This window comes from Colobus angolensis, unplaced genomic scaffold, assembly GCF_000951035.1.
Source record: "Colobus angolensis palliatus isolate OR3802 unplaced genomic scaffold, Cang.pa_1.0 Scaffold103, whole genome shotgun sequence".
Classification (NCBI taxonomy): Eukaryota; Metazoa; Chordata; class Mammalia; order Primates; family Cercopithecidae; genus Colobus; species Colobus angolensis.
Genome location: NW_012111253.1, coordinates 3,186,356 through 3,258,444, shown reverse-complemented (window position 1 = coordinate 3,258,444; position 72,089 = coordinate 3,186,356). Strand labels below are relative to the sequence as shown.

Below are 72,089 nucleotides of genomic sequence, written 5' to 3'. Positions count from 1 at the left end.
ACGAATATATCTCTGTATTTATCACAGTTACTTTTGTTATTTTTATAACATCTTCCCCCTAGAAAAAGCCTCTAAATCACAATGTTTTGCTATAAATATACATAATGAAATGGTTAACTTATCTATCAAGTCAACATTATCCATTATCTCACAGTTACCATTTTTTTATGGTAAGAGCACCTAAAATCTACTTTTTAACAAATTTCCATTATACAATATTAAGTATAGTCTTCATGCTATACATTAGATCTTGAGACTTATTAATCCTACATAACTACACCTTTGTATCCTTGACCCACATCTCCCTGTTCCCCACCCTCCTAATGCCCTGGTAACCACTGTTCTACTCTTTGTTTCTAGGAACAGGATTTGACTTTTTAAAATTCCATCTATAAGTTAGATCACACAGTATTTTCCTTTCTATGCCTGGCTTATTTCACTTAGCATGATGTTCTCCAGATTCATCTATGTCCACGTTGTCACAAAAAGCAAGATCTTTTTCAAGTCTGAATAGTATTCCATTGTGTGTGTTTGTGTGTGTGTATATTTATCCATTCATCCACTGATGGACACTTAGATTGGTTCCATACCTTGGATATTGTGAATAATGCTGCAGCGAACATGTGCATGCAGCTATCTCCTTAATGTGCTGATTTCATTTCCTTTGGATGTCTACCCAGAAGTGGGATTGCTGGTTCATATGGTAGTTCTATATTTGTAGTTTTCAGAGAAACCTCCATACTGTTTTCCATAATAGCGATACAAATTTACTTTTCTACCAACAGTGTGTAAGTGAACGTCTTTCTTCACATCCTCTCCAACACTTATTTTTTGAAATGTTCTCAGGAGAAACCTGTAAGGAAGGAAGTGAGGGAAGCAGGAAAGGCAGGGGAAGAAGCTAAGCAAAGATATGGTTTCAGCAGAAGTCTAGCATCAGCCTGATCCCACAGGAAGTTCTAGAGCAAAGACGGCACCACACAGTTGTCTCCCTGGAGGCAAAGGGACTGGATTTTTGCTCCTACATACCAGTCTGTCATTGACTGTGCTGGTGGGTACATAACCTCTTAGGCATCTCTGGGTGAGGTTCCCATCAGCTGAGAGTAATTCTCAAGAGAACAGTGCAGCTGTGAGCTGTTAGCAGCCAACACTCATAGCTACTAAATATAAAATAAATAGAGCTAGTCACAGTTCTGGGTAAGATGGTATAAGCAGCTGGGGATGGATGCTCTGGGTGAGGCATCAACACCATCATTATAATGATTAATCACACATTTCAGTGGTGATCGTCACTGAATGCTGCTATTTCCGTCCAAAACACAGAGAGAATCACTAACTAGTTGTGGCATTGCAGGAACCATGCCTGCGCTGAAATAATCAGCCTCTAGGGTAATGATTCTGAACATTAAGTGTGCATGAGAATTACTTAGGGAGCTTGTTAAAGATGCAGATTCCATCACCAATCCAGAGATTCTTATTCAGTAGATCTGCTATGAGAGCTGCATTTTAACAAGGACCTCTGTGATTCACTTTGAGATTATGGAGGTGGTCATACAACCTATTTCAATGATGGCAAACGTCATTCTGCTTTAATTGTGTTTCCTCAACTAAGTCTGAAGCTCCTATGGGCAGATGCTAAACTGCAGTAATTTCCACTATAGTGACGTTAACGACCATAAAATGTTTTATACAGAATGTTTTAATTAATCCCTTATCGATTCATTGTTCTTGTGATCCAAGTAATCACTTTATAGGGGGCCTGAAATGAGGTGACTGTAGGTATCTGAGGCACAGAGGAAAACTCTCAAAGCAGGAGCCATAGGAGTTGTAGAATCCTAGGAGGCAGCTAGCCCTATCAGCAGTGAATCATAACTTTTTAAAAATAATCTTCAGACAACCCAGGGGTATCAGAGGCTTACTGACACAAAATGCCCATCTCTGCCAAGTGCCCTGAACCATGAATAGAAATGTATGGCTGGGATGAGCCTGGGAGACTAGCATCTGTTTTTATAGCTGTGATTGTCCGTTCAGATTGGGGTCAGCATCAATCATATCATCTTTCACTATAAAGAACAGAATATTGATCAGGACTCAGTCCTGCCTAACAATACCAGCTCCACTTTGGGTAGCCAGACAATCTAAGATCAGAAATGAAAGAGTATTTCTAAAAGTACATTAAAAAAACTAAAATGAATATGAGAAACCAATAGACTATCAAGTGTTCCTTTCATTCCTTTGTAAGAACTAGGCTACATGCTGTGACAGCAAAGGATTTGCTTAGGAAGATCTACTTAATTAGATAAAGTATCTTCCCTTAGTAAATCTGAAAAATAAGCAGTTATGCTCTCCTGCATTTTTATCTTCTATGATTTTATTAGCTTATCCAGCACACACTACTGCACACTTAAATAGGGCAAGTATTTTATCTATTCTTTATTTTATTTATTTATTTACTTTTGAGATGGAGTCCTGCTCTGTCGCCCAGGCTGGAGTGCGGTGGCATCATCTCTGCTCACTGCAACCTCTGCCTCCTGGGTTCAAGCAATTCTCTTGCCTCAGCCTCCCTAGTAGCTGGGATTACAGGCGCCCGCCACCACGCCCAGCTAATTTTTTTTTTTTTTTTGTATTTTTAGTAGAGATAGGGTTTCACCATGTTGGCCAGGCTGGTCTCAAACTCCTGACCTCAGTGATCCACCCACTTCCACCTCCCAAAGTGCTGGGATTACACGTGTGAGCTGCCGCGCCCGACTGTTTTATCTATTCTTGATGATCAAGTGGAAGTTATAAGGTTGATGCAGTTGTAGTTTAGGAAATCTGACATGTAAGGGAGCATGTTAAGATTTTATAGGCCATTAAAAGTACAGAATTTTAAATGATTACTGAGATCAAAATGTCATTTATTTTCATAACAAATAAGTGGTTTGGGATTTGTTATTCCCAAAGTGAGTATCATTGAGGCTGACCCTTGCCCAAGGGCACATTTATAAATATATGGGCCTTTACCAAACATGTGAAGTACCTAGTTGTTTATACTTACTTAATGATTGACTCTTTGTCTGCTTCTGATGTGTAGTTAAATGAGCGTGTTGTTGGCTGATAAATCCTCCCAGAACTGAGGAGGTCAAAGTAAAGAACCAGCATTTTGTGGCAACCCATGATCATCTGTCTTACTTCCTTGAGGAAAGAGAAACCCTGAGCTGAGGTGATCAGCAGAAGGCAAGAACTGATTAATAGGCATCATTTTTTCTGGCTGCTTTGTGTAAGCAGCTAGGCTAGACTAGTCATGCCTCTGAGAAGAGGTGAAAAATGACAGGATGAATTGGGGAAGCAACCAGGAAGTCATAATCCTAGGAAGCCATTTTGTCACCTGGGTTTAGTAGTTTCTGGAGGAATCCTGCGACCTCACAACAAGTGTGAGTGAATTGGGCTGGACCACGTGTTGCAGGCTAGGCTTTTATTCTGGGAAGTCCACTCTGAGACAGAGCACAGGAGACAGGATGTTTATTAGGGTGCACCCTCGGGACCAATATCTGGGGAAAGGAGGGGGAAAAAAGCAGAAGCAGGTAGAGGGAGAAGATAAACTGTGATGCAGGCCCAACAACAGCCTAGGCAGACCCCCAAGGGAGCTGTGAAGTTAGAATGGCCTTTCAGAATTGCCCCCAGTTGGGCCAAGGTGGCTGGGAATTTTTTTTTTAAATTTTTTATTTCTACAGGTTTTTGGGGAACAAGTGGTATCTGGTAACATGAGTAAGTTCTTTAGTGGTGATCTGTGATATTTCGGTGCACCCATCACCTGAGCAGTATACACTGAATACACTGAACCTGCTTTGTATGCTTTGTAGGGGTTTTTTTTGTTTTCTGTTTTTTGTTTTTTTTTGAGACTGAGTCTCGCTCTGTCGCCCAGGCTGGAGTGCAGTGGCATGATCTCAGCTCACTGCAACCTCCGTCTCCTGGGTTCAAGCAATTCTTCTGCCTCAGCCTCCCAGGTAGCTCACTACCAGCCACACCCGGCTAATTTTTGTATTTTTAGTAGAGATGGGATTTCGCCATGTTGCCCAAGCTGGTCTCGAACTCCCGGCCTCAAGTGATCTGCCCGCCTTGGTCTCCCAAAGTGTTGGGATTACAGGTGTGAGCCCCTGTGCCCAGTCCTCCAATTTCTGGTCTTTTATCCCTCACTCCCTTCCCACTCTTTTCCCCTAAGTCCCCAAAGTCCTTTGTGTCATTCTTATGCCTTTGCACCCTTGTAGCTTAGCTCCCACTTATAAGTGAGAACATACAATGTTTGGTTTTCCATTCCTCAGTTACTTCACTTAGAATAATAGTCTCCAATCCCATCCAGGTTGCTGAAAATGCCATTAATTCATTCCATTTCATGACTGGCTAGTATTCCATCATATATATATATATAATTTTCTTTATCCACTCATTGATTGATGGGCATTTGGGCTGGTTCCACATTTTTGCCATTGTAAATTGTGCTGCTATAAACATGCATGTGCAAGTGTCTTTTTCCTATAATGACTTAATTTCCCCCGGGTAGATACCCAGCAGTGGGATCACTGGATTGAATGGTAGTTCTACTTTTAGTTAAGGAATCCGTACACTGTTTTCCACAGTGGTTGTACTAGTTTACGTTCCCACCAGCAGTGAAGAAGTCTTCCCTTTTCATCACATCCACACCAACATCTAATATTTTTTGATTTTTTGATTAGGGCCATTCTTGCAGGAGTAAGGTGGTATTACATTGTGATTTTGATTTGCATTTCCCTGATTATTAGTGATGTTGAGCATTTTTTCATATGTTTGTTGGCCATGTGTATGTCTTCTGTTGAGAATTATCTATTCATGCACTTAGCCCACTTTTTGATGGGATTGTTTGTTTTATTCTTGCTAATTTGTTTGAGTTCGTTGTAGATTCTGGATATTAGTCCTTTGTCAGACGTATAGATTGTGAAGATTTTCTCCCACTATGGGCATTGTCTGTTTACTTTGCTGACTTTTTCTTTTGCCATGAAAAAGCTCTTTAGTTTAATTAACTCCCAGCTATTAATCTTTGTTTTCATTGCATTTACTTTTGGGTTCTTGGTCATGATATCCTTGCCTAAACCAATGCCTAGAAGGGTATTTATAATGTCATCTTCTAGAATTTTTATAGTTTCAGGTCTCAGATCTAAATCCTTGATCTATCTTGAGTTGATTTTTGTATAAGGTGAGAAATGAGGATCCAGTTTCATTCTCCTACATGCGACTTGCCAATTATCCCAGCAGCAAGGTGGCTGGGAATTTCTATTCCTACATTGGTACGTCATTGGATATGGACAACCCCAGAAGGTTATCAAGGAAACTACCTCTTGGTCACGGAGGTTCACTTCAGCTGAGGCAATCCCTGAAGAGCCTGAGAGCTGAGGGCTGTCCGCCATCAGTGCTCCTAGCACCGGAGACAACAAGAACCTCATTGAAGAGGGATCTGGACAGTGCACCAGAGTGGCCAGAACACCTGGTAAAATTTGGGCCATGGCTTATCTGAATGATTATGCCGGGTAATGGGAAGTAGGAACTGCAGCGCTAGTTATCAAAGGCAAGTCATGCCACCTGAATTTTGTTGCTATGCCTCTAAGAATCATTTTATTTCAAGACCTGACAGGGAAGGGCAGACTTGAAGAGTTCTGGACCTGGCCCCAGCTCTGTCTACAGCGGTAGGGCAAAGCTAGAGTGGAGTCAAGGGTAGAGGTGACACAAAGCTGGGTTGTGCATGGAACATCAGAATGGTGGGTGGGTTTGCCATTCAAGGCCTTCAACAAGTGTCAAGCAGTCAAGATAGGGCATCTAATATGAAAAATGGGGTAATAGTTGGAAGTCCATGCAGTCTGTTGGGATATAGGGGAAGGCAAAGCACTGGGATACAAATGATAGCAACTACCCCTTAATAAGTGCTTGTGTAGATAAGGAACCCTGCTAAGTATTTTACACATACCATCTCATTTAAAACTGCTTACAATTTTGTGTAGTATGTATTATTATTTTCATGTGTATGGGCAAAGAAACCAGTTCAGAGAGATTATTCAAAATTATATAGCTGGTAAGTGGCAGAGATTCTGGAGACTGACTGCCTGCATTTGAATTCTGTCACTTACTAGATGTATGACCTGGGGCAAATTACTTAACGCCTCTGTTCCTCAACTTCTTCACCTTTAAAATGGGAATAACGCCTATCTCTTACGGCTGTTATGAACATCAAATGTATTAATAGCATAAGAGCCAAGAGCAATGCCTAGCACAACTTAAGAACTATGTAATTGTTTATGAACTAAGTGAATAAGCCAGTGGAACTCCATAGCCTATGTTCTTGACTATTATGCTACCTTGGCAGGACTCTGATTCCCAGGATGCACAGTGAGAGAGCTAGGCAGCCTAAGCACTAGGAAGTACCTAAGATAGTAGGCAACTAATCACTCATTCATGCACTTATTCACAAATATTTATTGAGAATCTCTATATATGTGCTAAGCATTTTTCTGGGTAGTAGAGATAAAGCAATGAACAAAACAGCCAAATTCTCAACCATCATAGAGCTTATATGCTAGTGGGGAGACAGGCACTAAACAAAATAATTGATAAATGTGTAAATAATGGCAGGTAGTGGTAAGAGAAATGAAGGAAATGAAGGCAGGGTAAGAGCACAGGGAGCCCTGGAGCTGGGGCTATGGGAAAGGGCTGAGTGTGTGTTATTTTAGAAAAAGAGATGAGGAAAGGCCTTTCTGATGAGGCAAAATTTGAGCAGAGACCTGAATCAAGTGGGGAGGGATTCAGGCAGCAATCTGGGAGACAAGCCCGGGTAGAGAAAATAACAGAAAGGCAGGGATGGCCCTTCAGAGTTGCCCCAAGTTGAGTGATGTGGGCTGCCTTTAGAAGGAGAAGAAATCTTGGGTGAGGCAGTTTTCTTCAGTGGAAGCAATCTCCAAAGGGAGCTGACAGCTGATGGCCATACCCCTGCAGCTTTCCCAGCAGCTGGGGAAGGAAGTGTTTCATTCCTGAAGGACAATCTGGGTGGTACAACTTCCAGCACCCTGTGCCTGTCTTCAGTAGCTTGTTCTACTATTTGGCTTGCTCCTGAAGAAACCAATCTTTCCCACCAAAGAAGTTATGCTGAACATTTTGAAAATTTCATCAAAGTTCTTGTGTAAAAGTGCAAAGGTTGAAACGTTATTTGGGGTTTAAGTACTAAAATGTAAATATTGGACACTGATTCCTGAACAACACAGAGGAAAGGAGCAAAAGTCTAAATCTGAAAGTTTTTAGGAAGGGAGTACTTGGCAGATGGGTGATTTTAAAATGTGATGCCATGAATTCTTTTGCAACTTGATAACACATCAGCACTGCCCACACATTCTAGAAACCATGTGAATGAAGAAGGCTGTCATTAGAGCTGAAAATTGCATTGTGATTTTGGCAATGGTTCACTCTTAGGCCAGGTTCAGATTTCCCAGTTTCTGAACTCTAACCAGTAATTGCTATTACTGTGTTTGGGAGAAGACTGCTGGAGATTGTGGCAAAAAGATAAAATTCTCTGCCTTTTAAGGCATCTTAATCACACTTTTGGCAGCATGGAAGCCTTCAACTTAGTAAACTGAGCAGCCATTTCCATAGCAGAGAAATAAGCTACTGTTTGACTCAGAGATGGAGCTTTCAGCTGTTGTTTGTTGACCTGAGCCGAGGGAAACAAGATGACAGATTGGACAAGCAGTACACTATGCAATTTATGCCCTTCATGGACTGTCAAGCATTAATTTAATTTAATTTTAATCATTACCATCTGGTACTTATATAGCAAGTCAGGCCCAGATAGATATTTCCTTATCTTGAATTGGTGAACAGGGCTGTGTTTTGGCCTGCAGCCATGTCCATACACCCCAAGGAAGGGGCAAGAACACTGTGGGAGGGTAGATTTGTATGAATGCTAGGCATGCAGCTATCACCAGCCCTGAATGCTGTAAAAGGGACCTGTTGGTGCTAGTCCCACCATGGTTCATGGCCCCTTCTCCTGTCCCACTCATGGAGGCGTAAATGCTCAGTCACGTCTTTGTCTTTGTATTCCTTGACATTGAGAATGGGAACTGGCTGGGGATGCTCTCTGGATGAATTGAGGCATCTGACTCTGTGGCTTAAACCTCTTAAGCAGGTAAAGTGACCAGTAGCCACATTTAATCTGTTCATTAGGAAATTATTAAGCACTGATGACCTTTGAGTTTCCATTACTCTGAGCATCTGTTATTTTTTGGTCAATCATGGTGCCAGACCCAGTAGGGAATATGGAAGAAGTATAAAGCAACATTCCTGTCCTAGAAGCCAACTCAGTCCCAGGAGGGATTCTCTTTTCTTCTCAGTCCTCAGACTGAACCTCAAGTTGTTGGTGGCTGATAGGGAGTAGAAGGGTTGCCAGTGAAGTCCCAGAGGAGTAAGGGAGGAAGAATGGATGAGAAAGCCCTCCATGTTCCTGAATTTTAATTTTTTCATGCAAAATAGCTTGGTGTCCAAGAGGCTAAAGGATGCCTTTCAGCAAGCTAGCTCTGGCTTCAGGAGACAAACACTGAGCCCTGTTCATTGCTTTGTGGGCAAAGATCATATGACCTACTTGAGAAAAGACAGCAAGTTTCCGCTTTTTCTTTGAAAATAGAAACAGGTCTTTTTTCCCCTGATTTCCTGCAGCAATGTTAAATACATGCTTATTACCCCCAAAATCAGATAATACAGAAAAGTAGAAAGTAAACACTTGGTCACACACAGAGATGACTGTTAATATTTTAGTATACACATCTTTATACACACACACCCCATATATATATATGTATATATACACACAAATAGTGTATATATATGTGTGTGTGTATATGTATACACACACACACATATATACACACACACATATATTTTTTTAAATTGGATCATGCTATAGGTAAGGAAAAGCAAAATCTCTTGCCATGTGATTTCCTTCTCCAACCAGATGTCAGTATGACCAGAAAGAACATTCAGGGGCTTCAAGCAGGGAAAGAGAGAGAGTGGCATTGCAAAATTTGCCACTTCAAATTTCAAGGCTGGATGTTGTTTCCAGCTCAAGCTGTGTCTCTCCAACCCACCTCTTGGCAACTGCCAAGGACAGACTTGCCAGCCCTTCTGAGATATGAGGCCACCTCTATTCAGGATATGAATCTTGTTTCTTTCTATGAAACATTACATTTTTCCTTTGAAAAAAGTAACAGAAAGCACTGTTCATCATGGAGGGAGAGAGGCAAATACAGCATGGAAGAAACATTTTCGAGAGTTAAAATAGAGCATGGTAAAGAAAGAGAATCACTTCCTGCCCTCTTTTCTGACTATAAGAAGTTTAAACCATATTTTAGATTTTTCTTTATGTTAAAAGAGAAGATTATTCATACAAAACTCATTTTGATCTTTGTGCATCAAAATTAAATGGATGTGATCTACAAGTGTATTTTGCGCCAGGTCAGGATGAGATTGCAGCTATCTCCTTGAGGAGATTCCAAAACCTTCTGGAGAGAGACCAGAGGATAGAGGCCCACAGAGCCAGGCCACGTAAGGAATGGTGGAGTAAGCCAGGTGTGTTTCCATGGAGAAGGGGGTAGTCTTAGTTTAATGGGAAGATGGGCTGGACATACTTTTTATTCTTCTGGAAGCTAGAACTAGAATGAAAAGATCAAAAGTGTTATGAGCTACAGAACTGACACGTGAGATTTGGGAAGGTGGAGAAGAAAAAGGAGTGAAGATAGCTAATATTTATCGAGCACCTACTATGTGTCAGAAGTTGAGCTAATTCCTTGTATTATCTTATTTAATCTTCACAGTAATCTTAAGAAGTAGATAATATTGCTGGTATTTTATAGCTAAGGAGAGTAAGATTCAAAAAAGTTAAGTAACTTGCACAAAGTTGCATAGCTGTTAAGTGGCAGAACCAGGTTTAAATTCACATTTGTTTGGCTCCCCTACATCACACTCTCTAAAAATGGCATGGGCGAGCTTCCTGAGCTAATGTGTTCCTGGGTACCTGGGTGCATTCAGGAAAAGACTAGATGGTTATTTGTTGGGGATGTTCTTCAAGGGATTTGTGCATTGGTATAGAGCTTCAACACATGGTTTCTAAGGGCCTTTCTAACTGCATGTTCTAACAAGGTCCCTCTAAAACATATCACTCTTGCTTGTCTTCAGGACACCTACTGGAGGCATGATTAGAATTTTATTTTTGGCTAAGGCATCATCCTCAGAAAAAGAAACTGAAGGTAAATCCGCATAAATGTTCTCTTGGAGGACCAACTCCAGCAGACATTGTTTGTATGGTACTCATATCCCCTCAGCACTCACTATGCCCATACATGCCCATGGAGGTTCTTCTGCAAACACCTACAACTCTCTGTCTCAGGGCTTGCTTTTGGTTCTTGAAGGGCAGGCTGGAAGTGCCCGAAAGTTAACATCTTTGGAAGTAGTCCTCAGCTAATGACAGAGGGGAATTAGAAAATAACTATTCCAGCTTCCATGACCTTGTTTGGGATAACTCTAAGGCATGTTCCACACAATCTCCCAGAGTTCCTCAGCAGGAATGAGTCCTAGGTCCCCATAGGGGTAACCTGCTGTTACCCCTTCACTCTCTCATTTTATTATTATTTTGTTTATCCCTTCACTCTCTCATTTCCCCTCTTTCCTACTAGTGCTTCCAGGGATCACTTTCCAAATATACTAGTTGCACTCAAATCCTTGTCTCAGGGTCTGTTTTTGATGAAACCCACACTAAGACACCAACATATACAGGGTTTCTCAACCTCAGCACTATTGACATTCATTTGGGACTGGAGATGTACAAAATGACAAGAACCATTTTACTGTTTGTGTAACATCAGTTTGGGTTGCTAGGGACATTTTGACTTTTAAGTATTTGTGTGAAGCGATTTACATTTGTACACATACAGATGTATTTGCTTGTCTGGTGCGGGTGGGACACACAGTGCACAGGACAGTGTCTCCCCTTAAATACTGATTTTTTAAAAACTGATGTAGAGGCCAAAAATGCTGCTCTACACAGTAGATGCCAGTTGTGCCCTCTCCCCAGCTGTGACAACCAAAAATATCTTCAGATATTGCCAAATGTCTTCCAGGGGACAAAAGTCAGTCCCAGTTGAGAAGTGCTGCTTGCTTGAGGTACCTGTGGGCAGCACAGGGAAGGTAGGATTTGGAGAAGCAAACCTGTTAGGGTGGGCCATGGGCAAGCTTCTCAGTGATTTTAGTGGAGGGATGAGGAGGAGACTGTGTGTGTGTTTTGGGAGAGGAAAATGAAACAACTCTTCTTCTTTTTTTTTTTTTGAGACGGAGTCTTGCTCTGTCGCCCAGGCTGGAGTGCGGTGGCACGATCTCCACTCACTGCAAGCTCCACCTCCTGGGTTCCCGCCATTCTCCCGCCTCAGCCTCCTGAGTAGCTGGGACTACAGGCGCCCGCCACCACGCCCGGCTAATGTTTTGTATTTTTAGTAGAGACGGGGTTTCACCGTGTTAGCCAGGATGGTCTCGATCTCCTGACCTCGTGATCCACCCGCCTTGGCCTCCCAAAGTGCTAGGATTATAGGCGTCAGCCACCATGCCCGGCCGAAACAACTCTTCTTACTTCATAACTGCCTGGTGCAAGGTGGTCCCTTGTCTAAAGCATAACAGCTCAGAACTAAACTCAGTACCCCTTACAGTTTCTTTTAGAAAAATGACAAATACACAGAAACCATTTTACTGTTTGTGTAACATCAGTTTTCAGGTGAGTTCAGTTTGGATGACAGGTTCTTAAGCAGCAATTTCACAGCCTGTCAGTTTTTTGGTTGCTAGGGATATTTTGACTTTTAAGTACTTGTGTGAAGCTATTTAAAAAATCAGTATGTGGTTCCAATATGGGGAATGCTGTCAAACGGAGTAGAGGGTCAGATAAAAGATGCAAATGCTTTCTTATCTAGAGCTTTGGACCTGATTTGGCTGGTATGTGTACAAATGAGACCCCTGATGAGAGTGACAGAGTTTCAGGGATGGTAAAGGAGACTACAGATGTAGGTTCCAAAACCCCTGTATTCCCTGTAAATAGAAGTACCAAGGAAGAATAAATATAGGTTAATACCTATAAGTTAGTCTTCATCTTATCTATTAGATTCCTGGTTAAAAAAAAAAAGGTTCTGATTGGGATTCCTCATTACCACTGAATTCTGATACCTTCCAAGGTCAAGCAGGGTAGCAAGCTGGTGCTGGACACTGTACACACCCTACCCAAATTCCCTTCTCCCTGTTTGATATGCTCAGCACCCAATTTCAGTGTGCTTTTCTGCTAGTTACTAGCACCTGTGACCTTCTTTGGTGGCTTTCTCTTGGGCTAATAGAGTTGCTTCACTTGTACATACCTCCCATGTACCCTGGGGGTTTTTTATTACCCTGGGGAGGCCCACGACCATCGGGCGAGAATATAAAAGCCCAGTTCCCTTGTCTCATGTTGGAATAAACTCTAGGTGTGATTTGCACTCCAGAGCTCCACCTTGGGATCGTGACTAAGCTGAGACATTTCCTGACATTGAAGCTTTGTTTATTGGCTTCTTGCTCTGTCCTGCTTTCCCTACTTTGTTGTGGTCTCCCTGTGGGAGCACTTTCCTAATAAATCACTTGCACAGGAATCCTCATATCAGGGACTGCTTCTGGGGAATCTGATCAAAGATTCTCAAGGCATCCCAAGGTCTATATTTGAGTGAAAGGGAAGGTGAATTTTACCACTCACACGTAATGTTTCAGAATCTTACCCTATCCTACAAAATAGGCACTCATTTTTTTTTCTATAATGGATGATTATCTTGGTCTGGAGAACTAAGAAAACATACTTCTGCCACCTTTGCACTGCTCCTCCTGCTTCCACAACCATCAGTGCCTCAGGAGGCATTGTTGATGCTTGCTTAGCCAAGGGAAGTAAGAGGAGCTGCCTTTGCTTGTGTTCTAAATGCCTTGATCTTGAACACTCAAAGCTGTGCTTTTGTGCTTGAAAGGGTGTAGCCACCCACAGAGGGTGATTCAGCAAAACAGGTCTGCAGTGAGAAAACTTGGATCAAAAACATATTGGCATCTGCTTCTGATACTTACTGGGGTTTGAGAGGATCTCTACCATTTTATTCCAAAACTGATCGATCATATAGCACCATTTTTTGAGTTCTTTCTACTTGTTTGGCAGCATTTTCTTGTGCATTTTATCATTCAACTTTTGTAGCATACTTGTGAGATATTAACATCTCCATTTTATAATCAAGAAAGCTGAGGCTAATAGAAGTTATATTACCTGCCTAAGTTCACACTCGTAGTGACGAAGCTGGGTTTTGAGCCTGCCTTGGTCTGTTTCTAACGGCGGTGTGCTTAACTACCTCCAGAGTATGGCTCTGATATTGGCTCTTTTTTTTTCTAAAGTAATGAGGGAAAGATTTGTCAACATTTGCACAAGGCAGAAACCTATGTCATCTGGAAAGGTTTATATAGACATTTTTGTCTTCCAAGAGGAGTAAGTAAATGTATAGGAAATTGAAATATATTAAATGACCCTGACATGCTGCAATACAGATAATATTTTATATGGTGAAGTTTTCTCTAAGCTTAGCATTTCCTTATTATAAGGTCAATATGATGACTAATGGTTTATGTACAAGGTAGAAAACAATCATTTTCTTTGCAGTCATTTGGAGCGTATTGCATCTGGTTTAATTTATCTCTTATTTAGTTACCTGCTAGGGTTGTTCTTGGGTTTGAATTTTTGTTTTTCCTCCTCCTCTATACTGCCAGCCTTTTTTATGCCCTAGAACCAAGGCCAGGAAGACTGTAGAACTATGTATTCATGTTTTATCCAGTTAATTCCCCCCAGGATTGAAAAATGTGACTATTCCTGAATATTAACAGTTTTTGCAAACTTAAAATGCAATATGAGAATACTTTTGGACTACAACCATTCATGAAATTAAAAGTGACAATATATCGTGTATTTAGATAAAGGATATGTGTTCATATTTTACCTTAAGCAGTAAAGGAAGACTCCAGGCTTCTTTTTATAATTTTAAGATGTCAGTTTTCAGCAACAGAGAAAATACAAATTGAAAGTTGCTGGGAAAAAAATGAATTTTCATTTTTATTTAGCAAAACTCTCTTCTCTAGGGTTCAAATCTTGTTTACCCTGAATAGAATATGCCTTATTGTTTGTTAGAAAATACACAAAAGTGTTCTAATTGTGAAACAGCACCAGACAAGTGGTATTTAGGAAAATAAAATACTAAGCATGGACTCACAAAGCCAGAAGAGACCCTGTGAGAACATCTTTCAGCAGGAAATGGCCAACTCATTCAACTTATATGGATTATTTTCTATTTTGGTAGGATTTATCAATCTATATTTTTCATCTTTTGCACTCATTCACATGATGTTTCAGTTAATGGAGCAAGGTCCTGAATCCTAAGAAGCCACCAGTACCTAACAAAACACCTGGTACATATGCCATTCAATAGTACTTTCTAGAAGAAATAATTGGGTCAATGAATAAAAAATATAAAGTGATGAATAGAAAATTTATGATAGGGTTCTTACTGGTATGATTAAGTAATAAAATGGAAACAAATCATGGTCAAGTTCAATGTTTTACAAACTCTATTCATAGTATAGGTTTTCTTTTCCTTCTCAATGGGTAAGGTGACCATGTAATATATACTCCAAACAAGGACCCTTTTGAAAGGGAAAGGGGTGCTATTAATCATTATACCAAGACAACAGGACCACTCTGGACAAACTGTAACTAATGGTCACTCCCAATGAGGGATTAGGAGCAGGGAAAAAATACGTGTATAAACCTCTAAATTTAAAAACAAGGGAATTTTAACTCACAAATGAAGATTTAGAGGGATTTCACTATGAGTACTTTTGATGTTCTTACCTCATCTTAGAATTATGGTAAAAATGAGCCAAATGACAAAGACTTCTTTCTAACAATTAGGAAAGAAAGAGGAATTAAGTTGTTATCAAAAGCTGCAGGGAGAACTACAAAACACTGGTAAAATAAATCATAGAAGTCAAACACAAGAAATAGAAAAAGCTCATGGATTGGAAGAATCAATACTGTTAAAATGACCATACTGCCCAAAGCAATATACAGATTTAATGTACCCCCTATCAAATTACCAGTGTCATTTTTCAGAGAATTAGAAAAAAGCAATCCTAAAATTTACATAGAACCAAAAAAAGAGCCCAAACAGCCAAAGCAATCAAGCAAAAAGAACAAAGCTATAGGTATCACATTACCTGACTTCTAATTATACTACAAGGCTATAGTAACCAAAACAGCATGGTACTGGTACAAAAATAGACACGTAAATCAGTGAAACAGAATTGAGAACCCAGAAATAAAGCCACATACCTATAATCAACTGATCTTTGCCAAGTAGACAAAAATATACACTAGGGAAAGGACACTATATTCAGTAAATGATGCTGGAAAAATTGGATAGCCATATGTAGAAGAACGAAACTGGACCCATATCTCTCAATATATACAAAAATTAGCTCAAAAGATCGATTAAAGACTTAGATGTAAGACCTGAAACTATAAAAATCCTACAAGAAAATCTAGGAAAAACGCTTCTGGACGTTGCCCAAGTCAAAGAATTTATGACTAAGACCTCAAAAGCAAATGCAGCTAAAACAAAAATAGAAAAATGGGTTTTGATTAAACTAAATTGCTTCTGCACAGCAAAAAATAATCAATGGAGTAAACAGGCAACCTGCAGAATGAGAGAAATATATTTGCGAGCCATGCTTCCAACAAAGAATACCCAGAATGTATGTGGAACTCCAAAAATCTAACAAGAAGAAAACCAAATAACCCCATTAAAAGTGGGCAAAGAATATGAACAGACATTTCTCAATAAAAAACATACAAGCAGCCAACAAATATATGAAAATGCTCAACATCACTTATCATCAGAGCAATGCAAATTTAAACCACGTTGAGATCCCCTCTCACACCAGTCAGAATGGCTATTACTAAAAAGTCAAAAAAAACAAGAGATGTTAGAGAGGATGCAGAGAAAAGGGAACTCTCATATACTGTTGGTGGAAATGTAAATTAGTACATTTATGGAAAACAGAATGGAGATTTCTGAAAAGCTAAAAATAGAACTACCAAGATCCAGCAATCCTATTACTAGGTGTCTACCCAAAGAAAAATAAATTGTGATATCAAAAAATCACCTGCACTCCTATGTTTATCACAGCATTATTCACAATAGCAAAGTCACGGAATCAACCTAAGTATCCATCAATGGATGGTTAGAAAAAGAAAATGTGGTGTATCTACGCCATGGAATACCACATAGACATAAAAAGAAATCATGTCTTTCCAAGCAACATGGATAGTCCTAGAGGCAATTATCTTAAGTAACTCAGAAACAGAAAATCAAATACCACATGTTCTCACTTAGAAGTGGAAGCTAAATAACAGATACACATGGACATATAGAGGGAAATGATAGACACTTGGAACTCCAAAGTGGGGAAGGAGGGTGGTGAGGGTTGAAAAATTACCTGTTGGGAACAAAGTTCACTATCCAGGTGATGGGTATCCTAAAAGCCCAGACTTAACCACTATGCAATATATCCATGTAACAAAAGTACATTTGTAGACCCTTAATCTATTTTAAAAATTATATTTCTTTAAGAAATTTGAATATGTACAATGTTACTAATAAACCAGGGTCCTGGCTGAATGATATCATCAAAATAAATCTTACATGCAAGAAAAAAAAAAAAAAGCTAGGCTGAGAGATTCTGCACCCTGTGATCCCGCCCCAACCCCACCAAGCCCCACTCTCCCCACCCCGCCTCTCCGGCTGCTGCCTCTCCCCACCCTCTAACCCTGCATCTCCACTCACAACTTCCGTGACTATCTGCTCAACTATCTCTCGCTTCTGGGACCACGTAACAAGCTTTTGTGGTTAGCTCCTGGTTGCCCGCCAACCATGAGCACCCAGAGCCGCCAAAAGTATACCGCTGGGGTGGAGGCCGCTATTGACCGCCTGATCAACATGCATCTGCAGGCCTCCTACACTTACCTCTCTCTGAGCTTCTATTTCGTGGCTCTCAAGGGCCACTTCTTTCGCAAGTTGGCTGAAGAGAGATGCGAGAGCGCCAAGCATCTTTTGATGCAGAACCAGTGCAGCAGCTGCGGCCTCTTCCAAGGTGAGCAGAAGCTGTTCCGAGATGAGTGGAGTGGCTGCCTGGCCGCCATGGAAGCCGCCCTGGCCCTGGAGAACCTGAACCAGCCCTTTTTGGATCTACATGCCCTGGGTTCTGCCAACACAGACCCCAATCTCTGTGATTTTCTGGAAAAGCACTTCCTAGACCGAGAGGTGAAACTCATCAAGAAGATGGGCGACTACTTGACCAACCGCCGCAGGCTGGCCAGTCCTCAGGCCAGGCTGGCAGAGTATCTCTTCAGAAGGCTCAAGGATGACTGGGAGCTTCCAGAGCCCAGGAACTTTTGAGGTGCCCCTCTGCATTCTTCTGGCTTCCGGATTTCAGCCTGAGCTTCTCAACATCCAGAAGTACTCACCAAGCCATGGACCAAATGGAAACAATAAAAGGTTCTTTTTGCAAAATAAAAAAAAAAAAAATGCTAGACTGAGAGGGAAAAAAGTGTTTGCAGAATAGCATGAAGGATCTGCAGTCTGTTTAATGCTCTAGAGTTTTTAAGAAATTGTTCTTTTGTGAGTCATGTGTGTATTTTAAGGATTGATAAAACTGCATTTTGTCTGTCAACAAAAATACAGTTTCTTATTCACAAAATGTTGCATACAGTTTTAGTGGTTTAATAATTTCTCTGAGGCCATTCTGGGTACTGGATTGTTCTAACTGTTATTCTTGGTTTTGCCCAGCAGAGCAGAGAGGCGAGTATCTAGAATATATCATATTGTATCCACCCCAAACCCCTAAACTCATGATAAAATTTCTTTTCCTGATTTTTCAAGTTAATGTGATGCCATCTGCCTTTTCAGAGAAATGCAGTAAGAGCCCTGTGAAATTCATCTTTGCATCTCCCATTTGGTTGCTACAGAGAACACTGGCTGTTACATCACATGCTGACCTCTTTATGAAGCCTCTCAAGAGAAATTTCGTTCTGGTCTTAGTATTAGGAATACCAGTGCTTCACTTGGATAATTGGTTTGTTTTTGTTTTACAGACACTGTAAGTGATGTAACTAATTAAGTTTCCTTTTCTAGACTGCCTGCTAGAAAGCTTAGAGACAAATTTGTAGTCTACCCAGAGTAAATGAGTAGAATTGTATAAGCATTTTAGTATGAGCTTCATTCTTGTCCCATTTGTTATTCATTTCTTGGTGTATGTTATGGATCCTTTGAAGCCACCTTAAACCCTCTCTGGAACAAGGCAGTATTTAAGTAGATAAATAAATTTTTAAAATGCAGATTTTAAAAAATGGCTCTGTAGTTCATTTTAGAGAAAAGGGAAGACAATTTTAAGGAACACTAAGAGAACCAAAGCGATTAGAATGGAGGTGGGTCAGATGGAGGTTAAATTATAGAAGCCAAGAGAGGAGAAGCACCAAAGAGTAGCATTTTATTTAAAATGTGTTTCATTTTTCTGGCCAGTCATTTCCTCCTAAATCCATACATTTGTGTCTCACAGATAGTAATAGGTGTGTATTGTTTTCTTTGCACTTTGAAAAGCTGGAGTTACAACTTTTTCTCAAACCTCAAAAGTGAGAAGAAAAATTAATTCTTTTCCTACAGTTCCTTTGCTTCCTGAAGCAGGAAGACCAAAGGCATGTTATCCTTTCTTTTATCATGGAAGGGTTACAGTCATAGGAAGAATATTTTGCGGAGATTGGGACAACTATTTTGCTTAGTTAAGGAGAAAACTGTATCTTCCTGTTTTCATGCAAAGTATTTTGATAATAAAGAAGAATATACTGGCAACTGTTTCCCTAGAGAAAGTTTTTTTTCATTTGCTGGTTGTTGGCAGTAAGAGATGTACAGAAGCAGTTAACAATTGTCTTCAGATTTGGATTAAAAACTCATATCTCTGTACTTAAAATATGTACTTAAAGTTATTTTCAAATTAGCACACAAATAAAAACACATAAATCTGACTGAGAAAAAAAAATCACCTAGTCCTGTGAGACCAATTGAAAGGCTGTAATTTGAGGTAAAATGTGTGTGAAGAAGGATGAGAAAATTTATTTCCAAATAATACACAGTATTTGTCAAACCATTAGTTATTATGTTTTTTAATGTCAAGAATGGGGCTGTAGAAGAAAGCTTTATTAAAGTCTCCCAAGTAGGCTAAACTGTTCTTTGGTCATCAAATAATTCTTGGAAAACACTTACTTCCTAATGACTTAAGGTTCTCGGCAAATTTATTTGTGGAAGATGGGAATTTGATGACATTAAATTTCAAGAGATTAATTTGGAAACAAGTCCCACAGTGATTTCCTCCGTGGATAAACTGTGTGTGTGTGTGTGTGTGTGTGTGTCTATGTGTCTGTGTGTGTGTGTGTGCTTGCACAGAGAAGTATAATAATTCTTGTATGACCAAGTTCCTTATACCAGCCTTCAAGATTCTTCTTAGTCTACCCTGTATAATTTATTAATACCTTTTAAACTGAATTTTCTATTACTTTTCCATTGTTGAAGTTTTGGGGGTGCCAATTGCTCATCCTTCTTTTCATCCAAGAAGCCAGATTGGAATCAAGATAGCTTTGCTGATGGTAAAGCCAAATTGGAGAATGTGTGAGGGCTTCCTACTGCCACCCCCTGAATTAAACAAACCTCACGGAGACTCAGGGGAATGCTGGCAACCCAAGGAAAGTGGGGAGGGCTTGCCAGGCCCATTGCCTTGTCATTGCAGTGCCCCCGTGCCCTGGCTAATAAGCACCAATAGTCACTGGGCTCTGAGAGTTCTTCATATTCACCCTACTACTTCTCATGGATTAGAAGTGTGATAAAGGTCTCCGGCAAATGACTGCAAGATCTCTCTGCCGTAGACAAACTGCTCAGTTTGCTGGTCCCAGAACGTGTAAAGTTCCTTTGGTTCTCCTCACCTGGAATGCTTTTCATAGCCTACTTCATTAAATCAAACTCAGCCTGCTTTTCAGCCTAGTTCCAATCTGCCTTCTGTGAAATTTTCCCTGACCAACTCAACCCAGTCATCTGGCATGGATTCACCTTGTTTGTTTGTTTGTTTGTTTGTTTTGTTCTCCAAATATTTATTGAGGTCCTACTATATACAAGACAATGTACTCGAAATAATGCTGTTAACAAGACAAAGAAGCCCCTTAACCTAAGGAACATACGGTCTAGTATTAAAGGCACATACTAACCAGATAATTCCACAAATAAGCTATCATGGACTATGGTGAAAGAAAAGTTATGGGTAGCCATGAAAGGACCCCATGTGGGGGCCTGATATGGTCTCAAGACAATAGGCGAGGTCTCCATGGAAGAGACTTTGAGTTACATTCTGAAGGATGAATAAGAGTTATGTACACAAGGGGTAGGGGTGGAGGAAAGATGGTGAGGAGCTGTCCAAGCAGAAGTAGCAGCATGTGCAAAGACCCCCAGGTAGGAGAGGGCACAGTGCATCTGAGGACCTGAAAGAAGACCAGAGTGGCTGACAGCAGAGAACAAACAGGAGAGGGGCTCGAGATGAGGTGGGAGAAGGTGTAGGTAAGGACTTTGGCCTTTATCCTAAGAGAATTAGTGAGCTATTGGAGGTTTCTGAGCAGCGGACTGATATGATAAGATTTGTACTTTATAATCACTCAGGGTGCTCTGTGGCGAATGAACTAGAGAGGGCCGGAGAGGAAGTGGAAAGACTAACATGGAAGATAAAGGTATAGGGAGAGGAATAGAGAGAAAATAAGAGAATGGGAGCATGTAACCCTATGTTGGTTGAGAAGTAGTACAGTAGAGCATAAAAACAGTGGCTCTGAAACCAAACTGCCCAGCTTTGTGCCCTGGCTTTGCCACGTACTGTCTGACCTTAAGCAGATTACCTAAGTGTTCTCAGTTTCCTGATTTCCAAAACAGGGATAATACCTGTCTACTTCTTAGGTTATGTGAGGGTTAAATGATGAATATATATTTAAAAACTTAGAACAGTGCCCAGCACACAGTAACTTCTTATTAAATGTTGTGGCTACTCTGTTAAACACAAATTATGCCTAGAACCACAGAATGGTTTTACTCACTAATCAAAACAAAAACAAAACATTCTTCTGCTTGATGATGGGCATTCAAACTGTTTTAGTTATTTATTTGTTAACTTATTAATTTCTTAGAGAAGAAGTCTCACTATGTTTCCCAGGCTACATGCAAACTCCTGGGCTCAAGCGATCCTCCTGTCTCAGTCTCCCAAGCAGCTGGGACTACAGGAATGTGCACCATACCTATGCTCAAACTTTTTTAATAACAGTGATATTGCAGGACAGTCCACAAAATGGACAAGAATGGCCTTGAAGGGAATACAGATCTCAGAAGGGTATTTTTAACAGAGATGCCCTTGAAGGAAGCACATGTCATTCCTGGGAAATTTATGGTTGGCTTCACCACCAGCCTGCTTTATTCATTGTGGTTCCCCCTCTTTGCCCTTCTTAAGCCATTGCTCTGCCTGGTTTTAAGCACGGACTCAGTCAACACTGGGTTCTGAATATTTTCTTGGGGACAAGGAAGTCCATACATCAACCATAGGCTTCATTCCAGGACTGGCCCCCTGATATTTCATGTCTTGTAGTTTGTCAGGTCACTAAGAGGTAAGAATAATGCCTATAAGCCAATAACCCAGCCCGATGTTCTGAAATTAGGTCACAATGAGGGATACTTGGACTACTATGTGCCAAACACCTGTTCTAAGCCATTCGCAACATTCCTGACTATAGATGCAACCTCCTAGTGATTCTATGGGACTGTGTGATCACGAGCGAAAAAGCTCTTCTGTATCTGAAGACCAGGGTAGCCTATAAACCTAGAACTAGCTCAGGACAAAGGAGAGATCTCACCAGCCCAAAGAAAGCAACAGAAGGTCAAATAGCTGGGAAAACCTGGGCAGGGGAGGACCTCTCCAGAAAAAGTAGGCTGCTGGACCACACGGCCACAGAGACACAATGAGAAAACAGACAAGCGCCCTACTCAAGATCACAAGGACAACAGTTTTTCACTGAGAACTGGCGTAGGAGTAGGAAAATTGGCAATAGGCCAGTTGTCCCTAGAATAAATCAGGTAAATTATGCTCCAGAGAGGGCAGAGCTAGTGGTGCTGTTCTTCAGGGCAGTACAGCCTCTTTCTGTCACACCTTACTCGGCCAGGGCCAAGTTTGTAGACTACAGCTGCTGGGTCTCCTGGCAGATGTTCTGCTCCACTGTGCCACACTCAGCTATGAATGCCTGAACTTTTTTTTTTTTCTTTTTAACCAAACCTTTCCTTTTTGATCTATCATCTTTCAAATTTTCTGGCAGGATCAGTGTGTCGATCTCTTCCAAGATCTTCATAAACTGTTTGGTTGTGGCTTTTCCTCTCCTATCAAGTTTGCAGAGAGCTTCAGTTTGCAAATCCTTGGCCAGAAAACCTTGCTGGAGTCCAGTAAACTGTTTATTCAACCCTTAAAGTTCATCAACTTTCTTCTCCAATTCTTTCAATTTCTTCAGTTCAACCTCTTCCTCTGGACTGCTCTTTTTCCCAATTAACATGACTTGGCAACCATTTTGTATTCTACATGCTGACAAAGGTATCTCCATTTCCTTCAGAGATGTTCCCTTAATTATGAGTTTCTGAAAAGAGAGTGGAACCCCTGTGACCTCTCCAACAACGTAGGTCAGGTCTTGGGCGATTGGTTCACCGCTGGACCTGCTGCAGGGTAACGTGAAGGTCAGGCTTCTCATTGCTGAGTGACAGTCATGCTGAGCTCGGCTGCCACTATTTCCTCCTTGGTCACCTTCTCGCTCCAGGCTGAGCAGGGGTGGATTTTTTTCTTCACCTGCAGTGAGCTTGGCCAGGGGGTCCAGGGTCTCCAACTGGTGAGGCTCCTGGCCTAGCCAGGAGCCCAGCCACTTCCAGTCTGGATTCATCTTCTTCTCTTAGTTCTTTTATGACTCCCACTAGACTGTAGGCAAATGGAAGCTGGAAGGCAGGTAGTACAGTGGTTGAGCAATGGGCTCTGGGCCAGACTACCTGTGGTTAAATCCTGCCTCCATTCTAACTCACCTTGGCTCAGTCCCTTCACCTTTCTCAGCCCCAGCTTATTCATCTGAAAAACCAGACATATATGCTCATAATCATAACACTACCCAACTCATAGATTGTAGTGATGATTAAAGGAGATAAACCATGAAAAGCCCTTAAGCTATGGCCCAGCACATGCTAAATGCACAATAGATGTTAGCTACTTTTATCAACTGTGTTCGAGTTATGCTAGTAACATCTCAAGCTTGCTTCTCGGTTTCAGTAATACAGATAACTTTAGATTCTAGAATCTCCTTGAATGAGCATTCCTCCCTCTAAATCACTCCTATAGGAATAGGAAGTAAAGTGTAGGAATTTGCTCATTTTTCAATGTGATGTTCAGTGAGTAGGAGTGGAGAAAAAAAAAATGAAGGACCACTCTCTCCTCAACCAAATAAGTAGAGCCATCTTATTTAGGCCCTGAGATTGTTTTAATCACCATACTGCTAAAAAGCAGCCATGGCAGCATTTTAACCTCTTTCTCAGGAAGGACAAGCTGCACAAAGGGGTCGTTTTAGAAGTAAAACTAATTAACTACCGGCTGCTAGTCTGCATAGTTTCCAATTCTTGGAAGTCTTCTCCACCCACTCTTCGCCCACACATCCTCCTCCTTCCACTTTGTGGTAGCCTTGGATATACCAGTGAGGAAGCAGGGACAGAAATGGCACAATCAGAACTCTTGGTATCACTGAGGCCTTGACCTCTTTTGCACTAGAGCCTGTTTAAAGCTCTTGCTCTTCAGGTACCATTTACAGGGCTCTTCCTCTCTGGAAAGAAGAACAGTCTTACAGGTTGAGTTATAAGTGCTACTTATTTAGAAAAGGGAAATATCTTTATTACACTCATGTCGTGTTATTTATCTCTGTAAGCCGTTTAGCCACCCTGATGAATAATTTACTCATTGCAATAATAATAAAACAGGTACTAATCCCTGGGGGATTGAGGTGGGGAAGGACACACATTGGAATGAGTTTTGAATTAATAAGCTTTCTGCTTAGTGTAAACTCCCCAAGAAGCAAACATTCTCCTCAGGATTTTAGCAATTCTGATGGCTAAATTAGAGATCATAGGAGAAAGCAGAGAAAAGTCTGGATTTCACCAGAAAACCTCAAAAGTTTCCCAATTGTGCACAGTGTCAGGTCAAAGTGAGGGAGACATGGGTAGAGGCAGCTATTCTGAGATTTTAAATCAACCACTTATTACTGCTAAAAATGTGTACCCTGAATATCATAATAAGAAATATAACATACATTCAAATTGAGGGGCATTCTACAAAATAACTGGCCTGGAATTCTCAAAGTGTTAGGGTCGAGAAAGACAGAAAGACTGTGGAATTACCCTAGGTTAACAAAGACTTAAAAAAAAAAAAAAAAAAAGAATGACATCTAAATGCATAAACCTGAATTGGAGCAGGATATGGAAACAAAATACTATAAAGGACATTGAGACAATTGATAAAATTTGAAAATGGACCATGGAGTGGATAGTATTGTATCAGTGATAAACTTCCTGGCTTGAATAACTGCATGGTGGTTAGATAGGGGAATTTTCTTGCTTTTTGAAAACACACACTATGAAAAAGACACTTGCACATGCATGTTTATAGCAGCACAATTTGCAATTGCAAAAATATGGAACCAGTCCAAATGCCCATCAATCAACGAATGGATAAAGAAATTATGTGTGTGTGTGTGTGTATATACACACATATATGTATATACATACATACTACTCAGCCCTAGAAAGGAGCAAATTAATGGCATTTGCAGCAACGTGGATGGAGCTGGAGACTATTATTCTAAGTGAAGTAACTCAGGAGTGGAAAACCAAGCATTGTATGTTCTCACCCATAAATGGGAGTTAAGCTATGAGGATGCAAAGGCATAAGAATGATAGAATGGACTTTGGGGACTCAGGGGAAAGGGTTGGGGGGGGTGAGAGATAAAAGACTGCAAATCGGGTTCAGTGTATACTACTCGGGTGATGGGTGCACCAAAATCTCCCAAATTACTACTAAAGAACTTCCTTATGTAACCAAATACCATCTGTTCCCTAAAAACTATGGAAATAAAAAAAAATTAAAAAAGAAAACATGAACTAAAGTATTTAGTATGGCTAGGCACAATATCTCTGACTTGCTTGCAAATGGTTAGGAAAGCAATTGGTAAATCTGGATGAAAGGTAAACCGGAGTTCTTGTACTATTATTGCAACTTTTCTGTAAGTTTGAAATTATATTCAAATAAAAAGCTGTCCCCCAAAAAATCAATCTCAGATAATTTAAATCAAACTATTTCTTGGGACCCAGTTGCTCGTGGCTATACTTTCTCTGTGTCTGGCAACATTTCTGTCACTTCCTTTTGCCAGAGGTGGAAACTCTGACAGAGAGTTAGGTTTGTTTTATGTCAGTGATTATTTGTCTCCTCTGATGGACTGTAAGCTCTTCTAGTACAAGAATTTGTTTTATTCATCTTCGTAACTTCTGCATCTACCATGGTACCTAACTTATACTAAGTGCTCTAAAACAATTTGTTGAATAAATAGTGGAATGGCTTTCAAGTGACCATTTGGACTTAGATTTCCAGTCACAGGGCTTCATAAACGATTTAACCAACAGAAAATTCCATATTCTGTTTTTATTCCAAAATATAAATTATATACTTTCAGATTTGTTATCTAACTCTTATCCCCCAAAAGTATGTCAACTTTTTTTTAGAAGAGAGAATAGCCAAAACAAGGAGGCAGAGGAAAGGAAATCCTATTATTTTATTGCTACACAAGTGATATTGCTGCTGGATTAAGTATTTTAATTTTTCAGGGCTTATAGTTTATCTTCAAAGGAGGATCTGTGTTTCTTGCTTTTCAGTTGAAAAAATCTATTTCTTTTAACCATTATATACATTTGGGACTATGTAGAGCTTCAGGATTTAAGATTCTTCTCAACCTGAAAGGTCACAGAACATGATGGAAGATCGAGTTTGCTTTTCGGTTTTAGTCTCTTCTTCTATTCAGCTTCCATTTCATATTTGTGAATGCTATCAGTACCTGTACATATAATCTTCTTCTTTGGGGCCCTTCTCTCATCACCTATGTTCACAGTTACACCTCAGTATTATTACAAGCTGACCAAATGCTCACAGCCAGGCCATTTTTTTTTTTCCTGTGGGACATAAACAATCTCATAGAATACCAAACACAGATAAAGATACCCTGAGACCATCAGAAAATGAAACAAAACAAGGTCACTTCATAATTTTGTCTAAGCCCAAACAAAATCCAAGCCACTATGCCTTTCACAACAGACCCAATCATAGGATTGCCCCCACTTCTGACAGCATCTGATCGAGAGCAAATCCCTGCTTCTTTGTTCCCCTCCCCATCATTCATCCAAAGCCCCAATTGTATCATAGTTTCTTTCTAACACACTCTTACTGAGACTCTGTAAGGTCCACGATGATGTGTGTTTCTTCACTGCAATGAGTAAAACCCCATGTTGTTGAATTATAGCCATGTTCCTGGTCATACTTGGCTGAAGAGCATTGACACACTATTCTGGGGAATATTCTTCCTGACCACACATTCAATCTATAAATATTTGAGGGGTATTTTAGAGTATCCAAAGAGAGTATGTCCAACTCCTTGTTTCATTTAATCAGAAAGTATCTATTGGTAACATTCATTAATTCATTCCAAAAGTATTTATTGAGCATTGACTCCATAGCAGGCACTGAACTGGGTGCTTTGGATAAAGACACATTACTTTCTCAATGAGCTCACATTCTGATAGGCAGGACTTCAGTACAGGATGATAAATTGTATAGTAGAAGTAAGAACCAGGTAGTGGTTTGCAAAAGAGGGCATGATTACTTGGGGAAAACTTGGAATACTTTAAGAAAAAAGAGCTGCTTAGCTGATCCTGACAGATTATCAGTGTTAACCCATTGGACAAGGGAGGAAGGGGTATTTTATGCAGAGAGAAGGCACTTGAGGAATGGTTGGGATGCCTGGGATGAGAAAGTGGACTGTAAGGAAAAGTCTGGAGAGGAAGGCAGGGCCCCCCGATCATGAAGGGCTTAATGGATTTAATCTGGCAAGGAGCTCACCAGAATTTATGGGGGGAATCAACACAAATATAAGTTGTAGCCCCTGCACTCAAAGAGTTTTCATTGTTGTTGGTGAGATAAAATTCACACATAAAAAACAACCAGAAAGCAACATAAGCAATATAAAATTGTAGCTCTCCTATCCTCTTGCTCTACCTAGAAATTTCCTATAAAGAACTCCCATATCCATACAGTTATTTGCCAGAGGGCACTCTCTGACCATGGGAGCATGCTTGGTTTGCCAGTAGGGTAGGCCAGAAGTGTCAAGTGTTAACTTCTACCCCATCCCTAATAGCGACCCTAAACCAATTAGGGATGGAAATGAGTGGATACATACTAAGTATCCTCAGCAATCAGCAGGACATTTCTGAGGCGTATTTTACCCAATATCTCAGAAGGTGGCCAGTGACATTGAGCCCCAGTTGTCCACAGTAGTAACCCTTTCATTTACATCCAGAATATTGATTTTCCTTCTTTTCTTTTGCCATGCTTCCTAAGATTATACCCCCTCCTCCAATAAACTAATTGCAGTCAAATCCTTGCTCAAGGCCCACTTTTTCCAAACCTCATACAAAGACAAGGGTCAAGTATTAAATTATGTGTTACAGTCTCTATCAGCTCTAAGAACTTCTGGAATAACCCACTTTTTTCTTCCAACCAGCATGCCTCACCCTTCTGCCCCCACCACCTTTGCTCTATATATTTCTCATTACCTTGCCCCTAGGTAGATACCAGACTATCCTCAGGGTGTTGATGACCCCAGAGGATACTCAGCCTGTAAAGCCCCTACTCCCATGAAAAGCTACTGCTTTTCTTCTAGTCTCATCTAGGTGAGTGAGTTGGCTGCCTCGCAACTTTCAAAAAACTCGTCACATTTTAGGGGCACTGAGACCAATGCCAGTCATTTCAGCTTCCTAAACATTCATAAATACAACAGCTGGGGCTTGGTAAACACATTTTTCCAGCTAGGGGTCACATGGAGTTCTGTGAGTAATGATAGCCTTAGTGCTGGGCTTGGCCATAAATTTATTCATCTAAGTATCCAGGGCATGTACCTACTCAGACTCGAGAAGAACATTTGAGCCTATTTCTCTGAAGCAAATATTAATGAGCCAGATATGTATTCTTGAGTCAGCTCATATTCCAATTATTATTAGCAGCTTACATCACTAAACTTGTATTTAGCATGACACCTGTTGCAAACAGGATCGTGTGTCTTTATGTCGGTAATAACAATTTAAATCTCTAGGATCAGTCATAATTTGACATTTAATTTATTTCTATTACAACATGGACTGGAAAAAATCTTTTTGGCATTGTGGGATAGAGTAAGAAGCAAAACCAAAAACATAAATTGGAATGTGATACCTTTTTAATAATTGGCCAAAGCTAGTAAGAACTTTGAGAGTATATATTAAAACATGAAATTTAATAAGTTAGCAAGTTATGAAATCAACATTTAAAAATCAGTGAGGATGGTGGTTAAATGGGTATATATTTTTACTAAAACTCATTGAACTGTGTACTTAAAACCTGTGCATGTTGTTGCATGTAGATTAGACCTTAAAGCTGATTAAAACTCACGTATACAAACAATGAAGTTAGAAAATATAATGGAAGAGAAGATGTCATTTTAATGGCAAAGGATAAACCAAAATAAGTAAAATACGATACCTAGGTGAAAACTTACTTTAAAAAGTTTCAGAACCTATATGAGGAAAACTAAAACACATTTCTGAAATACATGAAAATGCCCATGAACAAATCAAAAGACATACCATGTTCTAGGTTAGGAAGATTCATTATCATGAAGGTGTCAATTCTTATAAATTTGCATACTGACTGAATATTTAACAATATTAAAGAATTATTAATTTTTATGTGATAAAGGTATTACAATTATATTTTTAAATGTTTAATCTTTTAGAGATAGATCTTCAAGTATTTATGAATAAAATAATATAGTTATCTGGAGTTTGCTTCAAAAGAATCCAGTGGTGGGGAGAGGGGGGAAGTAGATGAGAATGTTGGTGAATCAAGATGGTCATGCGTTTATAACTGTTAAAACTAAGTGATAATACGAAAGAGTTTATTATTCTACTCTCCTTAGTTCTCCATATGATTTAATTTTTTATATTAAAAATTTAAATAAAGTATAATCTGTTTTTAATAAAGTATATTTAGAGACATAATTAATAATTTTCTATTTCTCTCCTTGTTGACCAAACAAACAAAACCTCAAATATAAATCAGTGTCTTCCAAAGCCAAAACAAAAAAAAAGAAAGAGGGTGGAAGAAAGAGAGGAAGGAAGGAAGGAAGAAACAAAGGAAGGAAGAAAAAAATGTATTGTCAAATAAGATTACAAAATATTGCAGACTTTTTTTTTTTTTACTATCATAGATTCACAGTACATATTAGCCAGTAGTTCTTTCTAAAATTTATTAATTTTAATGTTTTTGTGTGTGACAGTCTCGCTCTATTACTCATTTCGAGTACAATGGCAAATGTCGGCTCACTGCAATGTCTGCCTCCCAGGCTCAAGCCATCCTTCCACCTCAGCCTCCCAAGTAGCTGGGACTACAGGCACGTGCCATCATACCCAGCTAATTTTTGTATTTTTTGTAGAGACAAAGTTTCACCATGTTGCCCAGGCTGATCTTGAACTCCTGGGCTCAAGCCATCCACTCACGTTGGCCTCCCAAAGTGCTAGGATTATAGACATGAGCCACCATGTCTGGCCAATGTTACCTTTTGATTGACAAAAATTGTATATATTTTTTCACGTACAAATGTTGTTTTGAAATATGTATGCACTGTAGAATAGTTAAATTGAGCTGATTAACATATTCATTACCTCACATGGTTTTTTAATGGTGAGAACATAAAATCTACCCTCAGCAATCTTCAAGAATACAATACATTAATAACTACAGTCACCATGTTTTACAAGAAATGTCATGAACTTATGCCTCCTGTCTAACTGAAATGCTGTCTCCTTTGACCAACTTCTCCCCAGTCTTTCCCCTACCCTCTCCCTAGCCCCTGGTAACCACTGTTCTATTCTCTACTTCTATGAGTTCACTTTTTTAGCTTTCAAGTGTGAATGAGAACATGTGATATTTGCCTTTCTTTGCCTGGCTTATTTCACTTAACATAATGTCCTCCAGGTTCATCCCAGTTGTTGCAAATGGCAGGATTTAATTCTTTTCCATTATGTGTATATACCACATTGTCTTTATTCATCCATCTGTTGACACTTAGGTTGACTCCATACCTTGGCTACTGTGAATAATGTTGCAATGAACATGGGAGTGCAGCTATCTTATTGACATACTGATTTCATATCCTTGGGATATATATCAAGTAGTGGGATTTCTGGATCATATGGTAGTTCTATTTTTGTTTTTTTGTTTTTGTTGTTGTTGTTTTTGAGACAGAGTCTCGCTCTACCACCAGGCTGGAGTGCAGTGGCACGATCTCGGCTTACTGCAACCTCCACCTCCTGGGTTCAAGCAATTATCCTGCTTTAGCCTCCTGAGTAGCTGGGCCTACAGGCGCATGCCACCGTGCCCAGCTAATTTTTGTACTTTTTTAGTAGAGACATGGTTTCACCATGTTGGCCAGGATGGTCTCGATCTCTTGACCTCGTGATCTGCCTGCCTCGGCCTCCCAAAGTCCTGGGATTACAGACATGAGCCACCATGCTTGGCCTTATTTTTGTTTTTTGAGGAGCCTCCATACTGTTTTCCACAATGGCTGTACTAATTTATATTCCCACCTACAGTGTGTAAGTGTACCCCTTATCCCACATCTTCTCCAACACTTATATTTAATCTTTTTGATAATTGCCATTCTAACAGATGTGAGGTGATAGTTCATTGTGGTTTTAATTTGCATTTCCCTAATGATTAGTGGTGTTAAGCATTTTTTTCATATACCTGTTGGCCATTTGTATGTCTTTTTTGGGGGGAAATGTCTATTCAAGCCCTTTGTTTATTTTTTTTAATCAGTTTATTTGTTTTCTTGCTATTGAGTTGTTTGAGTGTGTTATATATTTTTGATATTAACTTCTTATTAGATGTATGGTTTGCATATATATTCTCCCATTCTGTAGATTGTTTCTTCACTCACTTGATTGTTTCCTTTGCTGTGTAGTATTTTGTGTGATATTATTTCATTTGTCTAGTTTTGCTTTTGGGGTGATATAAAAAAAAGTCATTGCCTAGACCAATGTTATGGAGGTTTTCCTCTGTTTTTCTTCTAGTAGTTTACAATTTCAGATATGTTTAAGTCTTTAATCCATTTTCAGTTTATTTTTGTGTATGGAGTGAGATAAGGGTCTGATTTCATTCTTCTGCACGTGGAGATCCAGTGGTTCCATCATCACTTATTGAAGAGACTGTTCTTTTCCCATTGTGTGTCTTGGCACCACTGTCTAAAATCAGTTTAAACAAGAAAGTGACATATGTGTGCACTGAAAACTATAAAACATTGCTGAATGAAATTGAAGAAGACACAAATAAATTGAAAGATATCCTGTGTTCATGGATTGGAAAAACTAATATTGTTAAAATGTCTATACTATCCAAAGCAATCTACAGATTCAATGCAATCTCTATCAAAATTTCAATGACTTTTTTTTCACAGAAATAGAAAAAAAAATAACCCTCATTCATGTCAAACCACAAGCACCCCAAATATTCAAAGCAATTCTAAGCAAAAAGAACAAACTGGAGCATCACATTACCTAACTTCAAAATATGTTATAAAGCTGTAGTAACTAAAACAGTGTGGTATTGCCATAAAAAACAGACACACACACCAGTGGAACAGAATAGAGAGCTCAAGAATATAGCTGGTGAGTCTTAATCAGAGTGAACATCAGAAATATCCAGAGAGTGATTATTTTCTGTTTCCTAAATCTTGGTGGGGCCCAGTCAATTCTAGCTTTTAAAAGTTCCCCAGGTGATTCTAATGTACATCTTTGAATGAGAGTCATTGATTGCAAGCATATCAAATGCCTAGAAAATTTCTGCAGTCAAGAAACTTGTTTGATATTGCTTACCCTCGAAATTTCCTAAACTTACGTGACCAAGGAAACTTTTTATCATGTAACAACTGTTAAGAGCTCCCCAAAGCTGTGTTCTGTAACAGGTAGCAAAATGCAAATTTGAGCTTCCTTGAATGCTGTCTGAAAAGTAGGAGTTTAGGTTAGATTACCTCCAAGGTGTCTTCTAGCTGTAAAATTTGCAAATTGTAGGGTCCAGATCTTTAGAGTTTAAAGAGTGACTACTGACATATTTAACTTGTGCCTTTGAATTCAGCCAAATGATTTCTTCAATTAATAATGTACCAGCAAATTTAAATATGCCCTTAGTCCATATTTTTGACAGCTTTCTGTCCTCCAAACTCACTCTCCTGTCTCCTTCCCCCACCTTTCAGCTCGAATATAACATCTGAATAAAATCAGTAAAACCTTCTAATGTATTTTTTCACTTTTTAGTGGGAGGAATAGAATTTATGGTACTACCTTAAAAAATACATTCTGCCAATAGGATAATTATAGCTTTCAAAGATAAAAGTTTAAGAAGATATCTTTTTATTGACTCTTCCAATTAAAAAGCAAATGTCAATGGGAGCTGAGCCCTTTGGGAGTTAATGGTTGTTGCTAGGGTGACCAACCATTCTGGTTTATCTTGGATCGAGCTATTTCCAGGAACACAGGACTTTCAGTGCTAAAATGAGGACAGTTTCCAACAAATTAGGACAGTTGGTTGCCCAAGATGTTGCCAACCACTGTTTGAAAAAGATGGGGAAGGTGTGCACGTTTCTCTGTGGGTCAAGGGACATTATGCATTTGCCTTTGTCTTCTAGCTTTTTTCTACTCCTACTATCATAGTGGCAGACTGTCGCTCAATGTCATCCATCTCATTATTACCTTTTCTTGCCTACTCAAAGGATGCTTTCAGGCAGCTGGGGTAGTTGGAGGGCTGCATCTTTTTCTATTTTACATCTGTCTTCTCTGACTTCTGATCTGTAATCCCATGGCAACGAAAGGAATAAAGAGTTGGAAAAACATCTTTGGTTGATTTCCATTTACATGACAATGTGCTGTATGTGGGTGAGTATGCAGGGGCAGAGAGAGGCACACGTTGGGAAACATGCAGTTGACTGGGAGGTGCTGAACACAGTTTTGCTGACGGTTGAGCAACAAGCCAGCTGGTGCCCAATTTGTACTGTCCTTTATCGATTGATTAATTGATTGAAACAAGCACAAAACCAAAGGCGTATTTTGGATGTGTTAAAATAATATCTTTGCTCAACCTCGCCGGTAATTTATTTGTTGTTTACTTGCTTCTAAGGTTATCAAGTACCTATCACACTGGAAAGTTAATGCTTTTCAAGCAGTTTATTCATCACCATCCTAGCTAAGTTTATTGGACCATAAAACCACCAGAGGTGATAGATTATTAGTTAGCATCTATTGGTAAGTCACTGAGCTGGAGGTTTCAAGTGTTACACTGAATAACAAGGTTGACTCTCTGTTTTCCAAGCAGCAGGCTTTAAAAAAATGCCACACTCTGGCTGGGCGTGGTGGCTTATGCCTGTAATCCCAGCACTTTGGGAGGCAGAGACGGGTGGATAGCTTGAGGCCAGGAGTTTGAGACCAGCCTGGGCAACATGGTGAAACCCATCTCTACTAAAAACACAAAAATTAGTTGGTGTGACATGCTTGTAGTCCCAGCTACACGGGAAGCTGAGGCATGAGAATAGCTTAAACCCCAGAGGGTGGTTGCAACCTAGGTGACAGAGTGAGACCCTGTCTCATTCATATATATATATATATATATATATGTGTGTGTGTGTGTGTGTGTGTGTATATATATGTGTGTATATATGTATATATGTGTATATGCGTGTGTGATATTTTATATATATGAAATATATATATATATATAATTTATTATCTCTTAGTTTTTGTGGATCAGAAATACAGGCACAGCTTATCTGAGTCCCCTGGCACAGAGTCTCTCATGTGCTACAATCAGGATGTTGACTATGGCTGCAGCCTCATCTCAAGGCTCCAGCAGGGAAGGACTCACTTCCAAGCTCACTCATGTGGTTGCTGGCAGGTTTCAGGGCCTCAGTTCCTCATTAGCTCTTGAGTGGAAGCCACTCTCAATTCCCTATCACATGGGCCTCTCCAACAGAGCAACTTGATTAACCAAAGGCAGCAAAATGTTCTGCTAGCAAGATAGAAGCCAGTCTTGTATAACTAATCTTGGAAGTGAAATCACTTTAGCCACATTCTATTTGTCAGGGGCAAATTACTAGGTCCAGCTCACACCCAAGGGGAGAGAATTGTACATGGATGTGAATACCAGGAGACAGGGCTCATGCGGGGCCATATTAGAAGTCTCCTTTCCATGAAGTAGTTTCAGAAGGAGTATAGAAAATTGCTTGACTGAGCTGCCTCTGAAACCTTGTTTGGACTCTTGGCATTGCCACATACTAGCTACATAGCTTTGAAAAAAGTTACTTAATCTCTTCAAATGCCAGTTCACTCATCTATTAATCAGAATAATAATTAGCTCTCCAGATGGTTGAGAGGATTAAATTAAGGGAAATTGCATATGTGGACATTTAGTATGGTGCCTGACACATGGCAGGTACTCAAAAACATGACTTGTCCTAGCCACAGTTCCCCAGCAGCAGACCCTGAGAGATAGAAAGATGGATTCCTAGCTCATCTTCCTATGAAGATGAGATGAGCAGAGGAGAGGAAGAATGGGAGAAAATTTGGCAGCCATTCTGCAAAAGGTAACTTCAGCCTGATCCTGCCAGGAAATTCTGCAGTGTGAGACCTCCAAGTTGTATCATCCTGAGGTCAGACAGTTGTGCTTTCAGAGTCCCCCATTCTATAGCCATTGGTTAACAGTCACCCCCAGGTAGAGGTGAGGGATGAAAACTCTCAGAACTAATCCTCTGACCTGTGGGCAAAATAGCTCCAATAACCTGAGGGCAGCTTTCAAGGAAGAGCCCACTGAAACATGGCAATCCAAGAACACTGAAATCAGTGGAGGAAGGACACATATAGTAAAATGGCAAAGACATCTGAAGGAACCTATCTGGAGCACTGACACTGTCCAGTGTATTACTCAATAAAACATACGGTAGTGGTAGTGAGAATGGAGTAAGGGGGCAGATGTAAATGTTGCAAAGACAGAGAGCTTACAAATTTGGCAATTGATTAGATACTGGGAAGAGCAAAGGATAGGCTTTGAACTTTTGGGAAAAGGAGGTAATTTGTGAGAGGACATAATGAATTTACCTTTGGACCTGTTGAGTTTGATATGCTGTTGGATTATTCAGGGAGTAATGTCCATCAGGAAGTTGTGAACATATGAATAGAGCTTGAAGAAATAACTAAATTAAGAGAAATAGGTTTTGTAGATAAAACAATGGACTTTGATGAATTCATCAAGGTTCAAGAGAAAGAAAAAATAAGAACCAAGGACAGAGTCTTGGAGAGCCTTTAGAAGCAAGAGGAGGAAGAAAATCAGTGCAAGAGTCAGAGAAGGAGTATCCAGAATTAGGAGAACAAAGAGACTTCGGTGTCATAAAAGTCAGGAGAAGAGAGGCTTGAGAACATCAAAAGAGGGAGAGAGGTGGAGAGGAATAGAAAGAAGGATATAGCAATTGGATTTACAATTAGTAGGTTATCTGTGACACTGGTGAGTGGTTTCAGAAAGGTGGCAGAAATGAAATCCACATTTCAAGGGGAAAAATGGTGAGAAGATTATGAGAATTCTTTCAAGAAGTTTGAGTGCAGTGAGTTTGGCAGCTCGTGGGAAGCAGGATATAATTATTTTTAATATAGGATAGACATAAAAATATAAGTGAGGGGAAGGGCCAATAAAGCAGGTGTAATTGAAAATATAAATTGATGGAACCAGATCTAAAGTGTCACCAGAAGACAGTGAGGTCAAGAGAATACTCATATTCTTCCTTTCATTTTGGGCTCCAGTAAAGTAAGTAAACCCATTCATGACAGCTTCCTGTAGTTGATGTTATTATCAGCGCCCCCCCGCCCCGCCCCGATTCCCTTTAAGCTTAGAATCTGTCAAATCGCGAGTCAAATAGCGTCTCTAGTAAAAAGTGCTTAATTTCTGATGAAGCTTGCCATTTGAAAAGTAAAATGCAAAAGATGACTATATCAGGATGATGAATAGCAGATGCTTAACTAGCAGTGAGAGCTCACAAATCCACCCACAACACTCATCATTATGGAGGGAAGCAATAACCCTAAAACCAAATGCAATTTACAGACCTAATTTTTGGTTTCTGTGAACTAAAGTTTGCATCAGCATACAGATAAAACAACCTTCAACTGGACTTCATGTGCCCAGTCCCTCTTGATATCTATAAAGGTAAAGACTGGGGGACAAGTTTGTTAGTCAAGGGCTCTAAATAGAACCAGAAATAAAAGGATCTTAAAACTAGTCACTATATTATTTTTCATCTTCAATATGTTTTGTTTTTATTTGGATTTCTTTTCTCAGACACTAGGAGAAGGGATTTGGGGTTCTAAATTAGGCCTGGAATGAGGAAAATACAACTATCTTTATGACATTATTAGTATTTTCCCAGAGTATTACCCTGGATTACAAACATGAAATTGAGCTTCTTAGATCCACCAGGACCCCAACTTATACAGAAAAGGGCAATGGCAGCCCCTGTTAAGAGTTTAGTGGTGGAGGTAAGGACCTCTGAAACCAATTCAGAGCCAAGTAATACTTTGTAGCCACCTTCCTACTGTTAGGCTTATATATGCCATGTTAAACAAACTGGAAATTAATTTCGCCATATGATGTGTCCATGGAGTGGTTTCTTTTCACCAATCTGGAGCCCACATAGAAAAAAAACTAAGGACCAAACAATGAAATTAAAAAAAATTCATAGATGTAATTCAAGAAAACATTGCTGAAATCAAAGGAGCCTTGAATATACAGATTAAAATGCTGTACTCAGGAAAAACTGGTACTGAATGTACATTCCAGTTATTAATATCTCAGCTCCAGACCTACCCTTCTATATTCCACTTGGTGATGCTGGGACTGGGACCTGCAAATTACATTTCTCATCAGCCAACTGGCTCCTTGTTAGGACCTGCCAAAGAGGAGATATGATGATTAATATTAGGTGTCAATTTGACTCCATTGAGGGATGCCTGGATGGCTGGTAAAGCATTGTTCTTGAGTATGTCTGTAAGGCTGTTTCCAGAGGAGATTGACATGTGAGTCAGTGGACTGAGAGAGGAAAATGGCCCACTCAGTGTGAGCAGGCACCATCCAATGGGCTGCCAGTGATGATAGAACAAAGCAGGAAGAAGAAGGGGGTATTCAGCTTGCTTGCTCTTCTTTCTTTTGCTCGCTCTCTCTCTCTCCTGGTGCAGTATACCCTTTCCTCCCTGTGCTCTTGGACATCAGACTCCAGGTTCTTTGGCCTTGGACTCTGGAACTTGAACCAGCAGCCTCCCCAGGGCTCTTAGGCCTTTGGCCTTAGAATGAGGATGCACTATCAGGTTTCCAGGTTTGGGGCCTTACAGACTTGGACTGAGCCATGCTACCAACTTCCCTAGGGGCCATGCTACCAGCTTCTATCTTTCTTCCCCGGCAGACAGCCTGTTATGGGACATCACCTTGTAGTTGTGTGAGCTAATTCTCCCTAATAAATTCCTTTTCATGTATGTATATATGTGTATATATATCCATATGTATATATGGATATATATGGTATACATTTTAACATTTTATATATATCCTATTAGTTCTGGTCCTCTTGGAGGATGCTGACTAATACAGAAAATTGGTACCAAGTAGCAGGGCATTGCTATAAAGATACCTGAAAATGTAAAAGCAGCTTCGAAACTGCATAATGGGCAGAGGTTGAAGAGTTTGGAGGGCTCAGAAGAAGACAGGAAGACAAGGGGAAATTTCGAACTTCTTAAAGACTGGTTAAATGGATGTGATCAAAATGTTGACAGAAATACAGATAGTAAAGGCCAGGCTGACAAGGTCTCAGATGGAAATGAGGAGCTGATTGAGAACTGGAGCAAAAGTAGCCCTTGTTACCCCATAGCAAAGAACTTGGCTGAATTGTGCCCATGTCCTAGGGCTTTGTGGAAAGCCATACTTAAGAGTACCTAGGGTATCTGGCAGAAGAAATTTCTAAGCAATAAAGCATTCAAGAAGTGGCATGGCTACTTTAGCAGCTTACAAACAGATATGGCAGCAAAGAAGTAATCTAAAGTTGAAATTTATAATTAAAATGGAAGCAGAACATATAAATTTGGAAAATTAGCAGCCTGGCCATGTGGTAGAGAAGGAAAGGGCATTTTCAGGAGAGGAATTTAAGGATGCTATGGTGCATCAACTTGCTGAAGAGATCAGCATGACTAAAAGGGAACGAAGTGATAATAGTCAGAACAATGGGAAAAAGGCCCCAAAGGCATTTCAGAATTCTTTGACACAGCCCCTCCCATCACAGGCCCAGAGACCTAAGAGGACAGAATGTTTTTTTAGGGGACAAGCCTGGGGCACTGCTGCCTTGTACCACCTTGAGATAGTATTCCTTGCATCCCAGCTGCTTTGGCTCCACCCACAGCTTAAAGGGCCCCAGATACAGCTCAGGCCACTGGGCCTTCTGGAGGGTACAATCCATAAGCCTTGGCAGCTTTCACCTAGTGTTAAACCTGAAGGCTCCCAGAATGCAAGAGTAAAGGAGGCTTGGTGCCTTCCACTTAGATTTCAGAGAATGTATTGGAAAGCTTGGGATCCCAGGCAGAAGCCTGCCACAGGTGTGAAGGCCCCACAGAGAGACTCTACTACAGTGATGCCAAGGGGAAATGTGGGCTTGGAGCTCCCAGAGAGAGTCCCTGCTGGAGCATTGCCTAGTAGAGCCACTGGAGCAGGACCACTACCCTCCAGAACCCAGATTAATAGAGCCACCATCAGCATGCAACCTCAGACTAGCAAAGCCACAAACATTCAACTCTAACTAGTGAGAGCAGCTATGTGGACTGAGCCTGGCAAAGCCATGGAGTCAGGCTACCTAAGACCTTGGGAACTCACCTCTCACACCAGTGTGCCCTAGATGTAAGACATGGAGTCAAAAATTATTTTGGAGCTTTAAGAGGTAATGTCTGCACTGTTGGGTTTCAGATTGTATGGGGTCTGTTACCTTTTCCTTTTGGCTGATTTGTCCATTTTGGAATGGGAATGTTTACCCAATGCCTGTATCACCATTGTATCTTGGAAGTAAACACTTGTTTTTGATTTTACAGACTCATAGGTGCAAGGAACTTGCCTTGAGTCTCAGATGAGATTTTGGACTTTTGAGTTGATGCTGGAATGGGTTAAGATTTGGGGGCACTATTGGGAAAGGATGATTATATTTTGCGATTTGAGAAGGACATGAATATGGGGGATTGGGGTTGAATGATATGGTTTGGATGTGTGTCCCCTCCAAATTTCATGTTGAAAGGCAATCCCCAATGTTGGGGGTAGGGCCTAGTAGGAGGTGTCTGGGTCATGGGAGCAGATCGCTCATGAATGTCTTGGTGCCATCCTCATGGTAATGAGTGAGTTCTCCTTATACTAGTTCCCACGAGAGCTGGTTGTTAAATAGAGCCTGCCACCTCCCGCCCCTCTCTCTTGCTTCCTCTCTTGCCATGTGATCTCTGCACACCATCGCTCCTCTTTCCCTTCTGCCATGAGTGGAAGCAGCCTGAAAGTCTCACCAGAAGCAGATGCTGGCTTCTTGTACATCCTACTTAACTGTGAGCCAAAAACACCTCTTTTCTTTATAAATTACTCCCCTTCAGGCATTCCTTCATAGTAACACTACATAGACTAAGTCAGGGGCCCTATAGGGATATTGTAACGCAGGAGAAGAGACCATTCTTTCTCATTTTTGCATAATGTTCCTGGCAACATTGCCCCAGCAACATCACTTTGTCAGTTCCTATCTCCAGTTTCTTTGGCATTCTCACAACTGACTGATCTTGCCCCTTCAGAGACAGCAGCAGCAGCCGAGAGTATACATTCTTCAGAGGTCTGAGGATCAGCTCTGCAGGGCCTCTTCAAGCTCCTGAAATGCTAGCACCAGCCAGGCAGCACCCCTTCCTAGAAGGTTGGGGTCCCTGCCTCCAAGGTTCTAGGTCCTGTTAGTTACTTCCATTTGTTCCCACCCCTCCCACCCTGTCTTAGGAATGGTAACTGTTTCCTGCAGGTATTATCTCTGATGATCACCCTGTGTACTTACATAGTTGTCCCATATTTTAGTTGTATCTTATTTTTAAGTTTAAAGATTAGATGTTATTATCTTTATATTCACTTTTTTTTATATTCTCCATTTGGATTTTATTTATTATTATTCCTTTTTGCATTTCAGACCTTATGTCTGCCATTATTTTCTCCTGCTTGATTGACAATCCTTTAGAATTTAATGATGATCTACTGATAAAAACCTTTTATTTCTCTTTGTCTAAAAAAAGTCTTCTTCATTTCTGTTCTTGAAGTATAGTTTCTGTGGGTATGAAATTCCAACTTGACAGTTACTTAATCTCAGAATATTAAAGATATTCCACTGCCTTCTGGCTTCAATGGTGGCTATTGATCTAATAGCTATCCTTTTATAAGTGTTTGTTAGCCTTTTCCTCTCTGGTTGCTTTGGATATTTTCTGTCTTTGTTAATTCACAGTTTCACTAAGACATATGAAGGTGTGGATTTTTCTTATTTTTCCTGTTTGGGATTTATAAGAATTTTATAATGAGGCTTGGGTCTGTCAACAATTCGGGAAAATTCTTATCCATTTTCTCTTTGAATAGTTGTGTTGCACCACGTCTTTTAACCTTTTCTTCAATAGATTTTATCTCCTATCTCTGGGCTACATTCTAGATCATCTCTTTAGGTCTCCCAGCTGGTGCTATCACAACACATTCCTCTGTGGCTCAGGCTCTTGCCTCCCATACTGTAGCAGTGCTGCAGAACTGAGGCTCCCAGTTGCACCTTCTTTTTGTTAATGTGGGCCCTATCTTATGGCCCTCTCAGGAGACATGAATTTAAGTGGAGTTTGTTCCTGGCACCCTCTCTGCTTCGTAGTCATCTACCTTGCCACATCCTCCCAATTCTTATTTCCCTCGTCCAGGGACAGTCTAGCAAGTTGTCTGGCCTAAGGAGACATCCAATGAGGGAGTGAAATTCCAGTCTCCTTTTCTAACAGGCTATAACTTTATGAATGATTCTCTTGAAACTCCCATCTTGGCTTTGAAAAAGGGAAGTACCCTCGCCCCGAGGTAAATCAGAGAAAGGTTGATGGCAATGGTGAAGGGTCACAACGGCTTACTTTACAGATACAGAGTCATGGGCTCTCCCTGAGTTCTCCTATAGTATATACTAAGAGAAGGGAAGGGGAGGATCTGTTTTCTTTTTTAAATTTCCAGTTCATATTCTTTGCAGTGGAGCAGTTGGCCTCAACTCTAGATGGCTATCTAAACTTAGATTTAGGGTACTATTTAGTCTTTTAATTAACAGCTTTGGGCCTTAACTTTCGTTCCAGGGAAACAGAAAAATCTCACTCAACATCTAATCACACATTATTTTTTAGAGAAGTTGCTCAACCATTGGGATACTCAACCGTTACTGTCAGTTGTATTCCTAACTTTACTCCTTAATATACCTTGCTTAACTCAAATAATTCAATGAACATGTGTTTAGAAGAATTATTAAATCTTTCTGAGCTCTTAGCTCTGATATAGCAATTTCTTTTATGATTTCTAAAATTCTATCTAAGGGATAGTTTGTTAAACACTTTAAAATGTATGAAATCTATGCAACTCAAGAGACCCTATCCTCATCTGGGCTATTCCCTAAAACAGCAGCAAATAAACAAAAACATCTACTTCTGGTTAGCTTCTCAAATTAGAGCAAGTATAAGCACAATCTATTGATTGTCTGGGATCCATTAACAATGGCGTCATCCATTAACAATGTTAATTAGAGGAATCATCAATTAAAGTATAGCAGGCCTTGGGCTGAGAATAGACATTACAGAAAACAGTCATGATCTGCTAATTATCTAATCACTAATGGACATGAGTGAGTTAAACAGCATTATGACACTTATAAAAACAGTAAAAATTTTAAATAAGATGGCATATGCTTTTTGTAAAACAAGTTAAATAAAACAGAAAAGTATTAAAAAGAACATAAAAATCCCCTCAAATCATCTGACCTGGAGGTGAACACTGGGAATATTTTGGTAAACATCTTTATAGACAAATTTTAAAAGAATCACAGTTTGTCATGGTTTTATGTATCACAAGCATTACCATTTCAGATGCTTCTCAATATTCTCTGTAACTTCCTCATATTCTTTCATTTTATAGAAGATTAATGATTCACTAGTGTCTATTTGCAAACATTTGCATAAGGGAGTGGGATTAACCTCCGGAAAACTAGAATGTAAAGAGGTCATGGAGCCTATTTAGAAGCATCAGACTTTAAGAGTTGCCTATAATTTTAAGGAAATTCCTGAGCTTTAATGAGGAAGATTATATCTAAAGGCATAACATAGCAAGTTAGTTTTGCCCTGTTGATCTTATGTTGGTGTTAAATCAGTGGCAAGTTCTTTTTGGTTTTCTTCTGTGTGAATCTTTATAGTTGTCTTTATGGTGTCTCCTTTAATTGCTAAGCAGGACTGCCACCTAGCTTCAATTGCCTAAGCTTTCAGAATGTCAGAGCTTCCATTAAATAATGAGTGGCCAACTTGAAAGTCCCTTCAAATGCCTCTATCACTATCACTTAAAGTACCCTTATCCCAGGCCAAAGGAGATCTTCATTTGGCTTTGTTATATTATCGTTGCAGGCAATGAAGATTTCAGAGGAAAAAATGCAATTATTACTCTTTGTGCGATCACAAGATAACAGGAATGAGCAACCCCTTTGGCTACTCAGAGGATGAAGCCAAAGGTATGCCATGGTCAAGTATGGTGGGCAGGGACATCCTTTTTCCCTAGGCAGATCTTAAACGTCATACATCATTCACAATACCAGGTATTTTGTAATAGAAATAATGATTTAATGATTGTCAGAATCAATGATTCTCAACCCTGGTGGCTGCACATTAGAATTATCTGGAAATCTTTTAATCAGTATCAGTGATTACGTCCCACCTCCAGAGACGCTGATTTAATTGTTCCAAGGTTCTTCTCAGACATTGGTATTTTTAAGCTTCTCAGTGATTCTAATTAATGCCCACATTTTCAAACCACTGATTGAAATTAATAGAAAGGAGAGGAAACCTCATTATAGCTATAGTTTAGATAATGAAAGAAGCCAGTTTAGGGCTGGGAGCAGTGGCTCACAACTGTAATCCCAGCACTTTGGGAGGCCGAGGCAGGCAGATCGTCTGAGGTCAGGAGTTCGAGACCAGCCTGGCCAACATGGTGAAACCCCGTCTCTCCTAAAATAAAAAATAAAAAAATTAGCTGGGCATGGTGGCATGCGCCTGTGATCCCAGCTACTTAGTAGGCTGAGGCAGGAGAATCGCTTGAACCCGGGAGGCAGAGTTTGCAGTGAACCAAGATCGTGCCATTGCACTCCAGCCTGGGCAACAAGAGTGAAACTCCGTCTCAGAAAAAAAAAAAAAAAGGAAAAAGCCAGTTTGAGCAGATGCTCAAATTTTGAGGAAGGAAAAAAATGGGAAAAAGTTATATGTTTTTCATCTTAGTCATGTTTCAGTGCTGTTTCCTCATAGCCAGGATGACCATATAATTTATCATCCAAATCAGGACACTTCTGAGAGTGAAAGAGGGAGCTATTAACAAATATGCCAGAACAAAAATTAACTATTACTGTCCAGGCAACTTGGGACCAGTTGCTGCCATGCTCAGATATATGGCTTGCCTGTCCTCTTGATCTCAATAGTTGCCCAAAGGTAAGCAATACTGTTGTTGATGTTTTAGTATTTGCCTATTGGAAGACTTTTAAGTCACTTTTAAAACTATGTGTCACCATCATATCAAATTCTAGCAGTCATTTTTTGGAAAGTTATTTTTTGCTTGTTTAAAAGATGCATGTTCTCAATATTCTTATTTTACTGCACCACCTTTCTCTTGCAGAAGAGATAGGAAATGCAACCCACGTTTATTGCCAAAAAAAAATTTTAACCACTGTGGATACTTTTTAGTACCTCCAGCCAAAATTAAATGAGACAGAAGTTAGAAACCAGTTGCTGTAATTAAGTTTTTAGTTTGTGTGTGGATCTTGCACACACAAACTCGGTTCATTTCCCATTAACAAGGATAATTAAATGTTAATTGGACTTAAGACATTTGTGAATGTATAGTCTTAATTAATTACATTTATTGATTAGCTTTATTCTTCTGGCTAAATGAAATATCTGTGAGAGCTCTTTAAAGAAGTAGAAAGTGCCATATAAGTGAAAGACATTATTGTATCACTGAAGTTTGTGTTTTAAAACAAATAATCCTAATTTTCCTATGAGATTTGGTTCAATGGGTTTTCAATAGTTTTCTTAACCTGAGAAATATTTTATCAAATGAAATTTTATTTAGAAACTCAATATATAAAATAGGTTAAAGACCTGCTGCTTGGATTGAAGTGAGAAGAGGAAATTGGGATGGGGACAAGGGGAAGGAGGCAGTACTTTGGCTATTCTGTTCACTCCCCCTCTTTCAGAATAAAGGTATATGAAGAGAGTGGGAGAGAAACTTGGGGCTTTGAAAATCTATGTTGTGTTCCTAGTTTCAGTACCAGCTTTCTGCTACAGCCCAAAATATTAACTTATTTCCAGGGGTTTCCTTTTCAACTGATAGAGGATAACACAGTCTGCCATCTGCCTGCCACTCAGGGATGATATTTGAGCCAAAGATGATAAATATGACATGCTTTGATTTGCCAATGGGAATTTAATTAAATCTAAAGTACTTTAGGTTTATATAATAAAATTATTACTAATGAACAAAAGAAGCAACAGGCCCAGAGAGAGAAAAGAAGACAGAGATTTAGTTGCTGAGTTGAAGAATATTTTAGCAAGAATCTCGCTCTCTTTACATCTTCTGTTATTCATAAAGCCAAGCTAATAGATCTACATGATCTTTTACCCAGACTTCCTTCTCTTATGACCATTTTCCCATCAATTGGTGAATGAACAAATTGTGGTATATCCACACAATGGAATATCACTCAGTAGTAAAAAGCTAAATGAACTTTTGATACACATAACATGTCTGAATCTCAAAAACATTATGCTGAAGGAAAGAATCTGGGCACAAACGACCATACACCCTATGATTCCATTTATATGACATTTGAGAAGAGACAAATCAAATCCATAGTATCAGAAGGAAGATTAGTGGTTGCCTGGGCTAGAGGTGGGGAGTATTGAATAGAATGGGGTTGCAAGGGAGCACTTAGGGGTTCGGGAAATGTTTTGCATCTTAATTGTGTTGATGCTTACACAAGTTTATACATTTCTCAAAACTAATCAAAATATACACTTAAAATACATGCACTTTAGTGTATATAAACTAATGTCAATTTCATTGATTAAAAAGTTTCATTTTCTTTTCAAAGAAAGAAAGATATGGGAAGAGAGTGGGAGAGAAACTTTGGGCTTTGAAAAGTTTTCTTTCAGTTCTTTCCAAATTGAACAAATACTAGTTTGTTCTTGGCACTGATGCCAGTGGAACAAGATGAAATATTACATTGAAATACTCCTATGCAATATATTGATCAGTTGGTCTGCTATTATCTCCTAGACACTATTGTATCTACTTCTAAAGCTTACACTCTAGATGTGAATGTTGTTATTGTTTCTACTTCTATGTTTACTCTTAGCTTCACATTATCCTCTGATTTATTTAATTTCCTTTCATGTAACGCTTGCTATTTTTTATGATGACATGCAACCATACAAGCTATATGTACTAGAAGTACAAGGTAGAGTATAAATTTTTAAAATAAAATAAACTTATTTGGGTTTTCAAAAATTATAGCCAAAAGCAATGTGTATTTTTACTCACTGTATGTATATGTATGTGTGTGTGTGTATATATATATATATGTATATGTATACACACATATATAAAATAGAGCATGCATCTCACACACAATTACTAACCATGAATAGATTTAGAAATCCAATGAAGTTGGTGGATTTGGGAAGATAGTTCATAACTGTGACAGGTTCAATAAATGAAATATTTGCTGCGTTCTATGAGTCTTCTCCTAAAACAGAAACTGATCAAATAGGATTAATAGTGGACACCCTGTAATTGAGAAACCTGGCAAAAAAATAACTCTAAAAAACCTCATCAGAAGAGCATTGTATGGATTTAGATGTTGCTTTTCCTGTTACTGGTGGCAATGAAGATGAGTAACAATAAGCCCTACTCTTGTATTTAGGAATACTGAAAACCAGCTTTTCTTTCCTGGAATCAAAGCTATCTCATGACACCAGTGAAATGTGTTGTTTAAAGGAGATTTGCTATTGGGAAGAGTGCCCAAAGAAAAGTAAATAAATTAAGTTTCAGATACGGAATTGAGGGAACAAATTTAGGAAGAACCCTTATTAAGTACTTTCATATCTTATGTATGAAATATATAGAAATATGTCCTTGTAATAAGGATAAAAAACATACAATTCTATTTGAAGGTACAGATGGTGCCTCTATGTGACTGAGATAGGAATTGGCAGTGCAGACATGCTAATAAAATTAAAATTATCTAAGAAAATACCATGTTCAAAATTTGTTCAAAATCCAAAAAAGAAAACTAAATAAATGAAACAATATAAAACATATAGCAACAACTGCAATCTATGATTTTTGTATCAATTAAAATGCTATTTTTTTGTATCTTGAATACCTTTCCTTTAACTTTTTCTTAAACATAAATGCTCTATTGGCAAGTACATTAATTTCTCTTTCCTTCACAATGAATAGTCATAAAGAGATATGATTATCACATAAACACTTTTCTTTCCTTAAGTTCAAAGTTCAATAAACTAGGGCTGGGTATGGTGGCTCACGCCTGTAATCCCAGCACTTCAGGAGGCCGAGGGTTTTCTTTCCTTAAGTTCAAAGTTCAATAAACTAGGGCTGGGCTAATTTTAGCTGGGCTAATTTTAGCTGGGCTCACGCCTGTAATCCCAGCACTTTGGGAGGCCGAGGCAGGTGGATCACATGAGCTCAGGAGTTTGAGCCAAGACTGGTCAACATGGCAAAACCCTGGCTCTACTAAAAATACAAAAATTAGCTGGGCATCATGGTGGGCGCCTGTAATCCCGGCTACTCGGGAGGCTGAGGCAGGAGAATCACTTGAACCTGAGAGGTGGAGGTTGCAGTGAGTCAAGGTCACGCCACTGCACCCCAACCTGGTCGACAGAGTGAGACTCTGTGTCAAAAAAAAAAAAGTAGATATAAACTGAAATTAAATTTCAAATGTTGAAATGTGCAACAAAACTTAGCATCAATATCCCTACCCTTGACCCTTGCTACTTCAAGTGTGGTCCACAGGTGGATCAGAAGCATCAATATCACCTGAAAACTAGAAATGTAGACTCTCAGGCCCCACCCCAGCCCTGTTGAATCAGAATCTGCATGCATGTTAACAGGAAATTTGGGGAATTTGAATGCAGTTTACCATGAGAAGCCCCATCCTAAACCAGTAATATAACCAGAATTATTCACAAAATGGCTACAGTAAATAACCATTCCAGTTTGCCCTATGTCTGAGACTTTCAATGCTAAAATTGGGAAAATCCCAGACAAATCCAGATAAGATGGTCACCCCAGAATTGGTCAAAATTCAACTTTAGAATTGAGGAGGAACAAAACATGGATGTGGAGAAATTACATCCTGGATCAATTTCCATTCATGTTACCTCTTCTCCCATAGCCTGTTTCCACTCACTAATTTTAAGTAATAATAAAATAAATGAAATGAGGAACAGCTTTCTGTTCTCTGTGATGTTGGAATCTGAGAGCTCTTTAGGTCCTTCTACAAATAAAAACATGAAAACCAGGCTGAAAGGCCTAAGAGATAAAACCTGCTTTGTCAGTAAATTTCTTGCCACTGGGCTAAAATACTTGATAGTTTCAAGCAAGGTATTCTGTTCCATTCCTTTCCTGGTTTCTCATTCAGGATTGTTGAGCTGTACCTCTGCCCTGTGTGTGATTATCTTATAGTTGCAAAAACCTCCAATGAAGGCCGCCTGGGATAGAACTGTTTGCTCTCATTAGCTGAGAAAACAAAGCTCTGTTTATTCCTCTTGCTAGTATCAGGGGAACCCTGGTTTAATTCCAACACAGGTCTGGGTGTTGATTTCACACAAAGGGATTACCCTATGCATCAGTGAAAATTCTAAGGTACCCTCAAAGGAGACATTTGACTCAACACTGTGTGACTAGGAAATACTGGGTGTACATAATACATCATAATTTTCTTTTAACACATGTGATTAGCAAATTGTTATAAAGTCAAATCAAGTAAATAAGATGCCAATAATATTGACTCATCTATCATGGACATGGGTATTTATTTTGAAATCATCCCTGATACATGTCTCTTTTGTACGGTGCTGACCTCCTGTGAGTGTGGAATGGGTAGTCACTCATTAAAGTAGTTGCTGCCAGTGCTCTACCCATAACCTCTTCAGTCTATTCACCATGTTCATGCTTTCTGGCTCCCTGAAGGCTTTCATTTCCAGTAGCTACATTTCTTAGTTGGATGACTGCTCTTAAGCAGCTGAAGCCTGATTTGCCCAGAGATATAGAGAGCTGGAAGTGCCTGGGGGCCTGTGTCCCCTGAGAGCAGCCCTTAACCAATCAGTGACAGACAGTGAAAAGAAAAAACTATTCTACCTCCCTTGCCACCTGTAGGGGACAATTCTGAGGTGTGTTTCACACGGTCTCCATAACTCTCCTATGAGATTGACCCAGAGCAATATTCTCTGGAACTTTGCTTGCTATCATACCCTGGCTTAGCCTCCTTCTTTTTCTTGTCCCATTTTTCCTTTAGCATACTGTCTTTACATGGAAATACCTGCTAATAATTCACAATCACATGAATCCTTGTTTTACGGTCAGTCTCTGGGGCACTGAAACTAAGACATTCATGTTACATAATTTGAAGAGCATTTAAATCTCTTCTGTCTTAAAGAGACAGACTGTCTATACAAATAGATATACAAATGAACCTCAAGCACATGCAAGGATGCTCTGCTTAATCATGGTAAGATAAACAAATGCAAATTAAAACTATACAGAGATACTATTTCTCACCCATTCAGGTGCAAAAGGAATCTCAAGGTTTGACATCATACTCTATTGGTGATGTTGTGAGGAAACAGGCATCCTCATTGGAAGTGCAATGTTTTTGGAGAAGAATTTGTGACATTTAAAAAATTACATATGCATTTATCCTTTGACCAGCAATTTCACTTCTAGAAGTCTAGGAAAAATTCAAGATGACATATACCAAAAACTTCATTTCACCACTATTTGTAGTAGCACAAGCTTGGAAATAACCCAAATGACCCTCAAGGAGACTGGTTGAATAAACTATGCTACATCTAATCAATGAAGGACTAGTTTATGTTAAAAAGAATGAGGACAATCTCTTTATACCGTTGTAGGTAATCTCCAAGATATATTGTTAAAACCAAAAAAAGCAAGGTGAAGTAAAATACGTATAGCTTGCCACCTTTGGCACAAAAAAGGTCTTGGGACACACACACGCACACACACACACACACACACACATGCTTGCTTCAATAAGAAACAATGGAAGGAAAAAATTAATAAAGAAATATTACTTACAGGAGGGGGAAGGAAATATATGGGGATATGTGAACAAGAGCAATGAAGGAAGTTAGGACTCTGAATGTACCTTATTCTATAATTTTGACTTCAGAATCATAGAATAATTTTTACACAAAACCAAAATTAAATTAGATTGTAGTGATGGAATCTAATTATAGTTCAGTTTGGTGGCATAACCACAGAAGTACTATTTCAAGTGATTTTTAAATGAAACCCTTTTAACCCCCTTAAATTATTTGAGCAATATATCCTAAAGACCAAATAACCTCAAAGAAATCTTACACTGCACTCAATAGTCTTGTTTTTAATAATAATATTGTTATTTCTGAGACTATGACATATAAAGCAGGAAAACAAAATGATCGATTATTAATATGTTAATATTATTACAATGTTTTCCATTTAAGAGAAAAGGGATACACATCTAAAATAAGTTAAAAACCCAGTAATCTTAAATTTTTCCTTGGAATTAACAGTATAAACTCATGATTTGCTTTTCACTTTATAAAAATGTATACATTTTGTAATTCTGTTCATTGAAAAAAATGTAGAAGCAATGAAAATCCAGTAGAAACTAGAATCCCTAATGTCCCAATTATGGTCTCTAAATAGCATTTGCCACAAAAAGGAGTCAGGGCTCCTTAGAGTAATGTTTGGTTCCATATCTGCAGCAGAAATGTATAAAAAGAATCTGAGACATCACATTGTTCCACAGAGCAAGGAAGCTATAGAAGCCTATTGAGGTCATGACAAAAAGGCAACAGCATGAGGGGGCTACTGCTGGTGAAAGATGGGACAATTTGAGCATCAAAAGAAATAACGAAGCACACCGGATATATACATATTTATGAATTCACAATATTATTTGAAAAAAGGGAGGCTTCTTTGGAGGTTACTAGAACATCAACTCTTCTGAAAAATCAATAAAGAGACATAATCAAGCATTTATTCTATTTATTGTACAAGCTGTACTTTAGGTAATGACATAATTGGTGCATGACATTTCTAGCAACAATCATCAAAACCTATCAAAATCATTAGATGGATGTCAGTGGGGACCTTTATAATGTAATGACATAATTGGTGAATGACATTTCTAGCAACAATCATCAAAACCTATCAAAATCATTAGATGGATGTCAGTGGGGACCTTTATAATGGAAGATACAGACTTACAACACCTGAACCCAATGTCATCAGTCAGGTCACAGAAGGAAACAATATGGCACAGCCAAATAAGACAGTTGAGGACAGTTTAATAAAAAGACTGCTTATCATGGTATGGGTGTGTTTAAGGAAAACCAACAAGGAATAATGAGGTACCCTAGGAGTCCCATAAGAAGGATGCCATTATTGCTTCTCGGCCTTTTGGCTAAGATGAAGTGTAGTGGAGAAGGATGCCATTAACCCAGCGCCTGAAGAGGTAAAGGGAGCAATTACTGGAACATAGAGCGAGAACTGTAGCTATAAGAGAAGGCCATGCAATGGGAGTTGTGGCCTTTGGTGGAGAACTACAACCACTGCCAACCTGTGGCAACTCAGAAGAGAAGAAACCAAGGGAATAAGTACTCTGACTTCACTCCATTCCTATGCAATGATCTACATGTGTCTACCATTAGACAGCCAGAAATTAGAAGACAAAGAATTCTGTTGATGCAATCTATAAAAGTCAGCTCCTGGGGCAACGAGCATGGTAGAGAGGAGTGGAGAGTATAAATGAGAAAAATATATCTGACATGCAAGTGATAAATCCTTTCAGTACCAGTCTGAATCTTCAATAGACCCAAACAAAAGACCAGACTTCATAAGGATGCTTCCACCATTTAGGATTTTTTAAATTCTTCCCTCACTTTGAAAACCAATAAAAAGCAGGCTGATGTTGCAATCAATTCCAACAGAGTCCTCAGGATAGAGGCCATAGGGACCCTATTTGTTCATCGCAATTTCCAGCTGGCGCACTAAAACACCCACAGTGAGATGCAAGATTTGGTTAAAATTCTGAGCTTCAGGAACTCCAGAAAAGGATAAAACTTGTAACAAATTCAATCTGGCCCCTTGCAGCTCCTTTAAGTTGACTTTAAACATAAAATTATCTTCAACAAAATCTTGGCAAAATTTTAAATCTTTCTTCCTCTCTAACTATTTCAGAGTTCCTATCCTTTCTACCCATGAAAAAAACCTAATGACTTTTGTCACTTGATAACTGGGGTGAACTCTCAACAAACTAGGTATAGAAGGAATATACCTAAAATCACTAAAGGCCATATATGACAAATCCACAGTCAACATCATATTGAATAAGGAATAATTGAAGGTCTTTCCTCTTAGATCTGGAACAAAGCAAGGGTGGTGCTTTTACCACAATTACTTAACATGGTACTGGAAGTCCTAGCCAGAGCAATTAAGCAAGAGAAAGATATAAAGGGCATCCAAATTGGAAAGGAAAAAGTAAAATTAGCCTTGTTCACAGATGACATAATCCTATATTAGGAAAACTAAATACTCTACCAAAAAAAAAAAAAAAAACCGTTAAAACTGATCATTGACCTCAGTGACATAGCAGGATACAGAATCGCCATACAATATCAGTAGCATTTCTATATACCAACAGCGAAACAATCTGAAAAAGAAATCAAGAAAGCATTCCCATTTATAATAGCTACAAAAAAAAAATACCTAGAAATAAATGTAACCAAAGAAGTGAAAGATATCTATAATGAAAACTATAAAACACTGATGAAAGAAGTCAAGGAGGAAACAAAGAAAAAAAAAGATACCCCATTCTCATGGATTGGAAGAATTAATATTATTAAAATGTCCATACTATCCAAAGTGATCTATAGATCCAATCCAATTCCTATCAAAATACCAATGACATTCTTAATATAAATGGAAAAAACAATCCTGAAATTTATATGAAACCACAAGAGATTGTGAATAGCTGAAGCAATTCTTCACAGAAAGAACAAAGCTGGGGCATAACACCACTTGACTTAAAAATGTACTACTAAGTGATGGTAATCAAAACAGCATGGTGCTGACATAAAAACAGACACATAGACCAACAGAACAGAGTCGAGAACCAAAAAATAAATCCATGTATTTACAGCTAACTCATTTTCTGCAAAGGCACCAAAAACTTATATTTGGGGAAAAAAACAGTCCCTTCAAAAAATGATGCAAGGAAAACTGGATATCCATATGCAAAAGAATGAAACTAGACCTCTGTTTCTCATCATATACAAAAATCAACTTAGGTGCAGTGGCTCATGCCTATAATGACAGCACTTTAGGAGGCCGAGGTGGAAGCATCACTTGAGTCCAGGAGATTGAGACCAGCCTGAGTAATATAGGGAGATCCTGTCTCTACACACACACACACACACACACACACACAGAAAGTGTTATCCAGGCATGTTGGCACATGCTTATAGTCCCAGCTACTTGGGAGGCTGAGGTAGGATGCAGTGAGCCATGATCATGCCACTGCACTCCAGCCTGGGTGACAGAGCAAGACCCTGTCTCAAAAAAAAAGAAAAAAAAAAAAAGCAACAACTTAAAATAGATTGACTTAAATGTAAGACCTGAAACTATGAAACTGCTAGAAGAAAACATTAGAGAAACACTTCTGGACATTGATCTGAGCAAAGATTTTTGGGGCAAGACCATAAAAGCACAGATAACAGGCCGGGTGTGGTGGCTCACGCCTGTTATCCCAGCACTTTGGGAGGTCCAGGCGGGCGGATCACGAGGTCAGGAGATTGAGACCAGCCAGACCAACATGGTGAAACCCTGTCTCTATTAAAGATACAAAAAATTAGCCGGGCATGGAGGCAGGCTCCTGTAGTCCCAGGTACTCGAGAGGCTGAGGTGGGAGAATGGTGTGAACCTGGGAGGCGGAGCTTGCAGTGAGCCAAGATTGCACAACTGCACTCCAGCCTGGGCAACAGAGCGAGACTCTATCTCAAAAAAAAAAAAAAAAAAAAGGCACAGATAACAAAGGCAAAAATAGACTAATGGAATTACATCAAACTAAAAAGCTTCTGCACAGCATAGAAAACGATCAACAGACTGAAGAGAAAACTTACAGAATGGAAGAAGATATTTTCAAGCTATCTATCTCACAAGGGGTTAATAACCAGAATATGTAAGAAACTCAACTCAATAGCAAAAACAGAAAACAAAAATAATCCAATTAAAGATGGGCAAATGATCTGAATAGATATTTCTCAAAAGAAGACATACAAATGGCCAAGAAGTATATGGAAAAAATATTTGACATCACTCATTATCAGAAAAATGCAAATCAAAGCCACCATGGGATCTTATCTCACTTCAGTTAAATGGCTATTATCAAAAAGACAAACAATAACAGATGCTGGTGAGGATGTGGAGAAAAGGTAATGGTTTTACACTGTTGGTGGGAATGTTAATTAGTACAGTCACTATGGAAAACAGTATGGAGTTTCCTCAAAAAACTTAAAATAGAACTACCATATGATTCAGATATCTGACTGCTGGGTATATATCCAAAAGAAAGGAAGTCAATTTAGCAAAGAGATATCTGCACTCCCATGTTTGTTGCAGCATTATTCATAATAGCCAAGACGTGGAATCAACTTAAGTGTCCATCAAAGGATGAATAAATAAAGTATGGTATTCAATAACGTTCAAACTGAGAGCCATATCTGTAAAGAAATCATAGATAACACAAACAAATGCAAAAACATTCCATGATCATGAATTGCAAGGATCAATGTAGTTAAAATGGCCATATTGGCTAAAGCAGTAAACAGATTCAATGCTATTCCTTTCAAGCTACCCATGTCATTTCTCACAGAACAACAACAACAACAACAGCAGCAAACTATTCTAAAATTCATATGGAACCAAAAAGGAGCTCGAACAGCCAAAGCAGTACTAAGGAAAAAGAAGAAAGCTGGAGTTGTCTCATTACTCAACTTCAAACTATACTACAAGCCTTCAGTAACCAAAACAGCATGGTACTGGTACAAAAACAGACACACAGACCAATGGAATGTCATAGAGGACCCAGAAATAAAGCCATGCAACTATAGCCATCTAATCTTTGACAAAGTCAACAACAATAAGCAGTGGGGAAAGGATTCCATATTCAATAAATGGTACTAGGATAGCTGGCCAATCATATGCAGAAGAATGAAACTGGCTCCCTATCTCTTACCATATACAAAAATTAACTCAAAATGGATTAAAGATTTAAGCATAAGGCCTCAAACTTTAGTAATCCTAGAACAAAACCTAGCAAATACCTTTCTGGACATCAGCCTTGGGAAAGAATTTATGACCACATCCTTAAAAGCAATTGCAGGCTGGGTGTGGTGGCTCATGCCTGTAATCCCAGCACTTTGGGAGGCCGAGGAGGGTGGATCACTTAAGGTCAGGTGTTTGAGACCAGCCTGACCAACATGGTGAAACCCCGTCTTTACTAAAAAAAATACAAAATTAGCCAGGTGTGGTAGCGCACTCCTGTAATCCCAGCTACTTGGGAGGCTGACGCAGGAGAATCACTTGAACCTGGGAGGCAGAAGCTGCAGTGAGACGAGATCCTGCCATTGTATTCCGGCCTGGGCAGCAAGAATGAAACTCTGTCTCAAAAAAAATAAAAGCAATTGCAACAAAAACAAAAATTGAAAAGTGGAACCTAATTAAACTAAAGAGCTTCTGCACAGCAAAAGAAACTATCAACAGAGTAAACAACCTAGAGAGTGGGAGAAAATATTTGCAAACTGTGCATCTGACAAAAGTCTAATATCCAGAATCTATAAAGAAACTATACAATTGAACAAGCAAAAAACAACCCCATTGAAAATGGACAAAAGACATGAACAGACACTTCTCAAAATAAGCCATACAAATGGCCAGCAAACATATGAAAAAATGTTCAACATCACTAATAATCAGAGAAATGCAAATCAAAACCACAGTGAGATACCATCTCATACCAATCAGAATGGCTATTATTAAAAAGTCAAAAAATAGGCCGAGTGTGGTGGCTCAAGCCTGTAATCCCAGCACTTTGGGAGGCCGAGGCAGGTGGATCACGAGGTCAGGAGATCAAGAGCATCCTGGATAACATGGTGAAACCCCATCTCTACTAAAAATACAAAGAAGATTAGCCAGGTGTGGTGGCGGGCACCTGTAGTCCCAGCTACCTGGGAGGCTAAGGCAAGAGAATGGTGTGAACCTGGGAGGCGGAGCTTGCAGTGAGCGGAGATCGCACCGCTGCACTCCAGCCTGGGCAACAGAGCAAGACTCTGTCTCAAAAAAAAAAAAAAAAAGTCAAAAAATAGCAGATGCTGGCAAGGTTGCAGAGAAAAGGGAATGCTTATATGCTGTTCAAGGGAATGTTAGTTCAGCCACTGTGGAAAGCAGTTTGGAGATGTTTCAAAGAACTTAAAAATAAAAGAGAATTGCCATTTGACCCAGCAATCACATTGGCTGGGTATATATGCAAAAGAAATACATCGTTTTACCAAAAGACTAATGCACTCATATGCTCATCACACCACTATTCACAATAGCAAAGACATGGAATCAACCTAGGTGCCCATCAACGTGGACTGGATAAAGAAAATGTGGTATATATACACCGTGAAATATGATGAAGCTGTCAGATACAACAGACTGTTTCCTTTGCAGCAACATGGATGCAGCTGGAGGCCATTATCCTAAGTGAACGTTATAACACAGGAACAGAACACCAAACACCACATGTTCTTGCTTATAAGCGGGAGATAAACAATGGGTATTTGTGGACAATAGACACTGAAGACTACTGGGGAGGAGGTAGGAGGGGAGCAGGGGTTGAAAAACTACCTATTGGGTACTATGCTCAGTACCTGGGTGATGGGATCAATAGTATCCCAAACCTCAGCATCATGCAATATCTTCAGTTCACAAACCTGCACATGTACCTCCTGAATCCCAATATAAAAGTTGAACTTATTTTTAAAATGTGGTACATATACACAATGGAATATTATTTGGTCAAAAAGGAATGAAATTCTGTCATTTTCAGCAACATGGATGGAACTGGAAAACGTTATGTTAAGTGGAATAAGCCAGGCACAGAAAGACAAATATTGTCTGTTCTCACTCATGTGTGAGCAAAAAAGTTGATCTTAAAGAGGTAGAAAGTACAATGATGGTTGCCAGACGCTGAGAAGGGTAATGGGGATGGGAGGGTGAAGAGTGGTTGACTAATGGATATAAAAGTACAATGAGATAGGAAGGAGTAAGTTCTACTGTTCAATAGCACAGTAGGGTGACTATAGTTAACAGTGATTTACTATATATTTCAAAATAGGAGATTCGAAATGTTCCCAATACAAAGAAATGATAAATGTTTGAAGTGATGGATATCTTAATTACCCTGATTTGATCACTACACATTGTATGCATGTATCAAAATATCACATGTATCCCATAAATATTTACAGTTATTATGTATCAATAAAAATCTTTAAAAAATAACTAGGGTAATCATAATATACAGTCAGTTTTCATTATTCATGGATACTGTATTTACAGATTTGCTTGCTTTCTAAAGTGTATTCATAACACTAAAATATATACTTCTGGTGCTTTTGCCATTGTTCATAGACATGCTCAGAGTGACAAAAAATTTTAGCCACTCAACATGCATTCTCCTTGCTTAGGTTGAACAAGGCGACACCCTGCCTACTTGTTTCAGCTCTTACACTGTAAACAAGTGTTCTTTTCATGGTCTATTTACTGCCACATTTTCCCCATTTTTGTGCTTTTACTTAATGATTTTGCTGTTTAAAGTGGCCTCCATGTGTAGTGCCGAAGTGCTGCCTATTATTCATAAACACAAGAAGGCTATAATATTTATTTTTCTTTTTTTTTTTTGAGACGGAGTCTCGCTCTGTCGCCCAGGGTGGAGTGCGGTGGCGCGATCTCGGCTCACTGCAAGCTCCGCCTCCCGGGTTCACGCCATTCTCCAGCCTCAGCCTCCGGAGTAGCTGGGACTACAGGCGCCCGCCACCACGCCCGGCTAATGTTTTGTATTTTCAGTAGATAACGGGGTTTCACCGTGTTAGCCAGGAGGGTCTCGATTTCCTGACCTCATGATCTGCCCCCCTCGGACTCCTAAAGTGCTGGGATTACAGGTGTGAGCCACTGCGGCCTATAATATTTCTTAAAAAGAAAATATATATGTCAGATAAGTCTCCTTCAGGTGTGAGATAGTGCTGTTGGCCGTGAGCTCAATGTATAATCTATAACTATATGTTAATGTATAATGAACCAACAGTACACATTAAATAAGGTGTCTTTAAACAAGAACACACAGAAAACAAGGTAATATATTTATTTGTTGATAAAAATGTGACCAGAGCCTTGCCGGAACCTGACCTTATGTTTTCCCTAGGAGTGATAGTTCAGTATTCACCAATTTGGTGTTTGCAGTGAATTTATAGAACATAACTACTGTGCATAACAAGAATAGACTCTATTAAATAAAATACTTTGGGAAGTGAAAGATGGCAAGTATGGACAACAGATACAGGCTGGGGCTGCCCTGGACACCCCACTAATAAGATTATATCTAATGTGTTGTAGCCAACTCCCACTAACCTGCAGAGCTGATTGTGGGCGTCCCTTTCCAACTTCACATTCGTTGATTGCACATTGCTAGCTTGTTATTGGCCATTGTGGGAGTATTGACACCATGGAAATAGTCAAACCTTGTAAATCATGGATTTTTTTTTTCCCCCAGGAGAGCCAGTTGTTAAACATTTACCAGCACACCACTGACTATAACTCTTCCTTTCTGTAATTCTCCCCTCAAATTTTTCACCAGTTGGAGGGATCTTTCCTCAGGTCATTGATTATCCCATATGCGGCCTAGGAAATGGAATTAATTTCTGTCTCTAGTTAATTCCTTTTTTGAACACTTCTTCTCAAGTGGAATCGGCTAGGAAGCCCCAAATATCCCAAACACAACCATGACAAAATGTGATGAATGATCTAGATCTCACCAAATATGTTGAATTGCAGGGAAGCTACCAGCAATGATATCAGCTGCCTGCAGCGCTGGAGAGAGGAATGCTAAGGCAGATGCCTGGAAGTGTGTGGCAAAACCCCATGCTTTTTGTCTTTGTCTGCTGATGCCCATTGCCTTCTATTGTGGAATAATAGCTCCTCCTTCATTCCACTTTCAATGTCTCTCATATCAAACTCTAACTGGAACTGTGATGGCAAAAGAATCTGGGAAATATAATTTCCAGGCTTTCAGTCCTTGTGGTACAAGAAGGTGTGGATAATAATGAATATCAGTAAACTCTATGTGGCATGGAAGGTAAATAACTCTGCTATTAATATATATTAATAAATTATTCAATAAATAAATATGCAAAGCACCATGCTAGGGCAGTAATTTTCAAATTATGGGTAAAAATCTATAGTTGGTTGTAATATAAATTTATTATGTTGTGTTCGATATTATTTTTAATACAATTAAAGCAGAATAGAATAGAAATATCAAAGTGCATCACACATAGTTTGAGTAAATTGTTTTTCTAAAACTTTTAGATAGATAGATGTATGTATCTACTTGTTTGCTAAGTAAAATGCATTTCTTACTGTCAATTACAGTCAAAATTTTTTTTAAAATGTTGCTTTAGAACAGGGATCAGCAAGCCTTTTCTGTAAAGGGCCAAGTAGTAAATATTTGAGGTTTTGAGAACCATACAGTCTCTGTTGGAGCTACTCAGCTCTGCCTCTGTAGTGTGAAAACAGCATATATAATAAATGAATGAGCATGCCTGTGTTCCCATAAAACTTTATATACAACAACAGGTAGGTGACCAGTAAGATGTGACTAACAAGCCATAGTTTGCCAACTCCTTATTTAGAGCAGTGCTTTTCAAACTATCTGCATTAAAGCACCAGTTCTGTTGTTCTTTTTGTTCCTAATTAGTTGCAAGCCAGACCAATACATGGTTCTGCTGCCCAGGGCAAGTATACAGCTCACACCACATGCAAGTCATTCTAGCCAGTTCAACAACACTCAGTCTGGCCTGTGCCTTGTTCTACTAGACGAGTGTACTCATCATGCACTTAGACAGCATGGTAATAGTAAATTTCTACAAAAGATCTTAAATATGTACTCTCAATTTGTGTACTTATCTTGTTGCAAACTGGCAACCAACTGTTCCCAGACCAGCTCCTCTCCATGAACCACATCTCACTGCTTTAGAAAATACAAAGAAATAAAAGATACTGCCATTGTATTCAAAAGGTTTGTAAGCTAATGGAGATGAACTTGTTAACAAAGAGCAATAATACAAGGTAGAATACAATAGGTGCTATAATACAAAAGCTAGCTCATAGCACATATTTTTCCCAACCTAATTTACCTGTCTGGAATGGCATATGCCATTTACAAAATTTCAAATAAATTATTTAATGCATATCAGTCATTATTAAAACTTTGTATTTGATAATAAGATGTATGTGTGTATCACAATTTTACACACACACACACACATATATATATAAAAGAATATTTTACCATCTTTTTTGTTTTGAAAGGTGCTCTGTGAAATTTAAGAGGAAAAAGCCCTCTCATAGACATCATTATGAACAACTCTGTGAATGAAGACTTGGAAAACATCCAACTCAATTACTGCTGGAGCTGCGGTTGACCAACTAGAGACAGAAGCTATTGTTATTTCCATGTCAAATGGCTTGCTTCTGTCTCCAGTGAGAACCATTACTCTCCATATGCTAGTAGCAAAAATAATTTAGGAAATATTTTTAGATTTATAAATATATAATATGGTAGATGAGAGCCAGATCATAGTGCGACGGAGTCACACTTTTTGAAAGTTTCTGGCAATTCCCCCTCCCCATTCCCTCGAAAATGGACTGTTTTCTTGCTATTTCTTTTTCTGCCCAGCAAGGAGGGACTTCTGATGACAGACTGGTTTGAGAGCTTCTATGCTGGAGAATCGGAAGAAAATGGTGAAGTGGGGCGTGTGATCAAGAGTTGCATGGAATCCTGATTTGCTAGATGTGGCTAGATCCTTGCAAGCATGGGTTACTGATGTCAACTTCAATTTTAGTTATGTGAAATGTACTTCTTTGAAAGACAACACTATGTGAGGGATGGTTTTATAACAGTAATATTGTTGCCTTTAAACGAGTAGCATTAACTAGCAACGTTTTACCTTGTCATTTTCCTCCCTCAAAGTACTCAATGTTTGAAGCTAGATCTTCAAAATCTGTCAGAGCATTATCCATGCATTATCCATGTTTGCATGGATAATGCTGAAAGAATCCCATGAGTCATAGATTTTAACACTGTTTTTGGCTCTTACAATATTGACTCAATTAAAATTTGGGCATTTTCCCCTTTATAAGAACCTGTGAAATGAGGAAGAAATAATCAATATAATCTCAGTTTTACAAACAGATAAATTTAGATGCAAGAGATTAGATGCTTGATTTAGAGTCACTTGGTGAATTGGGTCCCCTGATAAATTAAATTACAAAACTGGCATGAACTCACAGAACTTTTTGTCCCAAAGAGAATGACTGGATGATTTTGGCAATTGGAACAGCTACAGACATAAGAATGAAGAGAAGCTTCAATCAGCTACTGATGTTCCAGCAAGCTCCTCATCCTAATATCCTGCCGTGAACACCAGCATGTTCCACAGAGACATTACTGTTAAAGAAGGATCTTTTGGGACTTTTTGTGCTTTGAAAAAGGCTTTACTCCACCTATATCCCAGACCCCCACCTCCAGCTTCTCCTCTGCTCACATATTACCCGAGAAATGTCATACTCTTCACTACTTTAAGTTGGACTGACATCTGGGGGGATTTGGGACAATGCATTTTTATAAAATAAAATTTTTATTTTATACAGTATGTTTTGAGGGGAAAAGACCCAGGAAATATCACCAGGACAAAAATGGGACAGAAAGAGGACAGAGTGTGAATTTTGTTTGAGTTTGTTTTTTATCATGCCATGAAATAGAAAGCTTGGAACTATTCTTGATAGTATACTCATGAATAAATGGGTCAGGGAGGAGCACTCTGAATCACTCCTGTCACTAATAAGAGAAGGGGAAGTTGCCAGGCTCTGAAATACTTCCGCATGGGCAACAGATCTATTAGGTAGATATTGTCCCTCTCCCTGCTGGCAGAACACGATTAATATCATGGGAAAAGCTCAAGGATGATTAGGAAGCACATATTTTATTTTTAAAAAGCCTAACTGTCTAAAACCTGAAATGTATGTATTTAATTTTCTCCAGAAATGGTTTGCAATCATCTTCCCTAGTCACTGCATTTTTCAGGATAGAGAAAGCTCATGCCTTTGTGTTTGTGGTACACTTCAAGTTCTTGGAGTGACTAATAGCACTGCATTCTTGGATGATTCAGGAGGATATTTAGTATTGTTAATGTATTATTTTAATAAGTAAATTTAAGGCAGACTATTTCTCCAGTTGAATTGCCTTTGTGAAATTCCACTGAGTCTTCCTAGTTTATATAATAAGGCTGACTCTGTTGGAAGGGTGACCTGCCTGCCTGGCCAGAGGGAAGAGAAATCGCTTTTTGACCTAAACTTACTCCTATCATTGATTTATTTTTCCAGATGCTTCAGCACAATCTTACTTACCTGGATCAGGGATACTGCAAGAAAGAAAGCATTGATCTGGATCAAGAACGGCTCCATATTGTGTTTCTGGTTTTTCTAAGGCAGGAATGCAAACTCAGCATCTGGCAAATGGGTTGTATACAACCTTTTTTAGGTCATAAACTTTTTTTTTTTTTTTTGTTGAGACGGAGTCTCGCTCTATCACCCAGGCTGGAGTGCAGTGGCCGGATCTCAGCTCACTGCAAGCTCCGCCTCCCGGGTTCCCGCCATTCTCCTGCCTCAGCCTCCCGAGTAGCTGGGACTACAGGCGCCCGCCACCTCGCCCGGCTAGATTTTTGTATTTTTTTAGTAGAGACGGGGTTTCACCGTGTTAGCCAGGATGGTCTCGATCTTCTGACCTCGTGATCCGCCCGTCTCGGCCTCCCAAAGTGCTGGGATTACAGGCTTGAGCCACCGCGCCCAGCCAGGTCATAAACTTTTTGAGTATCTGATGAAAGCTGTGTTGATCCAGGTCCTCTGAGATGGGGTTAACTGTGCAAGACAGTCATTGAGGGAAAGACCTGTGAGGGAAAATGGTGAGAGAGAGGTGGTTAGGAGTGCCATCTGACTCTTAGGGTAGGCCAGGAGTGCCATCAGACTGAGAAGGAGATTCTGACCCCCTGTGGAGGAGAGACGAAACGAAGGTAGGCTAGGTGGAAGTGCCTTAGACTTTAATGCATGTCTAAGAAACTTATGGCAAAGCTGATAAGGAGTCCTCAGGCCACAGGGGCAGGTCAGAGGAGTCCTGCATCTCCCATTGAGGTGCCTGCCCTAGTGTCCCTGCCGCACTTACTCATGGCTGAAAGCAGCAGGTGCGAGGCATGGCTTCAGTGAGTTGATGGATTTCAGAGCAGCAGCAAGTCAATTATAATCCTGACAGTCAGGTCTGAGAGGGACATTCTCATGGCTGCCACAGTCTCCTTGCACTGCACAGATCTACTTCACCACACAAGGTCAGGGAGCAGATCCTACAGGGTTTCCATGAACCTCTTTTTCTGAGGGAAAAACTTAGTAAAGGAAGGTTAATAAGACGAATTACAACCCCTGTTCTGCAGCAGGTCTTGAGGCTGCCTCTTCCTCAACCTTCACCTGTGCAGGTTTTACTGACTTTACCTGATGGTTTAATCCAAATCTTCATTCCTGAGAGGTCTGAGCCTTTGGGAATCATACGCTTCTGAGGTTGCAGTCACCACACTTGCCCACTCAAAGTCATAAATGGGCAAGAGAGTACCTGGAGGCACCAAAGTGTATTATCTGGGCAACACGCACACATTCTTCCATGCTCCAATTGTATAAAAACAGCCCTACTTCCTCCTGATGATCAGCATCAATTATCGCCATAATTGTGATCCCTCTTCTTGCCTGCTGGCTCCTGGACACAAGTAGTCCAAAGTGTCCTGGTGGCAGCCATAGCTTAGAGTTCCATGGGACCCTTCCTACACCCCTTGGCAAGAGTGGGCCCTCTTTGAGGAACATAACCACCAACTCTGCAGAACCCAGAGTTGATGAGACAAGAAGCACAACGTCCTCCAGTGGTAAGTGAGGCTACTCATGCTTCCACCCTTTGTCCTCTGGATCTATGTATTTTTTCCTACTGGGGACACAGCACCAGATAAAAGCCTCATATTTAATACATACACTGTATCCTGAAGGATGATGCCTCCTTCTTTCAGAGTGTTGCCTTCAAAGCAACAATTTAGTTACTTTCAAAGACCATTCCAGCATTGGTTGAAGCCGGCTGCCTCTGGACACTGTAGTACCTGATATGACCAGTGAATCTCATTATCATGGGGTCATTCTCACCCCTCCTTTGTAGTAACATGGGTCCTCTGGTCAGATGTTATGTTGCATAGGATTCCATGCTTATGAATCAGGACTTTCATAATCCCTCGATAGTGATGCTGGCTGAGATTCTGCAGGAAGTAACAGCAAACCTATGCCTAGAGTGGTTATCTATCCCTGTGAGGACAAACTGCTGGCCGTTGCAGAACGGAAGGCGCCCAGTGACAACTGACCAAGGGATAATGTCATATCTGGGAGCTCAGTATGGGTCTCTTTTGTTGACAGGTTGAATGTTCAAAGGCAGCATTAACTAGATCAGTCTTGGTAAATGGGATTCTGTGCTGTTGGCCTATGTCTCTGCCAACATGACCCCTCCGTGTAGATGCCCATGGTGCCCTGCTTGTGTGGCAGATATTTTCTGGTGGATAGTTATGTGTGATACAAAGATATTCATACTTTGTACCCACTCCCATATGTCCATCTACATACCCCTACCCCAGCACCCCTGGTCTCTGATCTAGTCTTCACTTTCAGGATTCTGACTAGATGGACAGACCATTGGCCACTGCCTGTGAATCTGTAAATATTATTATTTCAGGCCACTTCTTCCACAGAAAGTAGATGACTAGATGTACCACTTCAGCTTCCCATTCAGAAGATTTTCCCTCTCACTGTCTTTCAGGGCCACTTCTGAACGTGACTGCAATGAACCCATCATTCATGTTTAGCTTTCACTCACGTAAAAAAGCAGACTCATCTGTAAACCAAGAAAGAGGTTTATTCTCCTTCAGCTATTTATATGTGAACTCTCCTTCATATGGCTACAGGTGCAAACCAGGGAAGGAGAACTGGTGCATCATTTATGGATGATATGGGGGTCTGAGCTACCTGCTTATGCAATTTACTTGTGTTCTCGAGTCTTGCTTGGACTCCTTCCTAGATGTACCATTTCCATAGTATGATGGATTGATGGTAGGTCTATCTGACTTTATGACTTGGGTGGGTCAGAAGGAACCCAACTCATAATGAGTAGTTCTGGCTGCATGGTCACTTGACACCCATGGTCAAGTGTTTTGTCTTTATTGGGGCCCAGTAACATGCCGGGACTTGTTTCTCAAAAGGCATAACGTTTTTTGCTGCAGGTGGCAGGTCCTTGCTCCAGACTCCTAGGACCTACATTGTTTTGCTCCCACTGGAGCTTGCCATAAACTCCAGACTGTATCTTTTTCCACCATTAACAACTGTAATACCATATGGTCTGCTGGATTATATGGCCCAAGTGGCAAGACTGCTTGTACCATAACCTGGATCTGCTGCAGATTATATTCCTGCTCAGGATCCTACTCAAAGCCAGCAGCCTTGCATGCCACCTTGTATACAGGCTAGAGGAATATTCATAGGGGTGGAATGTGCTGCCTCCAGAACCCAAAGAGACCTATCAGGTGCTGGACTTCTTTCTCTACAGTAGGGCACGTAACATACAGCACTGTGGTTTACTTTAAAAGTTGTATCCAAGCATGATCCTGACCACTGAACTCCTCTATTGGGACACTTTACCAGGTCACTATCAGTGAAATCTTTAGCACTTTGTGCTAGGGACTATCCAAACCCCACCTGTTAACCAGGACAACTCCTGGTACCACGTGTATAGTCCAACTCCTCCAAGAAGTCGATACTACATGGGATTAGTAATGCAAGAGATTTATTAAGGACAGTGCCTATGAGGGAAAATTGGGAGGGAGCCAGGGAAGGCTCAAAGCAGATCTGACCCTGGGTGAAGGACAGAGAGAAGGGAGGAAGGAAGGAAGAGAGGAAGGTTGAGTGGATGCATCTTAGACTGAAGTACAGTTCTGAGGGAGTTCAGCAAGGCTGTCAGGGAGCCCTTGAGCCAGAGTTGCCATCAGAGGAGTCCTGCAATTGTCTTGGAGCAAGCTGTGGGCAGTGTAGCCTTGGGATCAACTCAGTATTGGATTTCAGAGTGCTGGGGCCATCAGTCAATATGTTCTTGGCAGTAGATCTGAGAGGTGCATATTCATGGCTTCCCAAAAAGCTCTGATTCCCATCACAGAAAAAAGTACTAATACACACATAAAATGCTGTGCCTAATTTTACACAGTTAATTGATCCACTCAGGTGTATTCATTGCCTCTCATGGGTGGTTAAGAAAACCTGTTTTCAGAGTTCATTGTTGATCTCACTTAGTAAGAATAGATTCTGTGAACTTTTATCTGGAGGATATGCAACACATCAAAAATCACTATAAATTAATTGCTGCTATGATTTGAATGTGTGTGTCCCTCCAAAATTCATGCATTGGAACTTAAACCCCAAGGTGATGGTTTTGGAAGGTAGAGACTTTAGGAGGTCATTAGTCCATGAGGGCTTCTTCATCGTGAATGGGATTAATGCTCTTTTAAAGAGGCTTTACACAGCATTCATGCCCTTTTGCCCTTCTGCCAAGTGAGTATATAGCAACAAAGCACCATCTTGAAAGCAGAGACAAAACCTCCACCAGACACTGAATCTGCTGGCACTTTGTTACTGGACTTCCTGCTTCCAGAACTGTGAGAAATAAATTTCTGTTATTTATAAATTACCCAGTCTGTGATATTTTGTTACAGCAGCAAGAATAAACAAAGACAACTTCTTAAGGAGATATATAGCCTCTTCATTTATAAAAAGGGATCATATACTCTTAATATAATGTAAAGTACTGTATGCATTGTAGATAATCTGAATTTGTCAAATGGGTATCAAATAAAGATACTACAAAATTGTCCCATGTTAGAAATAACTTTAGCAGTAGGAGTGAGAAGCAGCAATGGCTTTTCAATCTCTTGTTTTCCTCCTTTCCCCATCCTTCCCCTGGTCTTTCAATCTTGAACCCGTCTCTTTACTCGTAGTTTGGCAGAGCAGAAGTTTGGCGAATCTACCAATTGCAGAAGGTTCAGACCCTTATTCTAATAAAGAAGGTGCCCAATTTATTTAATCAAATAAGATGATTTAAAAGTGTAATTCCTCTTTGATAGGCAGTTCAGTTGAAGTGATGCAGTAGAATACATTTCCAAATCCAGACTAAAGACGATCTTGGGCAACTCATTTATTTCCTTTGCTTTGGATTTCCTTACCTTTCTTAATGTTTACAAATATATAGTTATTTATTTACTTATAATTTTAATTGAGATAAAATTTAAATACTCCCCAGTGCATAAATAGTAAGGCAACAGCTCAATACATCCTTACAAACAGTTAGGTAACCACCAACCAGATCAAGTTAAATTACTGGGTCATAGGACATATGTATGTTAGCTTTGCTAGGTACTGCTAAATAGTTCTGCAATGTGGTTGTACCAGTTTACAGTCCCATCAGCAAGGTATAAGAATTTTAGGGTCAGGCATGGTGGCTCAAGCCTGTAATCCCAGCACTTTGAGAGGCCGAGGTGGGCAGATCACGAGGTCAGGAGATCGAGACCATCCTGGCTAACACGGTGAAACCCCGTCTCTACTAAAAATACAAAAAAAAAAAAAAAAATTAGCTGGCATCTGTGGTCCCAGCTGCTTGGGAGGCTGAGGCGGGAGAATGGCGTGAACCCGGGAGGCGGAGCTTGCAGTGAGCAGAAACTGCACTCCAGCCTGGGCTACAAAGAGAGACTCCATTTCAAAAAAAAAAAGAACTTTAGCTGTTCCATATCTTATCCTTACATACACTAGGAACTGCAATTCCTTTACATTTTAGTCATTCTGGTGGGGATTTCCCACTTTTAAGTGAGACTAACTGAGCTACTATTACTCTGTATCACTCTGAGAGTCTCTTAGAAAGCTTGGGATTGTTTTATCCTGCTAGATACACAGAGTAGTGATGTGGTTTTGTTTTATTGACTACATGTTAAAGTATTCTTAGTTCTTTGGAAGAGAGCCTGACAGGCTGGAGTGCAGTGGCACAATCATGGCTCACTGCAGCTTCAACTTCCTGGGCTCAAGCAATCCTTCCACCTTAGTCTCCTGGGTAGCTGGGACTGCAGGCACATGCCACAACTACTGGCTTTTTGTTGTTGTTGTTGTTGTTGTTGTTGCTATGTTGCTCAGGCTGGTCTTGAACTCCTGGTCTCAAGCAATGCTCCTGCCTTGGCCTCCCAAAATGCCGGGATTACCGGATGAGCCACTGCAGCCGACTATGATAATTTCAAGTTCAAAATGATTATTCTTTTCTTCAACTTTTAGATTCAACTGCCAAGTCCTGCCAGTTTTCTCTTGGCTCAAATCTTCCATTTTCATGACTACTGCCCTAGTTCAGGGAACAAACTAGCCAGGAGACTGGTTTCCCAAATAAATCTATACAACACCACCAGATTAATCTTGAGGAAGCCCTGCTTTGATTATATCCCTCTTTAATGTCAAAATGTTCAATGTTCCCCAGTGACTGCAGGAAAAATTCTAAACTTAGTGCCTTGTTAATGAAGGTGCTCCTTAGTTTTGTGCTAACATACTAAAGACTTCCACAAACAAATCCTTCACTTCAAATCATGTGGACTACTCACTGACCATCAAACATTCTCATCTCACACATTTACTCACAGTCATACCAACTGGAATGTCCTTCTTTTTCTTTGCCCACCCAAATGTTGCCAGTCCCTCAATGATCAAGTTGCATCCATCCACTGACCTGAAGGGGTTCCTTATCAGTCTTGCAGGTGGCATTTTCTCACTCCTCTTAGGTCTTGTGGCATTTCATAATTGTATAACACAGAACAAATATTTACAGAGTGGCAACAGAATGCAAGGTGATATGGTAGATTTGAAAATAAATGATATACTCCTTGAACAGAAAGCGCTCAAAATGTGAGATAACAGTAAAAACGGAAAGTTTGAATAGGAAATATGAGATATGTCACTAACATTTTTGAGCACGTGCTATGTAGCAGGCCATGCTCTAAATATTTCCCTGGGCTAGCACATATATTTCTATAAGTATCGTTATTACTATCCTCTGTTTACAGATGAGGAGTCTGAGGCTATAGCACTCAGTCAAGGTCATCCAGCTAAGAGGACCAGTAGGATTGGAATAGCTGATATTCTCATCCTTCGGGCTATCAAACTAAAGAAAGAAAAGGAGACAGAATTAACATAGAGAGTTTATTTGGGCAAAGATTGAGGACTGCAGCCCAGGACACACTTCCAAGTTGCCTTGGGGAATGATCCATTTGGGCCTTTTTGTTACAAGATTTTTAAAGGCAAAAGGGGACAAGGACTTGTCTGATACAAAGTTGTTTGACAGGAATTCTCACTGGTTTATCAGAACAAGTTTGGTTAGTGGTTGGTTATGCATTGCTAAACTATGGCTGTGAATTATGGTGTCTAGCATATGGCATTTCCTAGCTACTTGGCTTCAGTTAGTCTAGAGCCCATATAGCAAGTGCCCTCAAGATGTAATTATTTAGCTCAAGTGGGAGTGAGATTTCACTGCTGTTGATTTTAACACCTCTCTGGGCCTGATAATTGAAGAGGGCTTGCATTCGTCAGATAAAAAGTCTCTTTTCCTTTTCAAGGCCATCCTGCACTTAAGATGAGATCCCAAGTTCCAATTCTTCCAGGAGAAAGAAAGATTGGGAGGATGGAATACATTGAAAGACAAATAGGGAGGTGAATACAGAGAAGCAGAGGAAGGCAAGAATTAACAATGGAGAAATGAAGAGATAGAGTGAAGCATGAGCCAGTAAAATGGAGCTCAGAATCCTGGAGCTAGTTCTGCCAATATTGATTGTGCTCCCAAGTACCTATTTTATAAACAGATCTGTTGTACAAACTCAAAGTTGTCTTCACAGAACACTTTTGATGGATAGGTTGTGTCAATGGCTTCCCATTGAACATAAAACAAACCAAATTTCTTATCTTAGCCTCAAAGGCCAATATGGACTGATCCCTGCTGAACTTTTCCGATGTGTCTTGTGCTCCTCTCTCTCTTGCTCACTATATTGTAGCTATACTCTCTTCCTCCAGTCCCATGAAGAAGACAAGCCCTCTTTCATCTCAGAGCCAATCTGTACACTATTCCCTCTAGCTGGAATATTCTTCCCCTCCATTCTTCACTTAATTATGCGGAAATCAGAAATTAAATACCTTGATTTCTTTTACTGACCTTAAAGAAATGTAATTTTTACAATTATATTTAATGAAAAGCCTTGAGGGGAGATAATCTTATTAGCATAAGCACTTTGAGAATTAATTCAAAGTGTCATGCTGGTTGCTAACTTCTTAGCAAGACAACGAAGAGAATTTCAGAGAACTCAGAAGTTATCGTTCAGTGACTATGTAAAAAGGCATTGTCAGAAAAAGAGCCAATTGTGGTGAAATGTTTTAAAGGTAAAGATATGTGATCTGTCCCTTGTTAATGGGATAAGTCTTTCAGAAAGATGTTCTGTGACATGGTTAGTAAATACAAAATGTCTAATGTAACCAGTCCTGCTCATAAAACACATTTGTTATAGGAACCCCTCTAGTCGTTCACTTAAGTAATCAAATTATTTGTAATAAGAAATAGAATGGGCTCATTTAAGCTATAAGTGAACTTCTCAGCCCTACAGCTGAAGCACTGGCATCACCTCAAACAAATCTGATCCAAATCCAATGAAAAGCCTGTTTTTCCCAATTATTCTCATCAGTCAGGACTCAGTTTAAGGTCACTTTCTTTGAGAGGCTTGCTCTGGGAACTATATTTAAAGCAGTACTACTCAAAATTTGGAAAATTATTTGGTAAAAATACAGAGGCCCAGGCTTTCCTTACTTTGATTAAGCCAGGACAACTGCATTCTTTATTAGCTCTCCAGTTAATTCTGATACCCATGAAAGTTTGAGAACTACCAATCCAAATGTTTATCTTTCCTTTCATCCCTTTATTTTCTATTATAGCATCCAATTTGCTTCCCACACAGCTCTTATCACAATATCTATTTACATGTGGTTGTCAGTCTCCCCTACTAAACTATAAGCATCGTGAGGCAGTGATCATGTCTTTCTTGTCAATTACTGTAACCCCAGAACCTAACACAATGCCTGGCACACACTTGGGGCTCTAAAAATAGACAGCTTTGTATGCATAGAATTTTTTTTAAAAAACTTCAATGTGAATTGCTTCCTAGTACAGCCAAGACTTGTTTTATAATAGTAAATCATAAACTTTTTTATTTTCCACCAGAATTTTTTGAGGGAATGCTAATAAATATTACAGATAAAATCAGAATGAGAGTTGG

At 39.6% G+C, this 72,089-nt stretch overlaps 2 pseudogenes; one reads left to right on the top strand and one right to left on the bottom strand.

Moving 5' to 3' along the window:
- The first annotated feature begins 17,057 nt into the window (after positions 1 to 17,057).
- Positions 17,058 to 17,582, top strand: LOC105512248 (annotated as a pseudogene).
- Positions 17,583 to 22,247: 4,665 nt separating this feature from the next.
- On the bottom strand, positions 22,248 to 63,099 carry LOC105512243 (annotated as a pseudogene).
- Between the last annotated feature and the right edge of the window lie 8,990 nt (positions 63,100 to 72,089).